At 37.5% G+C, this 72,089-nt stretch overlaps 1 pseudogene; it reads left to right on the top strand.

The window, feature by feature from the left end:
- The first annotated feature begins 55,983 nt into the window (after window positions 1-55,983).
- On the top strand, window positions 55,984-64,595 carry LOC140507716 (large ribosomal subunit protein eL31-like; annotated as a pseudogene).
- The last annotated feature ends 7,494 nt before the right edge of the window (window positions 64,596-72,089 follow it).

The following is a 72,089-nucleotide window of genomic DNA, read 5'->3' as shown; positions in this document are numbered from 1 at the left end:
TGTATCCAGTCAATAGTATTGTCACTCCTACCACAGAGACAAGATGTAACTATGGTAGAATCTTCTACTGGATAAAATGAGATAATGTAAATAAAGAACTTTGTAAAACACAAAGAACAATATAAACATCAGTTATTATTTCTGACTAAAATAAATCATGAAGCCTGGCAGTAAACCAGACTCTGATACAAACGTTCTTTCTTTTAATTCACTGAACTTCTTTTCTACAAACAATGGACACACACATTTGCAATTTTACAACTTTCATTGCCATTACAACTTTCAAGGTATAGATCTCTCAGTTGCTGTCCTGGATAAAGAACTGGCCTCCAAATTCTAAAGTCCCAGCTCTGAGACATCTTAGTTATATGAAACAATACAAGTTCCCTTAATGCTTCAGGGACCCCATGCAATTCAAAAAATGCTAAATTGCAAAATAAGCATTGATTGGGATTGATAGAGGGATTTTTACTACTCCAATAAAAGCATAAGTCTGTTCCATGTGACCATAATCATACTAGGAATATCTTGACAGATAGGAGAACTGGTTCCTTCTTTGGAATTCTTTTCAGCATCCACTGCCTTTTTGTGGCTAGATCATTATCTTATTGGCAGAAAGGTCAAAATAAAAAAAAATAGAACAAAGAGTAAAATGAAAAGGTACTTCATACAATTCTAACAGTTCCAACCTACTATTTAATTAAGCTGTCAATTCTGCAACCCAGATAAAAATAAATACATTGAGAGATAGAAAGAGAAATTCCATTTAAAGTTACAGTAGACACTATAAAATATCTGGGAATCTTTCTGCCAAAACAAACCCAGGGACTATATGAACACAATTACAAAACATTTTCGCACAAATAAAGTCAGATCTAAGTAATCAGAAAAATATCAGCTGCTCTTGGGTACCTGGAGCTAATATAATAAAAATGACTATTCTACCTAAAATAATTTACTTATTCAGTGCCATACCACTCACACCACCAGAACAATATTTTCTAGAGCAAGGAAAAAAAAAAATCAAAATTCAATTGGAAGAACCAAAGGTTCATAATATCAAGGGAATTAATGAAAAGAAATACTAGGGAAGATGGCCTAGCCATACAAGATCTCAAATTGTATTATAAAGCAGCAATCATCAAAACTGCTTGGTACTGCCTAAGAAATAGAGGCGTAGGTCAGTGGAATAGGTTAGGTACTCAAGACACAGTAGTCAATGAATATAGCAGTCTACTTTTTGAAAAACCCAAGGACCCTAGCTTCTGGGATAGGAACTCAGTGTTTGACAAAAACTTCTGGGAAAACTGGATAATAGTGTGTCAGAAACTGGGCATAGATCAATGTGAGATACCATACACAAGAATAAAGTCCAAATAGGTACATGATCTAGTTATAAAGGCTGATACTCTAGAGAAATTAGGGGAGCAAGGGGATAGTGTATTTCTCAGATTTATGGAGAATGGAGAAATTTATGACCAAACAAGAGGTAGAGAACATTACAAAGTGCAAAATGGATAATTTTGATTACATTAAATTGAGAAGCTTTTGCACAAACAAACCCAATGCAACCAAGATTAGGAGGGAAACAGAAAACTGGGAAAGAATTTTTACAAATAGTGTCTGTGATAAAGGCCCCATTTCTAAAATATACAGAGAACTGGGTCAAATTTACAAGAGTACAAGTCATTCCCCAATCGATAAATGCTCAAGGATATGAACAGGCAGTTTTCAGAGGAAGAAATTAAAGCTATCTATAGTCATAGGAAAAAATGTTCAAAATCAATATCAATTGGAGAAATGCAAATCAAAACAACCTCTGAGGTACCACATCACACCAATCAGATTACCTAACATGACAAAACAAAAAGATGATAAATATTGGAAAAGATATGGAAGAGTTGGAACACTAATTCATTGTTGGTAGAGCTGTGAGGTGATCCAACCATTCCGGAGAGCAATTTGGAACAATAATCAAAAGGCTACAAAAATATGAATACCCTTTGATCCAGCAATATCCCCTTATAGGACTGTATCCCAAAGAGATCATAAAAAAGTCACATGTACAAAAATATTTATAGCAACTGTCTTTGTGGCAGCCAAGAACTGGAAATCAAGGGTATGCCCCTCAATTGGGGAATGACTGAATAAGTTGTGGTATACGAATATAGTGGAATACTATTGTGCTATAAGAAATGATGAACAGGAGGACTTCAGAAAAGCCTGGATTTATATAAGCTGATGCTCAGTGAAATGAAAAGAACCAGGAGAACATTATACACAGTAATAGCCACAGCGTGTGAGGACTATTTCTGTTAGACTTAGTCCTTCACATTCACAGCATTGCAAGGAACTAAAACATTCCCAAAAGACTTTTGAGTCAAAATGGTATCCACATCCAGAGAAAGAACTATGGAATTGGAATGCAGAATGAAGCAGACTATTTTCTCTTGTGTTATGTTTTGTTTTGTTTTGTTTTTTCTCTTGGTTTCTCCCATTCATTTTTATTCTTCTAAGCAACATGACTAATGTGAAACTGTGCTTAATAAGAATGTATGTGTAGAACCCATATAAAATTGCATGCCACTTTAGGGAAGGAGTGGGGAAGGGCAGAAAATATAAGACTTAAGAAGTGAATGTTGAAAACTGAAAACAAATAAATTAATTTTTTAAAGTAAATAAATTATGGTAGAAGACAAATAGGAAAAGAAATGAGAGGTATGCTACAGACAGTAGACAGCTTGAAAAAGCAATGGCAAAAATTGACTGAAGAATTCTGGGGGTGGAGCCAAGATGTCAGAGTAGAAAGACACATCGCTCTCGCTCTTCGTCCACAGCCCATAAGATACCTGTAAAAAATGGCTTTAAATGAATTCTAGAGCAGCAGAAACTACAAAGGAACGGAGTGAAGGAGATTTCCAGCCCAGGGCAGCCTGAAGGGCTGACAGGAAAAGTCTAGCACATGGGGTGGGGAGCTGAGCACAGCCCAAAGGGTCCAGCCCAGCTTAGTTTCTTCTTTGCCTGTTCTAATTCCTTCAATTTCTTTTTCTTCTATTATTGCTACTACTAACATTTCTAGTACCATATTTAGTAATAGTGGTGATAATGGACATCCTTGTTTCACCCCTGATCTTTTTGGAAATGCATCTAGTTTATCCCCATTGCATATAATGCTTGTTGAAGGTTTTAGGTACATACTGCTTATTATTTTATGGAAAGTTCCATTTATTCCTATGTTCTCCAGTATTTTCAAATTATGGGACTACCTGAAAGTCATGATCAAAACAAAAAGAGCCGAGACATCATCTTTCATGAAATCATCAAGGAAAACTGTTCTGATATTCTAGAACCAGAAGGGAAAATAAATATTGAAAGAATCCACCAATCACCTCCTGAAAGAGATCCAAAAGAGAAACTCCTAGGAATATTATAACCAAATTCTAGAGTTCCCAGGTCAAGCAGAAAATATTGCAAGCAGCTAGGAAGAAACAATTTGAGTATTGTGGAAATAAAATCAGGATAACACAAGAGCTAGAAGCTTCTACATTAAGGGATAGAAGGGCTTGGAATATGATATTCCAGCAGTCAAAGGAACTAGGATTAAAACCAAGAATCACCTACCTAGCAAAACTGAATATAATACATCAAGGGAAAAAATAGTTATTCAATGAAATAGCGGACTTTCAAGCATTCTTGATGAAAAGACCAGAACTGAAGAGAAAATTTGACTTTCAAACATAAGAATCAAGAGAAGCATGAAAAGGTAAACAGGAAAGAGAAATCATAAGGGATGTTCCAAAGTTGAACTGTTTACATTCCTACATGGAAAGATAATATTTGTAACTCTTGAAACTATTCAGCATCTGGGTACAGGGTGGGATAACACACACACACATGCACACGCACAAGCAGACACACATAGAGACAGAGTGCACAGAGTGAACTGAAGAGGAGGAGATCATATCTTAAAAAAAAAATGAAATCAAGCAGTGAGAGAGAAATGTATTGGGAGGAGAAAGGGAGAAATGGAATGGGGCAAATTATCTCTCATAAAAGAGGCAAGCAAAAGACTTTTTAGTGAAGGGAAAAAGAGGGGAGGTGAGAGAAAAACATGAAGTTTACTCTCATCACATTCCACTAAAGGAAGGAATAAAATGCACACTCATTTTGCTATGAAAACTTATTTTACAATACAGGAAAGTGGGGGACAAGGGGATGATAAGCAGGGTGGGGGGGATGATGGAAGAGAGGGCACGGGGAGGAAGGAACAATTTGAGGTCAACACTCATGGGGAGGGTCAGGATCAAAAGAGAGAACAGAAGTAATGGGGGACAGGATAGGATGGAGGGAAACATGATTAGTTCTTACACAACACTACTACTATGGTAGTCATTTGCAAAACTACACAGATCTGGCCTATATTGAATTGCTTGCCTTCCAAAGGGAAGGGGTGGGGAGGGAGGGAGGACAGATTGGCAGACAGGGGCAATTAGAAAGCTCAGGGTTTTGGGGTGGGGGGAGGGGACAAAAGGGGAGAAAATGTGGAACCCAAATTTTTGTGAAAATGAATGTTAAAAGTTAAATAAATTAATAAAAATAAATAAATAAACAAGAAAGAAGTTAAAGAGATGAATAGCTTTTTTTTTTTTAAAGTTAGATACGATAAACCCTTGGAGAAAATTGAAAGGGGAGAACAAAGAATATACCATTTTGCAACAGTACATGGCACGTGCACAAAAGTTAACCCTGTATTAGGGAATAAAAACCTCACAATCAAATGCAAAAAGGCATAAATATTAAAAGTATTCTTTTCAGATCATGATGTAAAAAGAATTGCGTATAATAAAGGATCATGAAAAGACAGATTAAAAATTAATTGGAAATTACATAATCTAATCCTAAAGAATGAGTGGATCAAACAAATCATAGAAAAAATCAGTAATTTCATCAAAGAATGCCGTGGGTGAACAGTGTCCACAAAGTGCTTCTGCAAGTGGTTGATAACAAAGACCTGGGCAGGTGGGAATGCAAGAGAGCAATCCATTTACTCAACCGAGGGTCAGGGTATTTAAAGGCTGTAACCACAATTACATGTAGGCTGAACTCATCCCATTACTTCAACATCTCATGACATTATATCACCATCCCATAACTCACCCACATCCTTGTACCCAAAGCAAGTAACAAAGCTTATATTTCTCCCAAAGCTAGTTCCTGAGTTCCTAGGCCCTCTTGCAACTTTTTGCAAGAACATCAGTATCTGCAGGAACATCAGGTTTCAAGGTCATGGAGAGCTTTTGACATGGTTGAGTAAGCACAAGTCCCACGGGAACAGGCTTCACCGATGCCATGGCCTTGAGCACAGGTCTCACACTCCCCTTAGCCGTCTACAAAAGAAAATGACAGCCATGAGATAACGTACCAAAATTTATGGGATGCAGCAAAACCAGTACTTAGGAAAAATTTTATATCTGTAGATGCTTACATGAATAAAATAGAGAAGGAGGAGATTAATGAATTGGGCATGCAACTAAAAAAAGCTAGAAAAGAAACAAATTAAAAATTCTCAATTAAATACTGAATTAGAAATTCTGAAAATCAAAGGAAAGATGAGTAAAACTGAAAGAAAACTATTGAACTGAAATAAAACTAAAGGTTGGTATTATAAAAAAACAATAAAATAGATAAACTTTGAGTTAATGTGATTTAAAATAAAGAAAGAAGAAAACCAAATTACCTGTATCAAAAATGAAAAGGATGAAGTCAGTAAATATTTACAAAAATATAAATTGTCCACATTAACAGAAGAGGAAATAAAAGACTGAAATAACCCCATTTTAGAAAAAAGAAATTGAACAAGTCATCAATGAACTCCTTAAGGAAAAATCTCCAAGGCCAGATGAATTTACAGCCAATTTTACCAAACATTTTAAAACAATTAATTTCAATACTATGTAAGCTATTTGGAAAATAGGCAGAGACCTGCCAAATTCTTTTTATGACACAATCTTTGTGCTGCATACCTAAAACAGGAAGAGCTAAAACAGAAAAAGAAAATTATAGGCCAATTTCCCTAATAAATATTGGTGTAAAATTTTTAATGAAATATTAGCAAAGAGATTATAGCAATTTATCACAATGATCATACACCATGAGCTGATGGGATTTATACCAAGAATGTAAGGCTGGTTCAGTATTAGGAAAACTATCAGCATAACTGACCACATCAATAACAAAATGAACAGAAATCATATGATTATCTCAATAGATACAGAAAAAGCTTTTAACAAAATACAGCACCCATTCCTATTGAAACACTAGAGAGCATTGGAAAAAATTGAATTTTCTTTAAAATGATAAGTAGTATCTCTCTAAAACCACCAGCAATCATTGTATGTATGGGGATAAGCTAAAAGCTTTCCCAATAAGATCAGGGGTGGAACAAGAATGCCCTTTATCACCATTGTTATTCAATATTATACTAGAAATGTTTTAGCAAAAAGGGAAAAAAAGAATTAGAAGGAATTAGGAATAGGCAATGAGGAAACAAAACTATCATGCTTTGCAGATGGTATGATGGTATACTTAGAGAATCTTGAAGAATGAACTAAAAAATTACTTTAAATAATTAACAACTTTATCAAAGTTGCAGGATATAAAATAAATCCACACCAATCATCTGCATTTTTATTTATTACCAACAAAGCCCAGCAGCAAGTTATAGAAAGAGAAATTCCACTTAAAATATGAAATATTTAGGAGTCTACCTGCCAGACAAACCAAGGAATTATATGAATACAATTATAAAACACTTTTCACTCAAATAAAATTAGATCTAAACAATGTGAAAAATATTAATTGCTCATGGGTAGGCCAAGTTAATATAATAAAAATGACAATTCTACCTAAATTAATTTACTTATTCAGTGCCTTACCAAACTACCAAAAATTATTTTATAGACAGAAATAAGAAAATTCATCTGGAAGAATAAAAGTTCATGGATATCATGGGAATTAATGAAAAAAATGCAAAGGAATGTGGCCTAGCCATACCAGATATAAAACTATATTATACAGTGGCAATCATAAAAACTATTTGGTACTGGCCAAAAAATACAGTGGTGGATCAGTGGAATAGGTTAGGTACATAAGACATAGTAGTCAATGGCTATAGTAATCTACAGTTTAATAAACCAAAGATTCCAGTTTCTACAATAAAAACTCACTATTTGAGTTAAAAAAAAATACTGGGAAAACTGGAAAATTATGTAACAGAAACTAGGCATAGACCAATATTTCACATAGTTTACAAAGTCAAAATGTGTACATGATTTAGACATAAAGGATGATACCATAAATAAATTAGGAGAGAAAGGAAAAGTTTACTTGTCAAATCTATGGAGAAGGCAAGATGACCAAAGAAATGATAGAGAACATTATAAAATGCAAAATGAATAATTTTTGTTACATTAAATTAAAAAGGTTTTGCACAAACAAAGCCAATGCAATCAAGATTAGAAGGAAAGCAGAAAGCTGGGAAATAATTTTTACATCCAGTATTTCCAATAAAAGCTTCATTTCTAAAATATATGGAGAACTGAGTCAACTTTATAAGAATACAAGTCATTCCCCAATTGATAAATCGTCAAAGGATATGAACAAACAGTTTCAGATGAAGTTAAAGCTATATGATAATATGAGAAAATGCTCTGTCACTATTGATTAGAGAAATGTAAATTAAAATAACTCTGAGGTACCACCTCCCACCTAATGCATTGGTTAATATGACAGGAAAGCAAAATAATAAATGTTGGAGAAGATTTACGTAAATTAGAACACTAGTGCATTGTTGGTGGAGGAGAGAACTGATCATTCTGGAGAGCAATTTGGAACTGTGACCAAAGGGCTATAAAATTGTGTATACCCTTTGACCCAGAAATACCACTAGTAGATCTGTATCCCCAAAGAAATCATAAAAAAGGGAAGGAGATATGTACAAAAAAAATTATAGCAGCTTTTTTTGTGATGGCAAAGAACTGAAAATTGAGGGGATGCCCATTAGTTGTGGAATAGCTGAACAAGTTGTGGCATATGAATGTAATGGAATGCTATTGTGCTGTATGAAATGATGAGCAGGCAGATTTCAGAAAAATGTGGAAAGCCTTATGAACTGATGCTGAGTGAGATGAGCAGAATCAAAACATCGTACACAATAATAGCAACATTGTGCAATGATCAACTATGATATATTTAACTCTTCTCAGAAATATACTTATCCAAGACAATTCCAAAAGACTTGTGACAGAAAATGCTATCCACATCCAGACAAAAAACTGTAGAGTCTGAATGCAAATCAAAACATACTATCTCATTTGGGAGGATTTTTTTTCTTTCTCATGATTTTTCCCTTTTTTCTGATTCTTCCTTCACAATAAGAATAATATGGAAATATGATTAATATGAATATACATTTGTAATCTACGTAAGATTGCCTGCTGTCTTGAGGATGAGAGAGGGGAGGGCAGAAGTGAGAAAAATTTGGAATGAATGTTGAAAGCTATCTTTACATGTAATTGGAAAAAATACTATAAAGTGGAGGGGAAAGAAAATTAATAGCTTGATCATACTGAGAACATTTATAGGTGAAATTGGAAAGAAAACATTAAATAAACAATACATGGGATATATATTTCAGCATTTTCTGCAATGGCCTATTCTCAGTGGTGACAGAAGAGTCGTAATACAGTGTGCTCACTTTAGAGATATGATGTGAGGAAAGTGCTTGGTAAAACTTAAATGGATACACAGATATAAGTTATTGTCATTTCATTGTCATTTGTGATGTACCTCATCAATGGTGGATCTCAACTATGGACATCGATAACTAACTCAGTGGCAGATATGCCATACAAGAATGTGGAAATGCCACTAAAAGATGAAGCATAAAAAGGAGCAATATCTAAGCAGGATATTACATAATCAAAAAACCTGCATTGAAGATACATCAAAGAGCAAAGATTCTAAACAAATGGAAAAGATCACAAGCAATGTTATTACCAAAGAAGATACCTGAGAAAACATCTGAATCCATAGTTCCAACCAATAAACCAATCTCATATTTAGAGAATTTTGAGACATAATCAATTTCCTTTCAGTGATCTCAAACTGCCACCAAAATTACTCCTTTTAACACCAAGATTCCCATGCTGATGTTATATCTCTATGAATCATATAGCACCAGAATTATTTGACTCAAAATTGCAGGTGACTTAAAGAACAAGGAAAATATGCATTGTGATTATAAGTAGATGGAAACAGATTATGAAAAATGACAAGTATTCATGAAATTTCATAAAAGTCATCATCATAGACATAAATGGTCAGAAAATGAGGTGAAGTAGTCTTCTAGTGAGAGAGATAACACTTGAACAGTCTAAGTGTCGCACTAATATCAAAGACATTTTTTTTAAAAAAAATCAACTTATATGAAATCACCAGAAAGCTGGAAAAATCATGATAAATTCATGAAATAATGAAGAGAAGAATCTCATAGGGTAAAAAAGTTTAGAGGCAACATTGAGATCTGTACGGATAAAGGATGTACTTTACCCATTAATATGCATGTCTTTCTATCCACCAGTCTTCAGATATTAGGCCTAAGAAAACAATAAGAGCTATTGTTAAATTTCTGCTAAAAATTACTTCACAAATGAAAGATCTGTGAATAAGTCAGAGATTTCTATTTAAGCTTATTTTATTTCATTTTGTCATACCTCCTCCATCTTATATTCATGAAGTTGATTTCTTTTATATTAGATATAGTATTTTATATTTATTTATATAAAATTTCATCTCATTAGATTCAGTTCAAAGATCTAGCTCATCAAGACCTTTTTATATCCTGATCCCATCATCCAATATTAATCCTGGCTAGTCTTATGTTGACCTCATCCTTAAAAAAGGCAGTCTAAGGTCTCAACCTAGCAGGCCTTCATGGGAAGACAGTGCATATGAGAGTTTCTTTTCCCTTCCAAAACCCTTTTTTCTTCAGGGCTAACTGATTGAGTACATAACCCACTAACTAGAATATGATTGATTCAGACACAACATCTGAGGTTTTTCAACCCACACTTTTTCATTCTTTTACCCATGTCATTCAGAATTGACTAAGGAGATAGAGTAGTCAGGAACTTACAACCATTTGATATTACCTCACTTCTTCCCTCTCTCCCTGCCTACACTTAACATTCAAACATACAAATTCTGCACACATTTCATCCCTCAGCTATTTCATTGTACAGTAGGGACAACTTAAGGGGACTTAGAGGTGAAAAATGAATTTTATTCTCTCATAAAAAGTTAAAGTCAGCTCTTCCCCTGCTAAGGTGATATGGCTACAGGCTGTAAATATTCTTTTTATTAATCTGTTTAAATGTTCTGGAGAGGAAATCTTTCCACAATAATCTTTCCTTTGTTCATTGGGGTTTACGATTGCTTCTCTAGCAGCCAGTTATTAAATAAATAAAGAATCTCATCTTCCACCAGAGGAAATATAAGTGATAAGAGGACAAAGGGTTAGAGAAAATAAAGGACACTCCTCACCTCAAGAAATAGTAAAGAATAAAAGACTCAAATTCATTAAAAAAAAATTCATCTAATAGCTATAATGTTTTATTACCTTGCTATTCAACTTCCTGGTAACCAACCCAGGCTTCTTGATCATACTATTACCTTGTTTATAGTCTTAATTCCTCTTACCTGACTTGAGGCAACAAGACACAAGGGAAAGAGCCTTTGCTCTAGAAACAGAGGGCGTAAGTTCAAGTCTTCCCTATGACATCACCATCATCACAGCCGGCACAAATATAGCACCTTTAAGGTTTACAAAGGAATTTGATCCTCACAACAACCCTGTAAGATAAAAGCTATTATTGTCCCCCACTTTACATAAGGGGAAACTGATGCTGGAAGAGGTGAAGTGACTTGCCCAGGATCACATAGCTAAATGTCAGTTATTCCAGATCCAATTCCAGTACCACCTGCCTCCACTATGCCTTTATTACCTGTAGGCATATTATCTTAGCCACCTTGGGCCCTAGTTTCCTCATTTGTTAGATGAGAGAGTTGTACTAAATGGCCTTTGGGATCCTTTCCAGCTTCAAAGGGGAAGGGAGGAGAAAAGAAATAAACATTTATATAGTGCCTATATGCCACGTACTTTTTTTTTTGCAATATGATCTCTTGATCCTCACAACAACCCTGAGAGGTAAGTGCTGGTTTCATCACCATTTTATAGTTGAGGAAACTGAGGCAGACAGAATTTAAATAACTTTCCCAGGTTCACACAGCTAGTATCTGAGGCTACATTAGAACTTGCATTTTCAACTCCAAACCAGAGCTTTCTCTTCTGTGCTACTCCCCAGATGACTATGAGAGCCTTGAATGATTTAACCATAGTATGTGATCCTTAAGACTAAACTTTTGCTGTCATTAGTGACAAGGCACAACAGCAAAAGAGTGAAAAGTCAATGGAGAGGACTGACTCAAAAGCAGCTTCTATCATGGTCTGGACTCAGCACAGATTCAATGCAACTTCCTATACCCCAACCATCTATAGTACTGAAATGTGATAAGTAGTCAACCAATCATTCAACCAATAATATTTAAAGGCCACCAAGTTTAAAGACACTTTTTTTGGCTATGTAAACTCTAAATTCCAATATCTGGCACAGTGCCTGGCACATAGTAGGTGCTTAATAAATGCTTTTGACTTGACCTGTGGATAAAAAGAAATACATGGATCTCTGTCCTCAATGAGCTTATACTTTAGTGAGAGGCATTCAGCATATAATTATGAAAAGATAATTACCAATACAGTAAAGATCAGAACAGTAGGATTAAAGTGCTAAATGAATGACTGGCAGCATAGACAGTCAAGGAAGAAGAATCACTGTGGTAGGCAATTCACAGAGAAGACAGGCTTTGAAATGAACCTTGAAGGGTGGGCAAAAAACATAGGGAAGACAGGATAAGGGAGGGCATCCTGCACGAGAGGAGTATGTGTACATGTGAGGAAGGTAACAGTTTCATATTCAAGGTACCACTCTCCTTCCAGGCATTCAGGTTCACAATCTCAGCATTATCCTTAATTCCTCACCTAGTACTGTGGGGGGAAAAGTTCTTCTATTTGTAACTGTCGTTTACACCTCAGTCCCTAAGTAAGAATGAATGACATACCAACAAGATTTTAACTAGGCCCAGTGAGAGGCAAGTGTCTTGGGACCTGTGACTGCTTTTCATTTTGTTTTTGTATTTTCTGCGCAAGATATTGGGTTTTGCACATAGTAGGTGCCTATAAATATTTGGATTGAATTGGATTGTATATAGAAGATGAACAGCACTCCACTGATAAAAATCTATCCATCTCTGCCATCTTCACTGAAGATACCACTCATGGCAGCCAAATTAAACATGTTCATCTCTATTAAGGATCTCATTCATTTTTATTAAGGACAAAATGAAGAGATAAACCATGGCAGAATCTGTTCACTTCATATTCATAAAGCTGTAGCAAAAGAAAGGAATTAACATTTCATTTCCGGTGCAAAACATTAAGCCAGATTTTAGAAATTTGTCTTTGCTTGTTGTTTTCTCTTTTTTTTTAGTTTTCCCAAAGTAATGATCATTTCTTTCCTCTCCCCACCCCACTTTAGAAAAGAGAGAGGAAGGGAGAGGGTGAGAGAGAGACAGAGAGAGAGAGAGAGAGAGACAGAGAGAGAGAGAGAGAGAGAGAGAGGAGAGAGAGAGAGAGAGAGAGACAGACAGACAGAGAGAGAGAGAGAGACAGAGAGAGAGACAGAGACAGAGAGACAGAGAGAGAGACAGAGACAGAGAGAGAGACAGAGAGAGAGACAGAGAGAGACAGAGAGAGAGAGAACCCTTATAACAAATATACATAGTTGAGCAAAACAAATTACTATCTCTTGAGTTTGTTCTCTTATAGGCAGTGGCTAGCATGGTTTTATCACCAGGCTTCTAGGTGGGCATCATGGTTGGGCATTGCCTTGAGTAGAGTTATCAATCCCCTCAAATGCTGTTTGCTTTTGCAATGTTGTTATTGTATAAGTCTGGGGTGGGGAACCTGTGGCCTCAAGGCCACATGTGCCCCTCTAGGTCCTAAAGTGAGGTCTTTGGCTGAGTTCAAACTCAAAGGGCTGCACGTAAGACCTAGAAGGTCATATGTGGCCTCGAGGCCTCAGGTTCTCTATCTCTGGTATAAGTTGTTCTCCTAGTTCTGCTCATTTCACCTTAAACCATTTCATACAAGTCTTCCCAGACTTCTCTGAAATTGTCTTTCACAATTCCTTTGGCACAATAGCATTGCATTACATTCATACACCATAATTCGTTCTATCATTCCCCAATTTCATCTTTTAAAAGGATGTGCTGATGCATTACAAGCCATTTAGATGCTAACAGATCTCATTTCCCTGAAGTGATTAGTAAAGGAAACTATAATTACCTGTGGATTCATCAAATAAATCAGTACACAGATCCCAGTGGACTTAATGATCACTAATGCAGATAATTGTTCTGGACATGGAAAATAGAGTTGTTGTCAACTGTCAGCACCAGTGCTCTTAAAGCAACATTTTAAGCCCATCCTGGTGGCAAAGTTGGTAGAGTTCTGGGCCTAGAACTGAGGAAGAACTGAGTTTGTATCTGACTTCAGACACTTCCTAACTGTGGACTCTGGCCAGTCATTTAACTTCTATTTGCCTGTTTCCCCAACTGTAAAAAATGGGGATAATAACAGCAGCTACCTCAAAGGGTTGTTGTGAGGATTAAATAAGCTAACATCTGTAAAAAGTACTTCATACAGTACCTGACATATAATAGATGCCATATAAATGCCCCTCCTTTCCTTCCCCATCCTTATTGCTAACTTGCCTATGTTTTTTTCCTAAGATTTTGTTCTTGTTCATTCATTTCAATTGTGTCCAACTCTGCATGACCACATATGGGGTTTTCTTTGCAAAGACACTAGAGTAGTTTGCCATTTCCTTCTCCAGCTTATTTTAAAATGGAGAGACTGAGGCAAACAGAGCTAAGTAACTTGCCCAAGATCACATAGTTAGTAAATGTCTGAGGTTGGATTTGAACTCAGGAAGATGAGACTTCAGACCTGGCATTCTATCTACTGTGCCACCTAGCTCCCCATTTTAAAGGTTTACAAATCATTTTTCTCACAACTACTTGATAGGACAGGTAGTATTAGTATTATTTCCATTTTGTGGTCAAAGGAACTAAGTCTTAGAGAGGAGAAGTAATTTGTCCAAAGTGGTATAGTTGAGTCCAACAGTCATAACCATATTCTCTGATTCTACTGAGTGGTAGTGGAAATATCATTAGAATGAAAGTCAGTAAGATAAGGGTTCAGATCCTACCTCTGACATTTACTAACTGTATGAGCATGGGCAAATGACTAAGCCTCCCTGAACCTCGGTTTCCCCATCTGTGAATGGAAATAATGCCTGTAGTACTTATGTCATAGAGTCATTATTCGGATAAAACATGCATAAGGTATGTAAAGTGCTTTAGCAATCCTAAAGGATTATATGAATAAGTATGATGATGATGGTCTTTAGGCCTAGAAAAGACCTTACTGGTCATCTAACTAATCATTCTAATTGAATTCGTTCATCTTATAGAGGAAGAGATCAAAACCCAGAGAAGTCAAATACCTTGCCTCACATCACACAGCTATTAAATAAAAGATTCTACATTTAAAATCAAGGAGTCTTGACTCCATATCCAGGGTTCTGGACATCATACCATATTACCTACCTCCTCTCATCAGAAGAGTAATCATTCCTCTTTCTGTTTCCCCTTTAATTCCTGGGGAACCATTCAAAGGACCATATCTTATTGCTTTGTGTAACATGAGAGTTTTTCTAACCTTAAAAAATATATTAATTCTCTTGCCCTATAGAGTCTAGGGGGTGAGGCCCCAGGTATCCCAGCCTGTAAATAAATATTTGCTTTGCAACCATTTAGTGTAATTTTGAAAGGCAAAACAATATAAATTTAATTATAAGGCTGTTATTGCAAGATTTTCATTTAATAACTGAAATTTTAAATCAATAAAATGTGTAATATAGTTATAATAGAAATAGAGTGATAAACATCTCCAAATATGTAAGGAACATAATGAGTTTGACTAGACCTAAGGCACTCATTTAAATATTCAAGAAATTAGCCACAAATGCCCACCTCTAATGAATGGTCATAATGAAACCTTCCTTAGAGCTATAAATGCTGTGTTCTCGGTGATTGCTACAAGCTCATGAAAACAGAACATAGCAGTTTCCTAGTTATTCAGTCTAATTGCAACCTTCCCTCTCAGAAGAGCAAAATAAGTACAGACAACAAACACCTTCTCAAGGAAGATGAAAGAAAATTGTTTTTCCAGCCTTGTGGTTGGTGATCACCATAGTTGCTAGTTTCTTTGTGCCGAGGATCTAAGAAGGTATCAATGAGAGCAGAGACTGTTTCAGTTTTGTCTTTTTATTCTCAGAGCTATGTACATGCCTAGCACATAGTGGTTACTTAACAAATGGCTCATTGATTGATTAATTGATACAATGAAATAAGGCTGGATTTGGAGTCAGGGAGCCTATGTTCAAATCCCTGCTTTGCCACTTATACTTCACCTGTGACTGGAGTGGGGGAGGGATGAAATTGACCTCTCTAGAAATGTTTCCTGATTTATAGAATGAGAGAGTTTAGACTAGATGATCTCTAAAGGTTCCTTGCAATTCTAAATCTATGCTTTATGATCCATAGCTTATAGCTCAGTATTTAATTGCTCCAAGCTGTAGCCATTCAGTGGAATCTCCATTTTATCAGATCAATTCATTTCAAGAGAGCTGATCCAACAGAACAATAAGGATCATAAGACATACTGCTGGAAGTGATCCCAGAAATAAATAATAAGGAAAGAACAGCAACCACAAAACAATCAAAAATGAATGTTGAACCCTAAAGAGTAAACAAAAAACTTAATTTAAATCATTTATAAATTCATCAAACCTTCAATATATAAAATAAATCCACCCAAGTCATTAGCACTCATGCATCTCTTTACAACACCAACAAAACCCAGTAGGAAGAACTAGTCAGAGAAATCCTATTCAAAAAAACTGCAAAATATATAAAATATTTAGGAATATATCTACCAAAAATCCAAGAAATACATAAATCCAGTTATAAAATATTCTTTGTAGGAGTAAAGACAGACCTAAATAATTGGAGACATTAATTGCCTGAATAAGTCAATATAATAAAAATGACAATACTACTTAAAATAATTACCTTATTCAGTACCATATAAATCAAACTACCAAAAGATTATTCTATAGAAATAAAAAAAAGTAACAAAATTCTATGGAAAGAAAAGAGTATATAACTAAATGGGTGATAGAGAGGATCAAACAAGATGAAATGGACAGTGTTAATTATACGAAATAAAAAAGGTTTTGCACAAACAAATCTAACGGAGTAAGGAAACAGGCAACAGGAAAAATCTTTGCAGGGGTTTGATCAATCTCTGACAGTGGTCTCAAGTCCAGTAAGAAACTGATTCAAATTTATAAGACTATTCTTATATCATATATTATTGTTATTATTTTAACTTACCTTACCTTACATTATATTATTTTATGTGTTATGTTATTCTCTAATCTATATGAACAGTTTTCAAAGGAAGAAGTCCAAGCTATCAACAGCTGTATGAAAAAATGACATATATCACAGATAAAGAAAATAAGCCACTCTAAGGTTTCACCTCACACCCATCAGAGTAGTAAAAATGTAGAAAAAAATGACAAATTTTGGAGGGGCTTCAGAATAATAGGCACATTTATACACTACTGATAAATCTCCAAATTAGTCTAACCAATCTAGAAAGCAATTTGGTACTATGCCCCAAACTAAACTGTACATAATTTTGACCCAGCTCTACTAGGCATATACCCTAAAGAAATCAAAGAAATGGGAAAAAAGACCCACATGTGCAAAAATATTGATGTTTCATTCTTTGTTTTAAGTCCATCACCTCTGTGGTAAGAGATGAGTACTGTTTCATCTTCAGTCACTGGACTTGAGGTTAATCACTGCATTGATTAGAGTTCCAAAGTCTTTCAAACTTTCTCTTTATAATGTTGTTATATAAATTATACTCCTTGTTGTGTTCACTTCACTATTATGGGGCAGCTAGGTGGTGCAGGGGATAGAGCACCAGTGCAGGAGTCAGGACGACCTGAGTTCAAATCTCACCTCAGACACTTGACACTCACTAGCTGTGTGACCTTGGGCAAGTCACTTAACCCCAACTGCCACATCCTGGGTCATCTCCAGTCTTCTTGATGAATATCTGGTCACTGGATTCAGATGACTCTGGAGGAGAAGTGAGGCTGGTGACCTGTACAACCCTCACTCACTCAAAACAAAGTCAAGTACAAGTCATGTCATCATTTCTCTGATGGCATGGTCTTCTTTGGCAACAAAGGAGAAACACATGAAGTCACTATTACATGTGATTTTATTATACTTGATTCATTTTCCTAGCCTGCTAAGATCTTTATGGATTTCATTTCCCACTGTATCACTATCACTTCCAGTTTCTTATCTTTTGAAAATCTGGTAAACATACCTTCTAAAATTTCAACTAAGTCACTGAGGAAAATGTTGAACATAACACAGTCAAGGAGAGAATCCTGGAGCACTAAACTTAGAGACTTCTCTCTACACAGCCATTGGCTAATTAGTCAGTCATAACTAGCAAAGTCCCATCTTTCAAGTGCTTCTGAATCTACCTATCTGGACTACCTAGTACAAATATGTCTTATCTCTCTCAGCCAAAAAAGAAAGCATGGTAAATGCTTTGCTAAAATCCCAATATACTGAAACTATAGCATTTCTCTGGTTTACCAGTATAATACACTTATTACAAGAAGAAATGTGGTTGGTCTGCAATTTTCTTGACAAATAAATTTATATTAGTTCACAGTGATCATATATCCTTTTTTAAACACTCACAAGCCATTCCTTTAATAGTATGTCTTTGGAGTTTGTCAGTAATCAAAGTTAAGGTCATCATCTTAAAGTTTATAGAGTCCTCTCTTTTCACTTTTTTGAAAATCAGGACATGTGTCCTTTCACCCTCCAATTCTTTATAATGTATCAAGTACTTACTCTGTTCCAGATACTGCACATCAGGGATGGATACAAAGACAAAAACCAAATAGATCTTGCTTTTGAGGAACTTGCATTCTACTGAAATGGAAAAATTGTGTCTTAGTTACCTGATCTTGCTTCCATCGTCTACACATTTCTTTAAAAATCTAAGTTGCTTATTAAGTTCCCAGATACAGCCACATTAGTCTACTTAAATAGTTACTTTATCTTCCTCATAGGAATCATTTGAGTTTGTCTTCAGAATTTCGATGTTGTGAACTTCCCATTCTTCCTGGGTCAGCCCCTTCTACTTCCCCCCGCCCCCATTATCACTCATCCACTCCTCATAGTAAGCCCTACTCACTCTTCAACCCCTTCTAGTCTGGCTTCTGACCCCTCATCACTAAATCCAAAAGCCTTTTTCTGGTCCTTCTGTTTAACCTCTTTGTTGTTTTTTATATTGATCGTCCACCCTCATACCCTCTCCTTTTCCAGTTCCATGACCATGCACAATGGTGGATCTCCTTCTGCCTCCGACTACACATCCCATGCCTCTTTTGCTGACTTCACATCCTTCTGTCCTTAAATTTGGATACCTCTGATATTCTATCGTTTTTTATGTTCTTCCTTGATGGTATACTCCAATACTTTTTTTTGTAACCTTTCTTTTATTTATTTTCTTAAATATTTCCCAATTATATGTAAAAAATAATTAAATTTTAAAAAATTTTAAGTTCCAAATCTTCTCCCTTCATCTTACCTTTCCCCCAATCCTTGAGGAGGCAAACAATATGATATTGATGATAAATATGAAGTCATGCAAAATATATTTTTATATTTGCCATGGTCCAAAAAATCACAAAAAACTTTTAAAAGTAAGATAAAGTATGCTTCCGTATGCACTCACAGTTCAACATTTTTCTCTCTAGAGGTGGATAGCATTTTTATATGAGACTTTTGGAAATACTTGAATCATTATCTTGATCAGAGTAGCTAAGACTCACAGTTCATCATCACTACAATGTTCTCCTGATTCTGCTCCCTTCACTTAGCATTAGTTCATATAAGGCTTTCCAGATTTTTCTGAGAGCATCCTGCTTATCATTTCTTATAGAACAATAGTATTCCATTACAAGCTTGTTCAGGCATTCCCCAATTGCTGGGCATCCTCTCAATTTTCAGTTCTTTAAAAAAAAAAAATAGCTGCTATAAATATTTTTGTACAGATAGGTTCTTTCTCCTTTTCTTTGATCCCTCTGGGATACAAACCTGGCAATGGTATTGCTGGTCAAAGGAAAAGTAGTTTTATAGCCCTTTGGGCATCATTTCAAATTGTTCTCTAGAATAGTTGAAGGAATTCACACTCCGCCAATAGGTCCCTATATGTTTGAGAAATGAGGCTTTTATCAGAGAAACTTACTATAAAAAGAATTTTCCCAGTTTACTATTTTCCTTCTAATTTTGCCTGCATTAATTTTGTCTGTGCAATAACTTTTTAATTTCATGTAACAAAATTGTCCATTTACTACCTGTGAACCTCTCTATCTCTTGTTTGATCATAAACTCTTCCTTTATCCAAAGATCTGACAGGCACGTTTTTTCATGTTCCCCTATTTTATTTATTATATCACCCTTTATATTCAAATTAGTTACCCATTTTGACCCTATCTTGGTATATAGGGTAAGGTATTGGTCAATGTCCACTTTCTTTCAAACTGATTTCCAATTTTCCTAGAAATTTTTTGTCAAATTGTATGTTCTTACTCTAAAAGGCTGAATTTTGGGGGTTATCAAGCACTAGATTGCTAAGGCCATTGTAGCAGAAAATACCCTGACACATCCACGATGACCTGCTAGCACAGGTTCTTAGATGTGTTTTACTAAAAGGAAAGCAACTTTTGAGGGATCAACAATCTTCTTTAATCACATATACCAACAGAGAAAACACAAGCAAAGAAATAAAGACCAACAGACAGATTCTAATTGTCTGAACATAAGCAATACATACATCACAGATCAACAGACAGATCCAATTGTCTGATCATTACATACATACATAGTTATGAGAGAGAGAAGCACCAACATATGGGTTTTCAAAGCTTGTGGGGCTGGGGGAAGAGTTCCTTAATGGCTTAATGGTTCCTTAATGGTAAGAGTCTCATCTTACATATAAAACTTCTTACAAAGAGTAAGGACCCAAATCAAAACCTCACCTCAGAGTATACATACCCTTTTCAGAGTAGAAGGGCATCACGACCACCATCATGACCCAGTGTCTCATTAATTAACAAAAAGCGTGGGCCTTCCTACAAAGCAAGCCTCCTCTAATCAAGCTTCCATAAATGGGATTCAACTGAGACCTATAAGTGGATGGGAAAAATCTTTTACTCAAATTCTAGTCATTTACTACTATGTATCCTATACCTGTCATCCCACTAATTCATCACTCTCTTTCTTAGCTAGTACCAGATTATTTTCATGATTACTGCTTTGTAATACAGTTTGAAATCTGGCACTACTAGGTTACCTCTTTACATTTTTTTCCCATTGATTCTTTTGATATCCTGGACCTTTTGTTCTTCCCTGATTATCATCTTCTTCTCCTAATTCATTTTTGGGCAAGATAGATTTCTATTGCCAATTAAATGTATATGTGTGTATACACACAAACTTTTCCCCACTTGCATGTGCATTTTCCCCTCCACTGCAAAAGTTCTTCCTTTGCATGTTCCTTTTATCTGAGATAATTTCCCCCTTTCTTTCTTCCTTTCTCCTTTTTCCCTGGGTATCCCTCCTTCTCACCATCCATTTTTTTATATTATCCCAGCATAATCCACTCATTCCTGTGGTATGTAGAATATGTCTAACTTCTTTCATAAATGATAAGGCTCTTAAAAGTTATGTGCATGACCTTCCCAAATAGGAATGTAAACAGTTTAACCTTATTGAGTCTGTTATGACTTTTCTTTCATGCTGATCTTTTTATGTTTCCCTTGAGACCTGTGTTTTAAAGTAAAATTTTCTATTCAGCTCTCATCTTTTTCATCAGTTATGCTTGGAAGTCCTCTAGTTCATTAAACATCCATTTTTCCCTTGCAGAACCATACCTAGTTTTGCTGCATAGGATTATAATCCTACCTCTTTTGCTTTCTAGAATATCATATTCAAAGCCTTTTGATCATTTAGCATGGTAGTTGCTAAATTTTCTGGGATCCTAACTAAGGCTTCATAATATTTGAACAGTTACTTTCTGGGTGCTTGAAATATTTTCTCTTTGACCTGGGACTTCTGGAATTTCTCTACGATATACATTGGAACCTTCATTTTGGGACCACTTTCAGGTTGTAAAATTTTTTAATTGCTATCTTACCCTCTTGTTCTAAGATATTATGTTAGTTTTCCCTGATAATTTAATAAAATATGGTATCTAACTTTTTTCTTTGATCATGGGTTCCACGTAATCTTCTAATTCTTATATTATTTATGCTCAATCTATTTTCCAGCTCAGTTGTTTTACCTGATGAGATATTTCATATTGTCTTCTACTTTTTCTACTTATAATTTCTTGATGTCTTATGAAGTTATTAGCTTCCACTTGCCCAACTGAAACTTTTAAGGAATGATTTTCTTCAGTGAGCTTTTGTACTTCTTGTCTCATTTGGCCCATTCTACTTTTTAAGGAGGTATTTTCATCAGTGAGGTTTTGTACCTCTTTTTCACTTGGCCAATTCTGTTTTTAAGGTGCCATTTTCTTCAATATTTTTGTTCCTCTTTTACCAAACTGTTAGCTGTCTTTTCACAGTTTTCTTCCCTTGATCTCATTTCTGTATCTAATTTTTCACCTACCATTCTTATTTGATTTTGAATTTTTTTTAAATTTTCCAGGATTTCTTGTTTGACCTGTGCCAAAATCACATTTTTCCTTGAGGCTTTCCTTGTAGCTGTTTTGACTTCATTGTTTTTCTTGAATTTGAGCTTTATCTTTCCTGTCACCATAGTAGCTTTTTAAGGTGAGCCTCTTGTTATTTGCTCATTTTGCCAATCTATTTTTTGACTTTGAATTTATGTTAAAGGTGGGTTCTGTTCTTGGCATGGAGGGTTGGGATAGGGAAAAAAAAGCTTCAGTTTTTTTTCACACTTCTTTTTTCAGAGTTAGTTCTGGAGGTTGGAAGTTTTCATTGTTTCCAAGGTGATGTGATCTGGGGAGAGCTGAGGTCACTGCTCTTCTGCTCTTGGCTCTACTCTTTACCCAGAAAGTGCCCTGTCACAATTGGCACTGCTCTTCAGGTTGCCTATTACTTTGTGACCAGAAATAATACTGCTCCTCAGGGCCTCTGCTCCTTAGAGACCCTGCCCCTTCTTGTCAGAAAAGGTTCCTCTTTACTCTTGAACTGTGACCCAGAAGTGGGTATTGGCAAAGGAGTTACGAAACAGTTTCTAGTTCTGAATCCAGGGCTGGTACAGGGTCCCCTGTAATCTCTTTCTGACTAGTTTCCAGGCTCCCTTACTATCTCTGTTTTGAGAACTCCCAAAGATGCTGGGTTCACCACTACCTACCCCCACCACTGCTGTTTCATCTACGTGGGTCCCTGGTCAGTCTCTACCCATCTCCCATGTCACAGATCTCTCCTGCTAACCTCTTAAGTTGTCTTAGGCTCAAAGAATGTCTTACCCTGACCTTTTGTTTACTCTGACATTCCAGAATTCTATTTCAGGCATTATTTTTCAAGTTTATTGTGGAGGGGAATGTTGGGAGAGCTCAACTGAGTGCTCCCTCCAGTCCACTATTTTGGCTCCATCGACAAAGACAAGTATGCCCCAATTCTAAAACTTGTACCCTGATGATTCCTAAATCTATATCATTATTCTCACACACTCTCCTGAGCTCCAGTCCTATGGTGATATCCCTGTTGAGTACCACTGATTGTACCTAAAACACATCAGAATGTAACTCCTTTCCCCCTAATACATGCTTCTTCCCAAATTTCTCTATTTTTGTGGAAAGCACAATCTTCTTCTCAGGCATATAAATCATTTTTAACTCTTTCATCTCCCTCTTTTTCATTCTCTACATCCAGCCAGTTGCCAAATTCAGTCAGTTTTGCCTTAGCTCTGAGTTTCCCTGCCTTTTCTCCACAGTTACAGTCATTCTAGTTCCATTTCTCCCCTGTCCTCTCCCATGACTACATTGTTCAACAAGTAATAATTCGAATGCACTATTATACTTCTATTTCTACTAAAGAAGCTTCAGTGAATCCCCTTTGTGTAAGGAATATGTGATAAACTCTGAAACTGGCATTCAAGGTTCAGAATAATCTGAATCCTATCTTCCCAGCCCTATCTCATACTTGTCCCTTTGTATACTCTTCTTCAGCTCAAACTGAACTACTTTCCTTCCATTCTTGTCCTATCTTCTTCCATCTCTGACTTGCATCATGCCATCTCCCATGCCTAAAATAAACTCCCCTCCTCCTATCTCTTATCTATAGAAACCCTGTCTTCCTTCAAAGGCCTAATTGGCTGCCACCTTCTCTACGAAGCCTTCATAAACTCCTCCAGATGAAAAATGAGTTCTCTCTTCTCAAATTTCCCATTACATTTAATCTAGACTTCTCTGGATTTATCATATCCTGCATTCTATCATAGCTTTATGTTTACCTCTCATTTTTACCCCTTCAGATTACAAGCACATTGAGGCAAGGTTTGTGTCACACCTGTCCTGGTAGCCAATGTGCCCAATACAATGCTTTGTACATATAGCAGGAGTTGAAACTTTTTAATAAATTGAACTAAATTGAAATTGAAAACTAAATTCCCCAACTGTGACAAATTTTTACCAGAACACAAAATTCTGACTACTAATATCTTTTCTTCTCCTAATCTATAAACTTATATATGAATGCATATATAATATAGACAAACACATGTAAATATAAATCATGAGTACACATCACCTCTTCTTTCTACTCCTACTCCTGTATCCTGTAGCAAGGCACTAGGTGGTATGGTAGACTTAGCACTGGACAGGTAGTCAGAAAGATTTGAATTTGCATCCTTTTTCAAACACTAGCTGTGCGACCCTGGACAAGTCACTTCACCTCTCTCAGACTCAGGTTGTTCATCTGTAAGATGGGGATGATAACACCTACCTCACAGGTTTGTTGTAAGGACCAAATGAAATAATGTGAAGTGATTTTAAAATCTTAAAATACCATATAAATAAATGTTAGCTATTGTTATTATCTTGTTTATCCCCACTCACTATTTCCTCTTTCTTTGAACCTCTAAGATGCCTGGAGCTACATAGGAAAATTAGCCTAATCTGTTAAAAGATTTGGGTTCAAAATCTTTAATCTACATGATGATGACTGGGAATCTGGAAGTTATGCATAACGCTGCTCAGAAGTCCTGAATACTGGGTCAGTTTCATGGTCCCACCCCAGGATTTTAGATGAGGTTTAGACTCAAAACTTCTACAGAATCTCTAGGATCAACAGCAATCCTGGGGCTCCCTTAGATTTCTCAACTAATTCCAGATCTCCCTACTTCTGTTGTCTAGATTAAAACAAAGAACCTCCAGCAGTTCTTAACCAATGAAACAAAACGAGGAAAAGTCAGGAGCCTCCTGGGGTCTGATGGGCCTTTCTGATCAATACTTATGAGCTAAATTATTTTCTAACTTAGATCAGAATTCTTTATAAAAAGATGGTGGAAATCATAGGAACTCTCCCTTAACAGATGCTAAATACCTTGCCAAGTTACAGCAAGAGGCCACAGCAAATCTTTAAAAAAGTAAATTGCATAAATCAAAGTATAAATGGAAAGGGGAAAAAAAAGCACCACTCTTATAAAATATATTTTTTTATCAGTAACATAGCTAAGAGCTAGAAAGGGATTCCAATCCATGTAAGCTGATTATGCTCCAATTCTGAATAATAACACAGCATTAAGAAAAATCCACTCTTCATTCAATAGGAGAAGACTTATGATATTGATGGAAAACAATATTTCACATAGCATAGACATTTAACCAACATTAGGTATACTATTTATTCCCAGAGCTGGGTGAGGTGATTCATCTTGTAGCTGCCAAGGGAACATCTTTTATTTATTTCAAATGTTGTCCTCAGAACAGAAATGCTAGTATAGAAGAGATAACTGCAGGGGTGGGCAAAATTAAGTAGGAGGGTGTCTGTACATGGGAATTTGTATATCTTTGAGTGGATATTATGGAAAAGTGATACTTTGTCAACTCAAGGGCCAAAGACAGATACAGAAAATCAAGTTTTTACTTATATCAAGCCCCTGAAGTACAATTATCTTCAGTTAGAATATATCCCCACCATGTCTGCTATTGAAATCTCATCCATTCCTCAATACCCAGCTCAAATGTTATTTCCTCCACAAAATTATCTCTCAGCCCTCTACTCTCCTAATCTAATCAGAAGCAGTGGGCAGCTAGGTGATGCAGGGGATAGAACACCAGTGCAGGAGTCAGAAGGACCTGAATTCAAATCTCACCTCAGACATTTGACACGCACTAGCTGTGTGACCTTGGGCAAGTCACTTAACTCCAATTGCCTCATCCTGGGTCATCTCCAGTCATCCTGATGAATATCTGGTCACTGGATTCAGATGGCTCTGGAGGAGAAGTGAGGCTGGTGACCTGCATAGCCCTCCCTCACTCAAAAGAAAGTCAAGTGCAAGTCATGTCATCATTGCTCTGATGGCATGATCTTCTTCAGCAACAAAGGATGCATGCACGCACACACATGCACACGCACACACACACAGTCAGAAGCAGTACTTTCTTCCCAAGAACTGTCATAATATGTGGCCAATGCCCTTGCCTTACCTCCTATTCTCTCTCTATGTATGCACACTTCATTTTACAAGAAGATTGTAAGCTCCTTGAGGGTAGAGACTGTGTCTTTCATCTTTATATCTCCCAAAGTCCCTGGGTCAGTGGAAGGGAAAAATCATTTATATAGTACCTCTTATGTGCCAGACACTGAACTAAGCACTTTTTACAAATATTATCTCATTTGCGCCTTACAATAACCCTGTAAGGTGAGTGCTATCTTTATCCCCATTTTACAGATGAAGAAACTGAGACAAGCAAAGGTTAAGCAACTCACCCAGAGTCACACAGCTAATGTCTCCTGATTCCAGGTCCAGCGTTCTATCCACTGTGCTAGCAGTGCCTCTAACACAGTACCTTATGTAATACCTAACACAGGGTACTCTTGTACATAGTAGGCCCTTTGTAAATGTAAGTTGAAGACCAAGTAACCTTTCTCTTTTCCTGCAATGAATTCAGTTGTCTATCCAGCTTCTTTGAAAAATCCTTCCAGCTAGAACTTTCACTCTGGTAAAATTACTTTGTTGCTTTTTGGAGAGTTTCATTCCATAAAATGGTGGTACAGTTAAGCCTTCACAATGAACACGGATGCAAGAATCTCTAAGGCAAGTCTCAGGCAAGACCTGCCTTTTATTGACAGCAGAATCTCCTAGGTCCATAACTAAAAAGAAAAGAAAATAAACAAACAAAAATCACCTCTTACCAATTGTTAGAACAGGGAATAGAAGTATAGATGAAAAGGGAAAGTAGTCCCATATAATGCTATAATGTGAAGTGTAAAAGATCCTGGGCCTAAAAGTATTCTCCCTAGCCTGCCTTTCACCCCACCTGGATATTCATCCCCTTCCCCCACTCCTCACACCGCCCAACTTGATGTAGTAGAAAAATCCCTGGACTTGGAGTAAACTAAAAAACAAAACAAATAAATAAATAGAGATGGGAGATATAAAGATCCACTGAGATATTTATCAAGTTATACTTGAGCTTTTCTCCTTTCCACATCACTAAACTTTCCAAATTGGATGTCCTGGAAGTATCTCAAACTTAATATGTCCAAAACAGAATTCTCTATCTTTCCTCTCACTTTCCCTCACTTTCTCTGTTACTGTCAACAGCACATCCTAGTCATCCACCTTAGTGTTATCCTCAGCTCCTCACTAACACCCACTCCACATTGTCAAAGGATGTTATTTCAACCTTCACAACATTTCGTACGCTTGTCTCCATCTCTCTACTCTCAACACCTCTACTCAGCGAGTTCCAGGATACCCCTATAAACTCCAAGATCAAGCATAAACTCCTAATTAGCAATTACAATCTATTGCAGTTACTCCTAATTAGCAACTAAAGCTTTTCATGACCTGATCCCTTCTAACATTTTCAGTTTTCTTATCATTCATTCTCTTCTATGCACTCTACCTACACCTGAAATGCTCTGCCTACTCACATAACATTTCTTACTTTCCATACCTTCTTTCAAGACTCAGCTCAAATTGCACCTTCCACAGGAGGCTTTCCTAGTCCCCTCAGCTATGAATGGCCTCTCTAATGTTTTCTTTCTTTCTTCCTTTCTTTCTTTCTTTCTTTCTTTCTTTCTTCTCTCTCTCTCTCTCTCTCTCTCTCTCTCTCTCTCTCTTTCTTTCTTCTTCTTCTCCTCCTCCTCCTCCTCCTCCTCTTTCTCCTTCTTCTTCTTCTTCTTCTTCTTCTTCTTCTTCTTCTTCTTCTTCTTCTTCTTCTTCTTCTTCTCCTCTTACTGTCCCTCTCTCTGTCTATATCTCTCTGTCTCTGTTCCTCTCTCTCTCTCTCTCTCTCTCTCTCTCTCTCTCTCTCTCTCTCTCTCTCTCTCTCTCTCGATTTACATGTTGTCTTTATCATTACACTATAAGTTCCCTGAAGGTAGAGATTTCTTTTGTCCATCTTTGTATCCCTACCACTTAGCAGAGTGCCTGGCACACAGTAAACACTCTATAAATGGGGGATGGCTCATTAGCAGGGTTGATAGGAGAGAAGTGCTTTGTAAATTTGAAAACTGCTATAAAAATGAGAAATATTTTCCCCTTGCTGTATAATTACCTTTCTAGTCACCTTTTAAAATGAAAGTACCTTTAGGAATGGTTATACTTCATTAAGTTATTAGCAGTAGTACCACAAGGATAATTAATTTATTGGATGATTGCTTAGAGAATAGAATTACCGAATCTTAGACAGAAGGGATTTTGACAGTCATTCACTGTAACACCTCCATTTTCGTGGTCAGGATTTGAAGTATTTGGAGGCAGTGGTTTGTCTGTGGACCTAAGATTGTTAGAGGCACATCCAGGATTCCTGCAACAGGTCCCATAAGAATGAGCTAGACATTGTCAATACACTAAAGGAATTGGTTGGGATATTCTGGTTGAAGTGAGGAAAAGGGAATAATTTTAGAACTTGGGGCACTGATAGGGTTGGTCATAGATTCTGAAAGGTGTAGAATAGGACAGTGAGGACCCAGAATGGAGGACACCAGAAGATAAAGAGGAGAGTGGAAGAAGGTGGAGGAGGGGAACAAGGATGAATTTCCTTTACATCACTATTTTATCCATGATTTGCTCCAGTTAGGTTTATTTTCACATTTAAAAATGTGAAACTTATATGGTATTTGTGTCCCCATAGAATTTTGTTCATGTATTTGTTTTGACCAGGGGCAAATCTGGGGGAAATGAGAATGGTAAGAAAGATAACAGGCTCTTAACACACTGACAGAAACCGTCTCCTTCATCTTCCTTTGCATCCAATAAGATAGATGGTCCTGTTCTGTCCATAAAAGCATAATTCTTTTTTTATAGTATTTGTATAGCATTTTATGGTTTGCAAAACCCTTTACAAATATTACTTCAGATCATTCTCAGAATAATGCTGAGGTAGGTGCTATTATTACCTCCATTTTACAGAGGAGAAACTGAGGCAGACAGAGGTTAAGAAAAAGCAAAATTCTTTAAGAAAATTATCTGAAGTGCCTACTAGAGAAAGTAGTCTTTTTTTGACAACAGGAATCTTTCAATTCAGTTTCTTAGATCACTCCAGGGTCTCTACCCCACCCAAGAAAGATGATCTTTTTTGAAAGTAGGCATTCATATCCAGGTTGTCTGTACAACTGTTTCATGATAGGTGTGTGAACAGGAGGGCAGGAAGAAGTAGAAATCCCTCACCTATACTGACTGGTAGGTGGCCCTACACTTATTTTCATCTATAGATCTGAATGCTCAGAGTAAGTTTGTCAAGACTGGTGAGCAGGGTTTTGATTTTTGTTTCTTTGAGTTATGTGGAGTCATTTTCCTCACTGGTACCCCTTCATTTAGGAAATCTGATATATTCACAAAAATTGATAGTCTTCAAACTATCCTCAAATCCTCAAATATACTGAACATCTAATACCTCCCACTTCACAAAGTTATAAAATCTTACAATGTTAAGGGACTTGAGGAACCCACCTTTCTCCTCCCCTGCCCTGTAAATACAGATAAACAAATCAGCATATCAGCCATGTCTGGCACTATATGATCCATTCAGCGCCTTTTTGTCACTAGGAAATAGATAGGCTTCACTATCAGCTCCCTGAAATCATTCATGACTGGTCATTTTATTGATCAGAATTCTTACATCTTACAAATTTATTTTCATTTATGTTACTGTAATTACTGTTTAAATTAGACATTCAGAACCACAGAATTTTTAGATTTGTGTGTAATCCCAGTGGTAATTAATTTAACCCAACATCTAACTAAAAAGGATCCCCACTATAGCATACCCAAGAGGTGGTCATCAAGTCCTCTAGTTGAAGACCTTCATTGAGGGGGAAGTCACCAATCTTGAGCATAGTCCAGTCTACTTTTGGAGAATTCTGATTGTTATAATGTTTTTCTTGACATCAAATCTTTATTTTCATTTTTTAAACTTCTACCCATTGTGCTTACCCTCTGAGACCAAGCAGAAAAAGATAAATCTCCTTTTTGAAGGTTTCTGACAACATTGCTGAAAACAACATGCTAAAAAGCATGGGAGCAAGCACATAGCCCTGTTTCACTCCATTGGTGACTGGGAAAGCATGAAAGCATCATCATCCAGAACCCACATGAGCAAGCCATCGTGAAACTGATGTACAATGCTGATGAACTTCTCCAGGCAACCAAATTTTGACATAATTTTCTACAAGTAACAGTATCAAAGACCTTAGTCAGATCAATGAACAGTGTGTACAGACCTCTCTTCTGCTCTTAGCATTTCTCTTGGAGTTGTTGGGCAGCAAACACAATCTTAACTGTTCCTCGGCCCTTTCTGAAGCCAGTGGCTCCCAGGTAGATGACCATTTTCCAGGTGAAGGATCAGCTTATTAAAGAGGACTCTAGAAAGAATCATAACACTTCTATAATGTCTCCCTAAGACCTTTCTTATCCCTAGTTCCTTCAGCTACTTCTCACAAGATAAGAACTTTGCCCTTTGCTATCCTGGTTGTCTCCCCTGGACACAAAAGTTTTTCAATATCCTTCTTAAATTGTAATGCACAGAACTGAATATAATTTTTTCCCTGAGTTCTGATGAGGGCAGAGTACCATATTTCTGGAAGCTATGCTGCCTCTTAAAGCAAACCAAAGGTCAAAATTGCCTTTTTGGTTGCCACATTATATTGCTGACCCTTATTAGCTGGGAGTTCACTAAAAACCCCTAGATTTCTTTACAAGTATGTAGGTGAAATAGCAGCTAGAGCATTGGACTTATAAACAAGAAGACCCAAGTTCAAATCCTGCCTCAGACACTTACTAGCTGTATGACTCTAGGAAAATCATTTAACTTCTCTCAGCTTCAATTTCCTCTTCTGTAAAATAGGGATAATAATAACACATGCCTCAAAGGATCATTGTGAAGGTAAAATGAAGTAACATATATAAAGCACATTGCAAAGTTTAAAGTGCTTTATAAATGCTAGCAATTATCATTATCATTATTATTTCAGAAAATCTACCACCTAACGATGCATGACTCCCACCCTGTACTTGTGAAGTTTTTCTTTTTTTTTTTAACTCAAGTATAAGACTTTGCATTTGTCCTTAATGAATTTCATCTTACTGGATTCAACCCAAAGCTTGTCAAGATTCTTTTGTTTCACTCTGTCCTCTAGGGTTTTAACTGTCCTCAGCTTTGTGTCGTCTGCAAATTTAGTGAACCTGCCATCTATGCCTCTATTGAACTTATTGATAAAATGTTAAACAGCACAGGGCTAAACATAGATCCTTGGGGCACTTTGCTGGAGACCACACTAAACCATTAATGATTATAATCTCAGTTTAGTCATCAACCATTTTCAAATCCAACCAATTGTTCTGTCCTCTAGTCCACATTTTTCTATTTTTTCCAAGGGAATGGCAAGAGATATTTGATCAAATGCTTTGCTAAAATCTAAGTGAATTACATCTACAACATTCTTCTGGTCTACTTCTTCTGGTATCCTTGTGAAAAGGAAAGAATAAGGTTCATCTGGCACTCTTGTTCTTGTTCTTGGTGAAGTCATCTTGGCTCTTTATAATCACCACTTATTTTTCTGGATGTTCATTAACTATCTCTTTAAGAATACATCCTAGAATTTTTCTAGGAACTAATGTAAAGCTCATTGGCCTATTGACTCTGTTCCCTTCCCCCTGCCCTTCCCACTTAAAAGACAAACAAACAAACCCTGAAAGAGATGGGAAGGAATATTTTCCAAATAAGTTGACCTCCAGCACCACCACCATTACCAGCTAGTATGGGGAATAAAGGGATAGGGAGTCAGGGAGACTTGAATTCAAATACAGTCTCATATCCTTACTAGCTATGGAGTCCTGGACATTTAATTTTTGTCTGACTAAGTTTTCTCACCTATAAAATGGAGATTTACATCTACACCTATACAAAAATAGAATCTATTTCCCACGTATGCTGTGAGAGTAAATTGAGACAATATTTGCAAAGAACTTTGCAAAACTCAAAATTCTATATAAGTGCTAGATATTATTACTATTTTTATATTATTTTATCTCCCCTCTGATCCTAATGGAGACAGACCAGAACCCAAGAGCAATGAGAATAGCAATATCCCCCAGGCTGCCCAATCTGTTTTTAGTGCAACCCCCAAACCATCATTAAATGGAGAAATCGCTGTGGAGAAGAGGCTGACTGACTGCCACCAGCAGGCAGATATGTACAAAAGCACTGGAAAGGGCAGGATTCATGATGAGACCACCAGTCCTGACTCCAACCCAAGCCTCATAGTGATTATCTGAGGAAGAATCTCTTATGGAGAAGGTGCCAGCCATTCACACCACTTGCCAACCAAGTGTCCACTTCCAGGGTAGACAAACCAGCCTAGCTGAAGCCATGAAGCATCCTGAGAGCAGGAAATATGTGCTAGAAAAGTCAAACTACCATCACCTTGTCTACCATTTCTCTTCAGATGTGGATGGAAACAATCTAGGACCCTGAATCCAAGGGTCTTGGGAATAGCAATGTTTCCACCCTAGTACCCTCAGTCACATGAGCTATAGCTACAACGACTTAAGACTCAGAAAGTTCTTACCCCTCCCCCCAAAGACCCTGGCACTATTAAATGATCCAACATCAGACACTGATATGATTGCATTACCATCTGCTTTGACCTGTACCCTAAGGACCACTGAACCTCTCTGGGATAGGACCATGGGACAGTTACAACCATTCACATGTGTTGTCTGTCCCAGTATAATATGAGCTCCTTGGGAACAGGAAATGTCTTCCTTTTCTATTTGTATCCCCCCCACTTAGGACAGTGCTTTGCACATAAGTGATTAATAAGCATTTTATTGTTCATTCAATCAAACAGCAAGCATTTATTAAGCAGCTACTGTGTACAAGGCACTTAGAATAAAAATACAAAGAATAAAACAATTCTAGTTGGGAAGACAACATATATACATATATATCACACACACATGTGTGTGTTTAGGTAGATGAATGGACAGATGAAATAAATACAAAGTTAGTCAATAAACATTAGTTTGAGAGGGAGGGCACTAGCACCTTTGGGGATTAGGAAAGGCTTCATGTGGAAGATGGTATCTGAACCTCCCCTAAAATGAAGAGAGAGACTTTATGAAGCAGGAGGTAAAGGAGAGTGGATTCATTCCAAGAGTTTAGTAGATACAGAACATAGGCACTCCATTGCTTCTGCACTTTGAACTGTGGTCCAGAAATCTAAATCTCATTCTCTGATTCTGTGTTTTTAACCATCTGTTCCCTTCCCAAATCTGCTATTCTCTTCCACATCTTCTAACTTCAATATGCAACACTGATGACAAGCTACCTAAATGGTAAGGCAGTGGTGTCGAATTCAAATAGAAATGGATCGATGCAGGTGATCGATTGACTTAGAAATTCACAAATTAACATCATCTATAGTGTACTGTATTTTTATTTCGTTAAATATTTTCAAATTACGTTTTAATCTGGTTTCAGTTGGAAAAGAAGCCTTTCCTAACTTCTTTGAGTCCTTTGTTTCTACGGATTCCCCATTTTATCAAGCTATTTCCATAGCTTGTTTGTTACATAGTTATTTGCATGTTGTATACCCAACTAGACTGTGAGCTCCTTAAAGGCAGAGATTGTCTTTCTTCATATCCCCAGGGCTTAGCACAATGCCTGGCACATAGTAGGTCCTGAACAATGTTTGTTAGCTGACTGGCTGACTATATACCTCAATTTTTTGCCCAAGATTTCATAATCTCTAACACCTCTCTCTTTCTGGTAATATCATTTGTTGCCATGTGAATCACCCAGAATAAAACTGCTTGTCATGTGTCACAAGTCTCAATAGTCTCTGACATATCTGTCATATCCCAGATGCATGCCTCAGGGTGATAGCCACCATTTCTTAAAATCATCTCATACTGACAAATAACCTCCCAAGCAGCCCTCAGCTGGGAATCACTTGCAACCATTACTCAACTTTTCATCCTCTGATTATTTTTGGACAATTTCCTTCCTGGTAGCACTTTTGCTTGCATATTTTCATTTCTCGGTGGCAAAAAACTGCTTCCTTCTCAAAGGGTCCACATTCCTTGCTTATATGAAAAGCCTAATTATATTACTCCAAGTATTCTCTAGTTCTTGTTCCTTCATTTCACTCCTATAGTCCACCTCTTTATCAGCAAGAAAGCATGCTTAATTTTCAACCTTCTGAAGTCACCACTGGTCACTGAATTGATCATAGTTCTTATTTCTTTTAGAATTGTTTTCCTTTATATTATTTACATCACTGTGTTAATTACACAGAATTTTTAGAGCTGCATTGGATTGCAGTGCTCTTATCCAAACCACACCCCTGAAAAATGTTCAGTGTAACATATTCTCTTTTTTTTAATTAAAAGCTTACCATTAAGCGTCAATTTAATCAATCAAACCTGCTTACTTATTCTTCCCTGCGTTGGGTTATATTTTTCCACCCTTCAAGCTTCTGCCACATGGGTAGGGTTTTCTAGTGTAGTTTTAGATTCTTTTTTCTTCTTTGTGCTCTCTTTGGAGCACTTCTTCCATTCTTTCTATCAATGCTCATTCTCTGTGATAACCCAGCTGACTGAGATTCATTTCTTTCACATTATACCTCCTCCTCTTGAAAGGAAACTATCTGCCTTTTATGCATATGTGCTTGGACCAGGCACAAACACAAACACTGTGTACGTTGAAGGTTCTGCAAAACTCCTATTGCCTTTAATACTTACTGGACACAAATCCTTTAACATTCCTATTTGCAATTTTTCCATGCAACTTTAATAGCAAACTAAAAGATTAAGAGGGCGTTTAGCTAAGGTATTGGCTCCTGCCAGAAGCAATGTAAAAACAAAAGGTAGAATGAAGGTTGAACAAGAAGTCAATGACTTTATGATGTTTTATTCTTATATTTAATATCATATTGGTTTTTATTTAATATTGTTTCATATCAGAAGTGAAAATAGAAGCAATGCAGGTTTTTTGTTTTAGTTTAGACCTCTGATTTCACATAGTTTGAAAATTTTTAAGTGTGCAAATTCCCTTCATTAGTGCAACTTGTCTGTATTTATTCTCATAAAAAGTTGTCTGGGGCCATTAAGAGGTGAAATGACTTGCCCATGGTACACAGCTCTATCATGGATCAGCCAAAACTTGCATTCAGGTCTTCCTGGCTCCAAGGTGACCTTCAGTTCACTACACCATGATGCTTCTCCTCATACACAATGTATTATGAAAATAAATATGATTAAATCGCTAATGATCTGGAAAGCTTTTTTAAATCACTCTTGGTGTATCATAGCTAGCTACACCACAACAGCAATGCTCTAGAATTTGCCAGCCATGTTTGGTTACAAGCCTCTGGGAACTTCTGTGACTCTGGGAAAATTATCTTTGTTGAAGTAATATTTTGTAGAAACAAAAACAACAAACTCCAGGAGGGGCAGGGAAGTGGCTTTATTTAGAAAAGGAGAAATTCCATGTCTTCCTTTCTCCACTTCTACTCTTCCTTTCCTTTCCCCTATCCCATACTTCTGAGCAGCTCTCAGAAAAAGGAAGCAGGATTTGGGACTTGTGAACAGTAAGATCAAAGAACATTCAACAATTCTCTCTCTTGGCTCCAGGGAGATTTCTTTTTTACATGAACTTTAAATCCACATGGCATATTTTTCTCTGCCAGCCACAGAAAAAAAGCTTAATGATATACTGTAGCATTCTCATGTATCTGGAGGAGTGGGTACAGCCCAGAATAGACTTTTTTTTTATTATTATATTAAGGATTTTATTTTGGTTGAGGAAGTAGAGAAGGATGAAGTGGGGTGGGAGGGATGTAGGGAACTGAGAACTCGTAGATATTGAATGAAACAATGGAACACTTACAAACCCTCAGTCTAAATAGGAATAACATGTTGGGTTCAATTCAGTGCAATTCTGTATTTACTTTTAAAATGACCATTGGTTACAATAACTATCTAAGGGCATAGGAAGCGATAATATGTCTACTTTAGGAAAAAGATGATTTGGTTTTATGGTTTTATAGATGAAATATACTGCTATGTGCATGTCCCATAGGTGTAAGGTTAAATGAATAAAGCGTTCTCTCTCTCTCTCTCTCTCTCTCTCTCTCTCTCTCTCTCTCTCTCTCTCTCTCTCCCCCCCCCCCACACACACACACACACACACACACACAGACTTTTGTCAGCTTGGATCTTCCAAGAAGTTGCTGTAATTTGAAATAGAATAAAGTAGCATTTGTTCATTTCTTCCTTGATTTCATTCACAATTTTTTCAGATCCTCTTCAAATCACCATACAGATAAGTTGTCATGTATTGAGTTTTTTTACTTGTTCATCAATCAATTCAAGCTTTTAAAATGTAATGACTATGAAAAAGAGAAAAAGCCTATCAGCATTTGCTAAATCATCCTGGCCACAGGAAAGGACACCTAGAAATTCTAAATTTTCCAAAGAAGAAAAAAAAGTTTATTAAACTTTGCCAATATTTTTTTTTATTCTTCCAAGGGAGAATTATAACTACTGGCAGTTATAATTATAACTGGGCAGACATCAATTTCTCACTACTCTTCAAAGCATATTCAGGAATTTATTGCCTACGTTTTTCCTATGTTGCTAATAAAAATTAACATAATTTTGTTACTTTCCACTGGAAAGAGTCATCTTAACAACCCAATTAGATTGACTGTCCTATGATCTTCAAATGGTCCATTTTGTTAGCTGTAAAGATAAAATGTTCAGGTAGGAAATGGGTCTCACATTCTAAGGAGAGTTTAACTTCTAAAGGCATACAATTTATGCTTCAGACCAGGTTGACCTTTGCTAAGCAGAAGACCCACCTGCATGATATGATTTTAGCTAAGGAAAGGGTCCTTTGGTCCTCTTTCTTACTTCTTTATTTGTGTGTGGGCTTCCTGAATCTACCTAGGTTCATATCATCCTTTGAGCCAGGTTTTTTCTTAGAATCACCACTCGCAAGTCTCCACTAAAGTTCCTTTGGCCAGACCAACTAAATAGAGGACAGTTTAAAGAAAAAAGCATTTATTTATCTGAAATAAAAATCAAGTTGGACAACAAAGGGCCATGAAGCACAAATATTCCCAGCAGCCATTCCCACCATAGCTACCTCCTTACCATATTTTTTGTGGGAGGAGGGAAAAGGAGGAATGTTCTTCTTAGCTGTTGTCTCTCCAGCCACAGCAGAAACAGATTGTAATGTCACTCACAGTAGAATGAGTATCGGTAGCAGCACATCTGGGCATACATAGACAGGTAACTCACAAAGGGGGCTTCTAGTCTGGATCCTACATCACCTGTCTAATCTTCTAATCTTTCTTCACTTCCAGCTGGACAGGAGTAAAGAATGCTGCAACCACTAGCTTAATGTCCTAAGTTGTTTTCTTCTAGGCTGGCCTGCCACTTGGAACAGGGTCCAGCTTGTGCTGGCTTCATAAAGCACTGCAGGTTCCTGAAGAGTTGGAGTTCCTGGCTGTTAGGCTAGGGAAGGGTTGGCATCTCTCAAGGTGGTCCACCATATCTCTGTCCTTTCTGCTCTGGATTTAACTCACTCTCATTTGTTCTTTTTCTTCTGATGGTCACCCAATAACTTTCAAAATTGCTAGATTCAGACATCCCCTACTGATCCCCTTGCACATTGCCCTCTGATTTTCTTCCAAAGAAAGCACATCCCTGTCCCAAAGCCTTGTGGGGGGTATTGTTCAGAGAAAATATGGAGTTGGTGGTTTGCCTTGACAAACTCTTTACATTCAAAATTACTTTGCACAGGGAACAATGCCTGTAGTTAGTTATCATTGAGTCATGTCTGACTCTTTGTGACCTCATTTTGGGTTTTCTTGGCAAAGATACTGGAGCAGTTTGTCACTTCCTTCTGCGGCTCATTTTACAGATGAAGAAACTGAGGTCAAAAGGATTAAGTGACTTGCTCAGAGTCCCACAGCTAGTAAGTGTCTGAAGCCAGATTTGAACTCAGCAAGATGAATCTTTCTGATTTCAGGCCCAGCATTCTATCCACTATACCATCTAGATGTCCTCTACATTTAGACATCTGGCTTAAATGGCAAATATGTTTTTAGGAGATAACAAATCAGTTTATTTATATTCACAATAAAGTGTAAGTGACTATTATCAATTCTTTTTCTGGTAGCAGGTTTTGATCACAGGATGAGACAACATGCAATGGGGTTTGGACAGAGGATCCAAGTTCAAATCAGTTCTTCAATTTATACAATTTTGCAATGACTTCATTGAGTGTCTGACATCAGGCAGTAAGGCTGAGTCAGGACTCAGCGAACTATGGCCCATTAGCCAAATCCAGCCTGCTGCCTCTTTTTATGTGGCCTACAACCTAAGAATTAGTTTTTGCATTTTAAAAATATATTTTAGGTATATTTTAAAATGTGAATGCAATTCTTGGCTCATGGGCACAAAAGCAGCCGTTACCTAGATCTGACTTTCAGGGAGCCTCAGAAAAAAGGAAGGAGCCACAGAGATAGGAAGTTTGATGAGGGCAGACCCTGTCACCAGTATAGAGTTTTAGACAATTGCTTGGGGCACTGTTACTGAGTTCAAGCCTGACTCCTCATATTATACATACGTGACCCTAAGTAAGAACAGCAGTGTCTCAGGCAATTCTCTAAAACTATACATTGAAGAGAAGACATAGATCTTCATTGGGAGAAGGTCTACATTGAAAGTTCCCTATACTAGCTTCAGTAAACCAATTGCAAAAAAACAAACAAACAAACAAAAAACTACCACATTGAATTCTGAATTCTAGAAAACAGAATTCAAAAAAAAAAGTTTGACTTTTTTCACTTTCCAACCAATAATTCTAGTATTTTGGAGAGAGAAGTCTCTTTTCTTTACCTTTATGTTGTTCAGGTTGTTTGTTTGTTTCAGTTATATCTAATTCTTCATGACCCCATTTGGGATTTTCTTGGCAAAGATATTAGAGTGGTTTGTCATTTCTTCCTCTTTTACAGGTAAGGAAATAGAGGGTTAAGTGACTTGGCCAGGGTCATACAGCTAATAAATGTCTGAGGCCAAATTTGAACTCCCTTCCTGACTCTAAGTCTGGTACTATCCATTGCCCCACTAGATGCCCTAGCTGGCTTTTCATAAGTAAAGAATAATCAATATACTACCAGTAACGTAGCATTTTCATTCCATATGTTCAAAGCTTCAACCTTCAGATGGCACCACAGCCTTCATTAGTGAGGCCCTTTGTCACTCTGACATGGGAAAGGAATCCTATTTGTGATCCTCTAAGCAATGCCAGCCTAGTATTATGCAAAGCAATCCATCAGTTAGCTGCTTTATTTCACAAAGGCAAGAGAGCTACACTGGGCTGATTTGCTGGAGCCTTCTCATGTTTGCAGTTGGTAAATTCTTGTTAACAATTTTAGGAACATTCTGCCTCTGCAAAGGGTTGCAGGAGGCAGAACCTTATCTACATACACAAATTCTTTCTTTATGAGATCTTTCTTTAGTAGGAGGAGGACAAATAAATAAAATAAATTCCAAAAATTATTGTTTAAAAACAACATTTTTTTCTTTCCCCTCAGAAAGGAAAGAATTTTCTAGAAGGGGAGAATTAATCAGGATTGATTGTCATAGAGCAATCTGATTTGTGTCATGTCAATTTACATTGGATTGTATGAGGCTAATACATTATTCATTTTAGAAAAATATTGCCAATAACAATCCCTCCATTGTATGGGTTTCTTAGTGAATAAAAAATTCTAGTTTGGTTCATAGCGAAATTGCTGAGAATAATAGTTTTAAAGGGTCTTATTTTTGTGCAGTCCTTTTTTTCCAAGGAGCCTGAGGGCCAGATTTGTTAAAGTGCCATGTTTGTCTTGTGAATTAGTTGGTTTGGCACATTTCCTTTTGTCCAATAGAATGTAATGTAGGCTTCTTGAAGGCAAGAACTGCTTCATTTTGTTTTTATATCCACAAGGCATGGAATCTGGTAGCAAGTTGCAGACAGGGACATGATGGAAGCCACCAGCTCCTCTCATGTCAACTTTTCTCCAGTATCCTTTCCTTCAGCAACCTGATATGGGGCTGGCATCATCCATCTTCTCTCTCAAACAGGGGAAACAAGAAGTGCATGAAGCAACTTGAAGAGACATGAATGGACTAGAAACCTGAAGACAACAGAAGAACTCTTCTCTCTCTCACTCTCAGTGCTCTGGTTTTCCCCTCTGGCAGACTAGAAAATTGATCTCCACCAATAAGGAGAGAATCTCAAACCAATGGGCCTTAGGACTGAGATTACATGACATTATTTCATACTTAATGGTCAACTGGGGCAGCCAAATAGTCTAATGGATAGAGTGTTGGCCCTGTGTTCAGGAGGACTTGAGTTCAAATGTGACCTCAGACATTTGCTACTTATGTGACCCTGGGTAAGTCACTTAACCCTATTTGCCTCAGTTTCCTCATTTGTAAAATGAACTGGAAAAGGAAATGACAAACCACTCTAGAATCTTTGCCAAAAAAAAAAAAAGAAACAAAAACAAATGGAGTCATGAAGAGTAGAATACAACTGGAAAACAAATTACGAACAACAATCTTTATATCCATGGTGTCTCTTCAGTGGAATATATGTTCTTTGAGGGCTGGGCTGCATTGATTTTATTTTCATATATCCAACACCTAGACGGACTAATCATCTTGTCTGATGACTCCTTATCATCAATATCAGATGAAGATTAAAATGGGGAGACCTATGCTTGCCAGAAGCGTTTGCCACTATCATAGATGAAATACAGAGTCAATGATAAGTCAAAGAAGAATTCCCTGCAGATGGTGAGATTTTTGAGATGTTCCTGTTAACAAATAACATTGTGCTAATTGTATTGAGTATTGGAACATTACCAAGTCTCCTCATGGGATTCCTAACTACTTCAAGGAGTTGAATCTAATCATTCATACAAGAAAAATCAAATGGATGAAGAATGCCTATTGTTCATTCTATGATATGTAATTGAATGGTAAAGGTATAGAAAATGTATCCAGCATGTAACTATGAGAAATAGAGAGACAGAGAGAGTGAAAAAGTTGAATACATACACAAACACATATGCAAACACGTATACACACCCCGCAAATGGTTTGGTGTAAAAATACATCAAATTCAAGTAGGATTTAAGTGCAAGGATAACAATAGTTATGGCAAAAACTAAAAGAGAGCCTTGAAACATTTTTAATGCACAGGAAAGGATTAAGTGAAATTTAAAAGACACTCAAGCAAGGAGGGCATTTTGGAGAGTAATGTGTAGAATAATTTATTGTAATAGTTGTGGGTTTTTTTAAGCAAGTGGTATGAAACAGAGATTCTCAGTTTCACATAGAGTTCTCTTTTGTATCTTGCTTTGTGTATAGAAATGCTCCTTTTTATGCTTAAGAGCCAAAGAAAAATAAATTTTAAAAATCAAGGAAGACCCACAGCAAATTGGGTGAGCCTCCTTTGGTGAACTTCTGGGAATGCATTGGCAAGGGTTGTATAGAACGAGTAGGTATAGATGAATTATGATCTACATTATTGGAAGGAATACCCACATCAGTGAGATCGCAGATCCATTTGGATTATTTGAGTATTCCAATATATAAGGCACCTCCTAGATGTATGAGCAGCTAGGTAGTACAGTGGATAGAGTGTCAGGCCTGGAATCAGGAATTCTCCTCCTGAGTTCAAGTACTGCCTCAGTCACTAGTTGTGTGATACCAGGCAAGTCACAATAACCTTGTGTGCCTCAGTTTCCTCATCTGTAAAATGAGCTGGAGAAGGAAATTGCAAACTACTTCAGTATCTCTGCCAAGAAAATCTCAAATGGGGTCACAAAGAGTTGGACAAGACTAAAAAATGACTGAACCACAACAAATACATATTGAATTGAATTTAACTATAATTGAAATATATTTAGCAAAATAAATAAAAACACAAAAAATAGATATCATTAATATGAAGTTTTCTAAATCAATATGTAACCCACAGAATACTCATGTATTCTGTTTCTGTTTGAGTTAAACACCATTGATCTAGTCCAACTCTTGAGTTGTATAGGAAGGGAGGGAAACCTGAAGTCCAGAGAGCTGTGACTTGAGAGGTTCTCAAACTAAGTTTCCTGCACTTGGCAGAATTGTTCCTGGGCTAAGTGGGATCTAGTGCTAAGGAGCTGAAAGAGAAGGAGCCAGGTTATGGAGGGGCAAACCTGTATGTTCCCCTTTCATGGTACTGTGAATTGTGAGCACTGTGCAGGTCTCAGGAGAAGGGAAGGTTGAATTAAATTGAATTTACTAGCAAGAAGAGGTGAAAATGGGTGATGGAGGCAAAGAATGCTCAGTTAGCTATAAACAATTTCTTGATTATAATGGTGACAATGATGGCCATAAATGGATAATGCATGTGAAGAACAGGCTACCAGAAAAGTCTAGCAATGATAAAATTACTCTTTTTTTCTCACTGAATGCTTTAACTTTCCAATTGCCTCACTGCTTTTCAGAGATGATTCAAGTGCTTAAAAAAAGTAAACCAACTTTATTCTGGAGATACTCATTATTTCTCATGGAATTCTGAAATCTTCTTCCAACCATGGTGGAACGTAGGAAAAATATCTTAACTTTGTCTAAGATGTACCATGTTTATCTAGCCATCACTGATAATTTAACTTTGTATTGTACAGTTTACAAAGCCTGTGAGGCAGACAGTATAAGTATTATTATCCTTTTTCCTATGAAAAATCTTAAGCTCCCAGAAGGGTAATCATTTGCCCAAGGTTGTGTAGCTGCTCAGTAGAGATATGACTAGAATCCAACTCTTCTGAATTCATACACAGAGTTCTTTCCACTAAGGGTTTCACAGCTGACTTTTAAGTGGATTGACATCAGTCATCAATTGGTTAGTCAACTGAATAGTTGTGTCTACCGAAAGCTATACTTCTGAAATTACATCAAGAAGAAATTCAGTAGTAGATTATGCAGCAGTTTTTCCACGTGTGCCAAACTTTGTCTCTACCTAGATTGTAACCTCCAGGAAAGTAGGAATTATGTCTGATGCCTCTAATGTTTCCCCACAATATCTCACATTGTGCTGAGCGTGTAGTAGGCACAAGATATACTAGTGGTTTTTGATCAATAAAAGCATAATTGAATTAAATAATTTTCAATAACCACATTAAAGAGATCTTCATGGAACAGGAAGTGCAAAATCCTGCCCCTAACTACTGCCTGCTCCACCACTCTCAGCGTGGGAGATTCTCCCCAGGTGTCAACAGAAAAATTCAGATCAATTCCAGGCTCAGCTTGGATGTCGCCTCCTTCATGTAAACACAGCTAGTTACTGGGCTCTCCCTCCTAAAATTATTTTCTTTTCCCTGTCTATACTTGTTGTGTATGTTGTATCTCTCCTCTCCTCCCCTGCAGAATATTTGCTCTTTAAAGTCAGGGTCCATTTTCTTTCATCTCTTCCTCCTTGATGTGTAGAGTAGGCTTGATTTGAATTGACTTGCATTGCATTCAACAAACAGTGGTTTAGCTACTTGTTCAAGAAAGCACTGTGTTACAAAATAGGATGCAAAGAAAACAAGAAAGAAAGAGATGGAGGGAGGGAGGGAAGGAAAGAAGAAAGGAAGGAAGGAAGGAAGGAAGGAAGGAAGGAAGGAAGGAAGGAAGGAAGGAAGGAAGGAAGGAAGGAAGGAAGGAAGGAAAAGGAAGAGAGAAAGAAAGAAGAAAGAAGGAAAGAAAGAAAGAAAAAGAAGGAAAGAAAGAAAGAAAGGAAGAAGAAAACACTGACCTCAGTAAGCTTACATTCTGGGAAAGGGGGAGGCTATAATGTACACAGATGAGTAAACACATGACCTATATAAAGTAAATACAAACCAATCCACTGTGGGGTGGCCTTAACTAGAGGTTGGGGAGTGGGGAGAGAGAAAGGCTTCATATAGGGAGGTCTCACTTAAGTGAAGCCTTAAATGGAACTAAAAATTCTAAGAGGAAGAAATTAAAAATAAGAAATCTATGCTTTAAGAATATTAATTTGTATAATGGATTGGAGGCAGGAAAACAGCTAGAAACTATCAGAATAGTCTAGGAAAAAAGTGATGTGGGCCTGACTTAAGATGATGGCTGACAAAAATAAGAGATGCTGTCAATACCATGATAAGACTTAGTGACTGGATATGGGGGGAGAAAGGGATTACTGATAAAGAAAAATGTGGAGGATGACTCCAAAGTTGTGAATCTGGGTGACTGAAACAGAAATATTAAGTTAGAAAGAGTGTAAGTTAGAGTTGCAGTCAGGGAAATAAGTTCTGTTGTGCACATGCTGTATTTGAGATGCCTATAGGACACACAGAAGATATCCAACAGGCAGCTGGTAATGTGGAACTGGAACTTAGGAGAGAGATGATAGCTGGATATATAGATCTGTGAGTCATCTGTATTGAGATGGTGATCCAATCCATGGAAACTAATGAGAACACCAACAGGAAGAGTTCAAAAAAAGAAGAAGGTCAAGGGACCTAGGTTGCCAATAATCACTTAATTTCTGATTCTGATGGCCTTTTCTCAAAACGCATCCTTCTTGATCTTACCCTACCATGTAGTACTGTTGACTACATTAGATATTCACTGCATTTCATGACGCTGATCTCTCTTAGTTCTTCACCACACCTTCATATTCTCCTTTGATGTATAACCATTCATTTCATACCCCCTAACTGTAGGTATACCCCAAGACTCTAAGGACAGCTAGATGGTGCAGTGAATAGAGCACTGGGTGTGAAATCAGAAAGACTCACCTTCCTGAGCTCAAATCTGGTCTCAGTTACTTACTGACTTTGTGACCCTGGGCAACATACTTTACCCTGTTTGCCTCCATTCCTCATCTGGAAAATAAGCTGAGGATGGAAATGCAAAACTGCTCTAGTATCTTTGCCAAGAAAACCCCAAATGGGGTGATGAAGAATTAGATATGACTGAACAACAACAAAGGCTCTGTAGTAGGCCCATGACTCTCTTTTGATTCTCTTGACAACCTTGTCAATTCCAGTTGGTTTAAATATTGTCTTTATTTAGACAACTCCCATATTTATATCTGCAGTCCTAGTCTCTTACGCTTGAGTTTTATTCCTGCATTACTATTAGACATTTCTATTTAGAAGTCTCATCCAACATTTCAAACTCAACATGTCCCAAACAAAACTCATTATCTTATCCCCAAAATTCATCCCTCTTCTGAAATTTCCTGTTTCTATCAAGGATTCTGTTCAGTAACCCAGTTTTGAAATCTTGAGTCTACCTCTACTCTTTATTCTTCCTTACCCATACATCTGATCAGTTGCCAGGTCTTACTGAGCTTACCTTCCTAATGAAGGACAAACCACACAACCACAACAACAACAACTCTCACATTCATCCCCTTTTCTCCACTAACACAGCTACCACCTAGGTCAGGTCTATTTCACCACTTGTATATGTTATTGTAGGAATCTTCTAAGTGGTTTCCCTAATTGTTCTCTCTAATACATTTTCTACAGTTTACAAACTGATGTTCTAAAAGTACAAGATGATCCTGTCATTCTCTACTAAAAGAAAAAATTATACAAACACACACACACACTCAATAGCACTCTATTACCTTTAGGAACAAATATAAATTTCTCCTTTTGTCTTTTAAAATTCTTTACAATCTAGCTCCAGTCATCCTTTCCAGATTACATGTAATTACCCTTCATACACTCTTCAACTGAGCCAGAGTCTTTCTTGCTGTTCCTCATTATGTCATTCCATTTCCCTTTTCTGTACCTTTTCATAAATTGTGCTCCCATCCCTGGAATTCACTCCTACTAATTTCTACCTCTTATAATCATTTCCGTTGTTCAGTCATTTTTCAGCTGTGTCTTTGTGACCCCAAGTGCAGTTTTCTTGGCAAAGACACTGCAGTGGTTTGCCATTTTCTTCTTCAGCTCATTTTACAGATGAAGGTGAGAGTCATGAAGCTGGTGTGGGTTTTGCAATCAAAACTAATCTAGGCAGCAAGCTGGTATGCCTGCCAAAAGGAGTGAATGACAGGCTCATGACAATGAGATTGCCACTCACAGGGAAATGCCATGCCACCATCATCAGTGCCTATGCTCCCACCATGACAAACCCTGATGAGGTCAAAGAAAAATTTTATGAAGACTTAGCTAGAGACTCTTATCATCAATGTGTCAAAAGAGGACAAGCTTATAATTCTGGGTCACTTTAATGCCAGAGTAGGCTACCAGACTTGGCAAGGAGTCCTAGGGAGGAATGCAGTTGGAAACAGCAACGGCAATGGTCATTTACTGCTAACGACTTGTGTACCACATGACCTTCTCATCACCAACACTATCTTCCATTTACCTACACACAATAAAATTTCATGGATGCATGCTCGCAGCAAACATTGGCATCTAAAAGACTATGTGATTGTATGGAGAAGAGATAGACAAGATGTGAGAATGACAGAGGCAATGTATGGTACAGAGAGCTGAACTGATCATAGACTTATTCTTTCCAAGCTAAATATTCACATTCATCAAAAGCACTACCCCCAAGGCAAAATGACTACCAGAAGAATTAATGTCAACAAATTAGAGCTCTTCTCTGAATGTGAACACTTTGTTGCTAATTTGGAGGGAAAGTTGAGCCAACACACAGTTGGCAACAATGGAACAGAAAAGGAGTGGGCAACTTTCAGAGATTTTCTGTACAGCATTGCATTTTCTCATCTGGGTCAGAACACTCACAAACACTAAGATTGGTTTTGATGGTTTTGATGAAAATGATGGGGAAATTCAGAAGCTGATAAATGAAAAACAAGAACTCCACAGGATTTACCAGCAGGAAAGTTCATCCACCTCTAAGAAGGAAGCATTCAATTCCATCAAAAGCAAAGTATGAGGAAAGCTTAGAGAGATAGAAGATTCCTGGCTCAGTAAGAAGGCAGATGAAATTCAGTTTTATGCTGATAGTAACAATTCAAAGTGTTTTTATGATTCCCTGAAAGCTATTTATGCACCAAAAACCTATGGTCCATCACAACTACTCAGTGCTGATGGAGCCACATTGATTAGTGATAAGAACATGATCCAAGAGAGATGGGATGAACACTTCCATTGTGTTCTCAAGAGACCATCAACACTCAGTGCTGAGGCCATTGACCATTTACCTCAGGTTGAAGACAATACCTTCTTAGCTGAACTTCCAACAGAAGAGGAAGTTCTGAGGGCCCTTAGTTTCCTTTCATGTGGCAAAGCACATGCTGCTGATTCTATTCCATTTGAGATTTACAAGGTGGGGGACCACTGCTCATACAAAAGCTGACTGAAATTTTCCAGGTTATATGGCAAGAGGAGGTTATCCCCCAGGAGTTCAAGGATGCCTCCATTGTCCATCTCTACAAAATGTAAAGGAAATAGATTATCCTGCGACAATCACAGGGGGGTCTCTCTCTTAGTCATTACTGGCCAAATTCTTGCTAGAGTCCTCCTTAATAGGTTAATACTTCACCTGGAAGATGATCATATACCTGAGAGTCAATGTGGCTTTGGGAAGGGCCGAGGAACAGTCGATTTTGTGTTTGCTGCCCGACCACTCAAGGAGAAGTTCTAGGAGAAGAACAGAGGACTGTAGACAACATTTACAGATCCGACCAAGGTCTTTGACACTGTTAGTCATGAGGGTTTATGGAAAACTATGTCAAATTTGTCAATTTTGTCAAATTATGTCAAAATTGTGTCATAATTTGACAGAGAAGTTCATCAGTATTGTACATCAATTTCATGATGGCATGTTTGCCTGGGTTCTGGATAGTCGACAATGATCTCATGCTTTCCCAGTCACCAATGGAGTGAAACAGGGCTGTATGCTTGCTCCCATGCTTTTCAGCATGATATTTTCAGTCATGTTGTCAAATGCTTCCAATGAAGATGAACATGGCATTAAGGTCAACTACCATACTGATGGTAAGTTCTTCAATCTGAAAAGGTTACAAGCCAAGATCAAAGTGGAGGGAGTGTTGGTGCATAATTTTCTGTTTGCAGATGATTGTGCATTCAATGCAGCCACTGAAGCTGAGATGCAACAAAGTATGGATCAATTCTCAGGTGCTTGTGCTAACTTTGACCTAATAATTAACACCAAGAAAATATAGGTGCTCCATCAGCCACCACCACATCATCCATATGGGGAACCATCGGTTATAACAAATGGAGACGTTTTGAATGATGTGGATAAGTTCACTTACCTTGGTAGTGTACTTTCCAGGGATGTACACATTGACTGTGAGGTTGATGCACACATTGCCAGAGCTAGCTCGGTGTTTGAGAGGCTCCGAAGAAAATTTTGGGAGAGAAGAGGAATTAGACTGTGCCAGGCCTAGAGGCCTGAGGGCTACCCGAGTCTTACCTTACCTCTATCGCAGGTCTTCGGCTGGCCAAACCGGATAAACGTATGAGAGAAGAGACTTTCCAGAGTCGAACAAGGGTTAAGCTTTTATTCAGGGTCTCGGTTACATGTGCAGGGGAAGCTCTTCCTTAGGAGGGAGAGAGGAAATCTCCCAAGGAGGCAAAGATCTTATAATAAGAGATTGGAAGCAGAAGTGTAAGTGGGGAGAGAGGGGGAGGGGAGAGCGAAGAGAGGAAAAACGGAGCCCTCTGTCCTGTAAGGGCCCTTCCCGAGCTAAGAGAGCCTTCAGGCTTTCCTGACCGTAATTAAGCTCTCCGGCCGCATAGTTTGCACCTGAATACCGTGCCTGTTAGATAACAATAGGTGTGCCCAGATCCGGGACAGTCTCGAGGGGGATGCTCCTCCCATCACGTTTCTCATGGGAAGAGGCGGAAATACACGAGATTGCTCGGTCTCACTCCTCGATTCCCTGGTGTTTTATGGGGGGCCTCATGAGAACTCTAAGATTTAGAAGTTCCCACCTTTACCCGCCCGAGACTGTCCACATGGAATTGAGCTTCCACCCCCAACAAGACTGACTACCAAACTGAAGGTCTACAGAACCATTGTGCTGACCTCATGTTATATGCTTGTGAAACATTGTCAGTCTACCAGTGCCATGCCAGGAAACTGAATCACTTCCATTTGAACTGTCTTAGGAAGATTCAGAGGATCACTTGGTGGGATAAGGTACCAGACACTGAAGTCCTTGCTTCAGCTGAACTGTCAAGCATTCAAATTATGCTTCAAAGAGCACAACTCTGATGGGCTGGTCATGTTGTTCGAATGTGAAATGTACACTTGCCAAAAAGACTATTTTATGGAGAACTCACATGGAGCAGACAATCACATGGTAGTCAGAAGAAGTGATACAAGAACACTCTCAAGGTCTCAAAAACTTTGGATTTGACTGTACTACATGGGAGACACTGGCTCAGGACCACCTCAACATGGCATGTCAATATCAGAAAGGGTGCTGTTCTCTATGAGTAAAGCAGAATTGAGACAGCACAGAGTAAACATACAATGTACATATTTGGAGTATCTATCCCAAATATTCACATGGACTGTCTGTGCCTAATCTGTGGTAGAGTATCTCGAGCTCACATTGGTCTGATCAACTACAGTCAGACTCACTGAAACTTCACTTTATCATGGTGATGTCATTTTGGTCCTCTTCGAGAATGAAGGACAACAACCATTCTATTTCCCATTTCTGTGCCTTTTCATAGGTTGCCTCCCCTATCCCTGGAATTCACTCCTACTAATTTCTACCTCTTATAATCCTTTCAGTTGTTCAGTCATTTTCCAGTTATGTCCAACTCTTCATGACCTCATTTGGAGTTTTCTTGGCAAAGATACTGCAGTGGTTTGCCATTTTCTTCTTCAGTTCATTTTACAGATGAGGAAACTGAGGTAAATAGAGCTAAGTGACTTGCCCAGGGTCACACAGCTAATAAGTATCTGAGGCTGAATTTGATTCATAAAGATGGGCTTTCTTCACTCCAGGTCTGGCACTCTATCCACTGCACCACCTAGCTGCTCCAAAGCTCAGGGAAAATACCACCACATTTCCCTACCATACTAATACCTCTACCCCTAAAATTAACCTTTTTATTTTGTAATTATTTTGTGTTTCCTTATATATGCAAATGATGCTCTCCCCATAAAATGCAAGCTCCTTAGGGACAGGGACTATTTCAATTTTTTTTAGCTTTGTATTCCCAACACATATTATAGTGCCTGGCACATAGTGGGCATTTAATATATATTTGTCAACTGATGTAGGATGAAAAACTACATGGTGCTGTGCTGGTGAGTAGATTTAGGAATATCTATTTTCCTGTCCTGTGACAATAGCTGATGTTCTATTTCTAATTACCTTTTCTATAAACTTCCAGTTACCTTTTCTATAAACTACAATTAACTCTGGTGTAAAGAATTAATTACCTAGGCCTTATAAGTAGTCTTAGCTCAACAAATAGGGTAAATATGTCATCTGTAATAGTAAAATGGAACCTACATGTCAGTCAAGAGTCCTTCCTGTAAAGCATTTCTTCCACTAAAGATGCACCAGAATTTCTATTAAAATCATTAAATTATAACTTCATTCAGCTGACAACAATAGGTTTCCAATCTCCACCTGTAAGTCATCCAAGGCCACTTATTCTTATTTTTATCTGTATCTGTATTAGCATCAGGGAATATACAGCTTTTCAGTTTGTTGCTGATCTGGGCTATGGATACAAATAAAGAATGCATACTCCCAAGCAGATTAATCCTGTGGTTGGAAAACGAGGCATCACTTTCTGGTTACATAAAATTCATTGATACCTTACCTTTCCTTTTAAATATCAGAACCTGAGATGCATATATATCTAATGCATGCTGCAGTTTTGCTACCCTTCTGTCTTTCTTCTTACATTATTTTTTAAAAGTCTAAAAATACTGAGAATAGTAACTCAAGAGAAATCCTGGGCAAGTAACAAACATGGCTTAGAAAAACAAGGTCTGAAACCTTAATTGTCTCCATATGTGACAAAGTGACAGGTATCGTACTTAGACTGAGGGGAAATGATTGAAGTATTGTAGCTTGAAATAATCAGAATATCCTGTTTTATTTGCCAATTCAGGCAGAGAGCCAAATTTTGCATTTGTAAACAGCAACCTAGGAACATATATTTATAGATGGTATGTAATCTATAGTCATTGGTTTTATATTCATAATTTTACTAATTCACATAAATAATTAGTGTAGTTATTTTCAGTGTTATTAGGGATCAAATCATTCATTAATTCATTCAACAATAATTTATTAAGCACTTAACATGTGCCAAGCACTGGGAGTACATAGGCAAGCACAAAACAGTGATATTCTCAAAGAACTTGAATTTTATTGAGGAGAAAGAGGAAGCAGTATCTATACCTTTATGTGTTAATCCATCTGCCCTCCAACCCACAACCAGCTATGTTGGCAAACTCTTTTGTATGCCTAAGTCTTCAGGCATGACCATGGGAATTCCCAAACCAATTGTGTCTCAGACCTTTTTAAGAAAAAGAAATGTAATCTCTCTGTAGATTTTGGACAATCCTAGGGGAAATGCGGTGAAAGGAGTCTTCTCTTCTTTCTTAGTAGTGTGGTAGGAGTCACAGGAGCTACCCATCTCATGATTTAGGATTGATCCAAAGGAGCTCTTCAATACAAGTGTCTGGCTATCTTGATCAGTTCCAAGACTCTGGCCACAGCAGAAGTGGCAGCAGATGAAAAAGTAGCCTGACCACCCTCCTCACTTCATGGAAGCTGAGCAAACTCAATCCAATCAAAGTGACCTCTCACTCTACGTAACATCCTATGAAAAATAGGAAGTCCAAATCTCAAGGATGACAAACATAGACCATGCCAATGCCAGTCTCATTCTTTAATTCCTTTCATGTGCTTTCCTTTTACAAAATTGTAAAAAAAAATGTTCATGTTCTAAAAGGAATTTCTAAAAGCACTCTCAACCATAAAAACAAGTTGCATGGCACATGAAATTTCAAAAACAAATTTTGGAATTTTGGAAACAAACCATTTTTTTATAGCAAAGGTGCTGAAGTTTCACAGAGAAAGACAACGGTAGTGCATTTTATGACCTTCCTCAGGAGCAGTCCAACCTTGCTTCTACTCAGCTTTTGAGGACAGTTTTAAAAAAAATCCACATCAATGCATTCATGAAAGCTCAGGATCTAATCAGAATAGAGAAAAATTATTATTTCTGAGTCCTCTTATAATCACTGATGACCTCAATCAGATCTTGAGCTCAGTGGAAGATATGGCTGCTGCTAGATAATGCAACTCTACAACGTAAGTCAAAAGTTTTTAAATTATCCTAGCAAGCTGGGTTAACTATAATGGCAACCATTCACAGCTAAAATGATACATTAAAGTGTCCTCTTCAGTCTTACACTCAGAGAAATTATAACTACTTTGATAATTTTCATGTTTCTTCACTTCTTTGTGTGGATACAAGCCTCTCTGATTATAAGCCAGTACACTTTCCTGATCATTCATTATTATATTTAAATTTAATTGAAAAAGTAATATTCCCACAATTTATAAATAGCTTTTTGATACTGCTTCACTACAGCAAAGCAATTTCCTGCCTTTCATTAATAACCAGGCTGATATCTTTTTTTTTAACTGAACAATAGATCTATTAAAATCATTATTCACCATCTGGGTCTCCTTGAAAGTCGATTTAAGGCCAAATTGTTCTTTCTAAAGAAGAAAAGAAAATGGACTTGGAGCTGGGCTCCCCTTGGGCCCATCATACATAAAGAGCTTCTGGAATAATGCACGCACTGGATTAGCCTCTAACAGCCAAAACATAAGAGACTGAGGTAAATAATTAGTAATTATACGGAGCCAAGCATAGTGAAGAGAGCAAAGAGAACAGAGATGCTATGGCCCCTCTTAGAAACAAATAAGAGTTAGACTCAGAGAAAAAAAATTAGGGGGAGGTGGTATGACATAGTGGATAGCACGCTTCTGAAGTTACAAAGAGCTGGGTTCAAATCTATCCTCAAATCTATACTCACTAGTTGTGTAACAATGTGCAAGCTACTTGCCTTCTCATTTCCCTCACCTAGAATACGGGGATGATTAATAATTGAAGCACCTGCCTCACAAGATCATTGTCAGACTTCAACAAAAAAATATATTTAAAGTACTTTGCACATTTTATAGCACTACATGAGTGTTATTTATTGTACTATTATTATTACTGTAGGGGAAGAGAGAAAAGAAATGACAATAGTTAAATGATTGACTCCTTTCTACAATCAGGCATTTGCAGCATATTTGACTGAATTCAAATGATTATTTTTTAAAAACATTTTACATACAAAGCTTTAGAAGTTTAGATTCTTTTGTAAAGGGTAGAACAAAGGGTAGCTCTGGACTTGGGTATGCTACCCAACCTGGTTCTTTCCTAAGGAGATCTGGTTGCCCAGTGAAGTGGGGGGGAGGGACATGAGGCTGTGATTGGGCTCCCTTTTGCTCACATTTCTAGCTCCTTAATCTCCCCATATGACATCCCTAGGACAAATTATTTAAAGTTTAGTTTAGCCTCATGTCTGAAGATTTCTCTAAAACTAAAAATACATTCATTATATAATATGAAATCAGGTATAGGACAGATATTTATTTCCTTCACCAAAAAGAATACTAAAAACAAAATACTCAAAAGTATGCAATTGGCCAAAAAAACTCAGAAACCTTACAAGAAGATTAAGTAATTTGAACTTATATCTATTCTTCAAATCATATGTGAGGCTGATACTTAGAAGACAAAAGAAATAAGCATTTAGTAGGCACCTACTAGGTGCCAGGCATTATTCTTTGCCCTTGGCAAATATCTCATTTAATTTCACACCAGAATATAAAACAGCTTGTGAGATTGCTGATTAGGCATTCTACATTTCAACTACACTCTACACTACCCAGACCACTTATGGTATATGTCTGCTGATAAAATGACTAAGCTTGGATCAGTCTTCCTATTGGTGGCTGTCTTCTCTGATTCATAATCTTCCTCTGCTTTTAGCCAGCTTTACTCATTTGATACAAAATCTTAACTTTTCAGATCCATGAGATCACCTCCAAACCTGGACATGTATACCTTGAGGTTGATGATATTCAACTGTATACTTGAGAAGCACAAAGAAGAAAAGGGAGCCAGGGCCCCAGGCCAAGTTTGTCTGAGTGGATGTTCCATATAAGAGTAGCAAACAGGGTTGGTGGGTTGGGAGGATGGGATACAGGAGGGGGGTGGTAAAAGGACAACCTGTTCCCATACTATCCTCACAGGAAGTTTAGAGGAATGATGTACTAACATGTCATTGGGAGAAGTCATGCAAGCAGAAACCAGTTGGAAAACTCAGTTGGCTTTTAACTAACCTAGCACCCATCTCCATTGTGTATAACTGGGTAGAGGAGGACCACTCAGGGTTTTCTACATCATACCAAAGTCCTTTCAACATTGGGAATATGACTTGGTTGGAATCAGTCAGGAAGTTTGTCACATCCTACTCACCCTAGAGTCCTAGATCACCATGTACCTGGAGTCCCTCAAATTTTTCAGAAGAGTTCTGGGCATATGTTTCACAAGACGGCTTCTTGATTCAACCTCCTCTAAACTTAATAGTGTGTATACTTTTCTATGCCTAAACATTTACTTTTCCTCTTAAGCCAGCAACTGTGATGAAGCTATAAGCCAATTATATTGCCAAACTGTGTGTTATAATGTGAATGTAGCTGAGAGGTGGGAGGGGGTGATTGGGAAGCTTCCCAGAGGGGAGAGATATATATATATTTGAAACAGCAGTATTTTGCCAGAGCATGATCTCAAATTAGGAAACAGAGTTACTAATTAGTTTTTACAACTTCTCTGGGTAGACAAAATATGTTTCTCTAGGCAGATGAGTCAGAAGCCACTGCCATGACTAGCTAACTGGCTGGAGGGGTATTGAAGTGGTCACCCACCAAATTTTTCCCACAGCCCATTTTGAAAGGAAAGTCACTCCTCAGACAAGGAGGGACCAAGGCATTTTAAGGAAAGAAAATTATACCTCAATGGGGAGGGTAAACTGGTCCTCCCAGCCATCCAATGGCACTGGTAACTGAGTGCCTAATATGTACTTATTGATTGATTTACTAAAGAGAAAGCCTGCCATTGTAATAGGAGAGAAAAACGAACACAGTGATTTTGGAATGCAACCACAGAGCCCCAAATAAAGCAGAAACTTGATGAAACCACAATTAGAGTGTTTCAGGATTATCGGCTAGAGATTTCAAGCTGGTATGTATACAGAGGTCATCTAATATAAAACCCTCATTGTACATATGAGGAAACTGTGGCTCGGAAGAGGGTAAATGATTTATTTGCCCATGGTCACCTAGCTAGTTAATGTTAATCATGCCTCCCTGTCTCCAAGCCTAGTACTTTATCAGCCATGCCAGAAAAGGTGTTTCTGAAACCGAATGTAAAAAAAAAAAACAACTTAGCAGTCAGAATACTTATTAATTCAGGATGGCCCTAGCAAGATGCTAGTCTAGAGGAAGAAAGTCCAGGTGAATAGGAATGCCATTATCTAAGAATTGAAAAATATCATAAAAGACTTTTTATTAGAGATCTAATCAAATAGAAGCTTTACTTTTTAAGCTGATATAATTGAAAGGTGTACATTTCAAAAGAGGAGAAGTCTTTGAGCAACTGCGGCACAAAACTGTGGAAGGGCCAGTAGGGTCAAGGGGGCTGGGTTTTCAAGTCTCCTTCCTGGCCCTATGAAATAAGGAACAGAAGAATGAGCAGCCAGCATGGGAGAAGACTGGTGAGTGTTTGGAGAAAAGGCAAGTTTCAGCAAGTACCAGAAGATGAAAGAAATGAAAAGAAAAGGATCAAGGATGATGAACAGTTGGAGCTCCAGTGTCCAAGTGGAAAGGGTCAGCAGAGAAAGAGACTATAGATGGGATGGGAGGAAGCTGATATGTGTGAGTGGATGGGGACTGGGAGGGAAAGGAGGGTGTGACTGGTAGGAGGGGAACAAGAGGTTGCAATGTGTTCTGGAGCAGAGGGGGAAACAATTACCTAGCTTTCCTATTTTGAAAGGGATACCACTATTCTTCCACTCACTCAGGATGTCAATCCCAGAATAACTCTACTCTTTAGCTGCCAAGAATCATTGATTTCCCTTCCTGACATCTCTTACATACGTATCTCTCTCAACTCACCTGGCTACTGCCCCTCTAGTTCAGTTCCTCATCAGATTTTACCAGGATTATTCTAAGAGCCTCCTCTTGGCTTCCCTGACTCATCCCTTCCCCTGCCAATAAATCTTCCACCCATTACCAAGTTGGTATTCAGATCTGACCTTGCCACTCTCCTAATCAAGAAACTCCAGTGGCTCCCTTTTGCCAGTAGGATAAGATAAAAATTCTCTGTCATTTTAACCTTTCGCAATCTGGTTCCAACTGACCTTTCCAGGCTTTTTACATAGTAGTCTTCTTTAATGGATCTGTTATAAACAAACTGTCATGCTTACTGTTACCTATATGCAATAGTCTATCTCCTACCTCCATGCTTTTGCAAGGCTTCCCTTAAGAGTGCTCTTTCTCCATTTCTGCTTCTTAAAATATGTTGGTATCTCAAAGTTCAACTTGATATTCCTTCACAAGATTTCCTGATCTCTCAAATTGCCATCTGCTCTGAAATTACTTGTATATATATTTTATATTTACTTATGGAAGTATGCAATTCCCTATACCTCCTGACCAATAGAAATAAGATCTTTGAGGTCAGGAATTATTTGGTTCTGTCTCTGTCCCTTAGGTTCACCACAAGGGATGTGTCTAATGTTCTGGCATTGCCCTGGCATTACCCTAATGTCTTTGAGAATACCAGTACAGCACCCTAGCTGTCTACTTTCTTCATATTATCTATTTCTCTGATAACCCCTTTTACTCCTGGTCTTCAAAGTTTCTCACTGACTAGAGGCTGCAGCCTACTTAACATTTATTTCGCACATCTCTGTTGCATTCTATGTGGTTTCAATTTTAATTCTTTGGAGGCTGTTGCGTTCCATGTGTTGCTACCAGAACACTAGTAGTATGTTGATATTTTAAAAAGATGACCCTTTGTTTCTCTGGGAAATCTGGTATCATTAAAGGAATTTTGCAATTTCTTAAAAGTAATCTATCCAATCCTCCTCCCATTATGGTCTGGGCTCAACTCATTGTCTACTGCCAAAAGTCCTACTATGGTCATAGCAGCAGATCACAGATGCTTCTAAGGAGTGGCTTAGCAAAGTACAGACAGGCTCATCACCAGTAGGCTGATCACTTGGTGATGAAGTTATTGGTCATGGGATGTCATATACACATACATGTATACATATACACATGTGTATATATGTATTATGTACATATATATATGCATTGTGCATATATATACACACACATATGTAATAGGAAATGCTTTATGCACAGAGTGCAACAGTATACTTGGCTAATGAAAAATCTCCACATGCAGAGTCTGAGGAGTTTGCTACTAGGAGAGCTATGATGACATCTAATGGTGGTACCCTAGAGAAATTTGAGCATGTGTAGACAGTCCTTAACTGATTCTAGTCTGTTAATCAAATGATTAGGAGAAACCTTTTTCATTTGGCTTACTGGGAACTAAAGGCATCTTCAAAAAGGTATAAGACAACCTCATTCTAATCTCTTTAGTCATTTACTCTTTGGCTAAGCTCGTGGTGAATTTTTTGGACTCTCTTGCTGGCTCCTTATGTCTAGTAAGAGACAATGCTCTAAAGGAAGAGGTCTCAGGGTCTTCTTGCTTTTGAGGCCATGAGGCACCAAAAAAATCAACCCCAATTCTTGGCCTCTATGTTTATTCTTTTCCATTCTAGGTGAAGAGATCAGAGTCTCTGATCTTGTGAGTTTTAATAAAAGTCCAAGATGGTATCCCAGGGTCCCAGAATCTGCATTTTGCAGCCATGCAACTTTGGTGCCCTAAGGAGCAAGGGGTAACCTTCTGGACTAGCCTTTGAGGCCCAACCCAGCAAGAGTTGAAGTGGGTCTCATCTAGAACAATGCTACCTTTTGACACGTACTTGATGAGATCAATGCTTTGTAGGAACTGAACTACATTTGAGCCTGCTTCCCAGAGATTAAGGTGGTAAAGGAGAGCATGTGTCAAGGAGTTGGGAGAAAAATCTGTACTTTTTTTTCCCCTTGTCTATGTCTTTGAAGTAAATATCTCTTTGTAAAAGCTAATTTCATTAAACGAAACTAGGGTGCTAATCAATGGTGGCTCACAGTGGGAGAAAATATCTAGTAGGAGTTCAAGCTAATTTCAGTAGTTAAGAGACCTCCTTTGAACCCCTCAGGGTATATTGGAACCAGAAGGGGACAGATATAGCCTGCCTGGCACTCAAAGAGTGAGCCAGAGCATAATCACTCCATATGAACAGTGTAAAACAAAATAGTATAGTCAATCAATAAACATTTCTTCAGTGCCTGCTATGTACTAGGCACTGAGTTTAGTACTAATATAAAACATAGCACACATTTGTATGTCTCTTTATGTAAATATATTTAACATTGGGTGTTGTCTGAGGATTGAGTTACATTTCTATTTATATCCCTAACATTTAATACTGTGCTCTGTACAGAGTAGGAGCTTAATAAATGTTATTTCCTTTGTTACTGCCACAAGTTTAACTGTCAGGAGATGAATTTTTTTTGGCCATATTAGTTCATGAAAACCATCTTCTAAGGCATGGAAGAGTTGTGCTTTGTGTAGATGGAGTGATAAAACGTGGATTTTTTTTAACTTCATAGGTATTCAGAAGCATTTTAAGTCAGTCCACACTGAAAGGTATTCTAGACCATTGGATCCCAAGCTGAAGGAGAGAGAATTTAAACTCCAAGCATTATAATGACAGTTGAACAAAGGGTCTTTTCATTTTGTGTTTCAGGTTCATATTATGCTATTGAATGAGATGGCAGGCTTGTTGACATGACTGAAGCTTCAGAAAAGCACTCCATTGTAGAAACTTGATGGCTCATTCCCGAGCATTCAGGGACATCAGGCTTACTGCACCTAGTCAGAAAATGTTTTAATTCTGTGATGGTTCTTTGCTTTGTATCCAGAAACAGCTGTACTATCTCCAGTGACACAGGATGTAATAAAATGGAGTAAATGGCGTAGAGTATTTTGATAGATTAATCGCTGCGGGGTGTGCACTGTTCACAGCATTCATCCTGAAAGTGAAGAGATTACACCAGGATGACATCTGTTTTCTTCCATGTAAATTGCTAGACTTTGAATCTACTGTTATTTAGCAGATGTGTAGATTTAATTATTAGGATTGCATAACTGCTGGGAAAAGCAAAGGCTTTTTATTGATAGCTCTCTACCTATGGTAATTGCAGAATAAGTAAACTGCCTTTGTCTCCTTTGCAGAAATAAAACTGAAGGAGTTTCATTCACATGTGATGTGCCTTTCCTTGGGTACATTAAGGCTGGTGGTGTGGATCCCCATGTATTAACAAATCCCAATGAATATGTTCAATGGCTTAACGTCTCTCAAAGGATGGCAGATAAAGTTCCATTTTTTGGCAGAGCATTTCAGAGGAGCTTGCTATCTCTATCTTCAGGATTAAAACCAGAATGCCCTGGGTAATGCTCATGGTATTCACAGAAACATATAATGTTAAAATTCAAGGGACCTTAAAGATCACCTAGTCCTACTCATTCCTTTGCAAATAGGGAAACTGAAGTCCAAGGAGAAGAAATGACTTGACCAGGGTTTCCTTAGTCACTGAATGGCAAACCCCAGATTAGGTGACCTAATCTCTTTTTTCCTATGATCTTCACATTGTGCTTTGTTCCCTCTCCTTTAAATGCTTTTGAATTCTGACTTAGAATACAGAGAAGCTGCCATCAAGGATTCCATATTCCTGGAAAATGTGACTTGGACTGATCATTTCTTTCAGGGTTCACATGACAGTGAATTTTTAATAAACATATATTCAGTGTCTATTATACTAAGCACTGGTGATACAAAGAAAGGTGAAATGCAGTGTAATTCATAAAAATATAGAATCTGAGAGTCATAATATCACTTTAAATAAGTAAAATACCTAAAATTTTAGAGCTAGAAGGTGCTTCAGAGATGGTCTATGCCACAAAATTGTAATTTTTGACATTCGTAAGACGTTATAGGCTTTGCAAATCATTTTCATTCATTGAATGAGTAACTCAATAACAAAGAATTCACTAAGTGAATCTGCATGAAGCACTGTGATGAGTTCTGATGTTATAAATACAAAAGTGAGGCAGTCTCTATCCTACAGGAACTTCCAATCAAGTAGAGGACATCAACACATATAAAAGAGTTGATTTGCAATATCAATGGCAAGGTCAGGTGCTCCTTAGGGTGAAAAAGGAAGATGGATGGCATTTAAGTCTCAATGAAACTCTTTGAGATATGTATTGCAAATATTATGCATCGCATTTTACAGATGTCTCAACTGAGGACCAGAATAGTAAAGTGAATTTCCCAGTCATGTACCTAGTTAGTGGCAAAGTGAGACCAAAATTCAGATCGTATCCATGAAACACAGTCCATCCGTTCAGAGCTGGAACTGATTTAATATGATTCCATTCAATCAGATTCAATTCAGTAAGTCTTTAAGTGCTCACTTTGCTACCTAGACATCCTACTGTGTACCCTGACCACAGGATCAGCCCTGCTCAGAATTCTTGGAGTCAACTTGCTGTTACGTCCAGTTGTGCTTGACAAAAACCACTGGAATTTGAAGTATTAAGTAATAAAACTGTCTGTGGAAGACCAAACATCAACATATAGATGAGTTTGTGGGGAGGAAATAATGTCAAGTGATCTCTACGGTACTTTTCAGCTCTAAGAGTTTATGCTGTGATTCTATATTTCTCTATCTAAATGAAAGATGAAACCCAGTCAGAGGCAACAGCACAATGTTCATCCCTCTGACTCCTATGACTTTCTATTCTTCCAGAATACAAAAGCATTCCTGTAAATAGTCAAGTCAGTCAACAAACATTTTAAACACCTACTATGTGCCAGAGCACTGTATTAAGCACTTGGAATACATAGAAGGGCAAAAGAGAATCCTTGCTGTAGAGGAGTTTACAATCTAATAAGCACAATTCATTTGGAGATTTGCCATATAAAATAAGATATGATGTGTATCTCTATGGCTCATCATTGAAATTCTGAATTCAAAGGACCCATAATCTCATCAGAGTAGGTATCAGTATCCTACTATCCAAGAGGCATGTTAGGCACTAGGCTAAGGGTCTAGGAAAATAAATGAGTCTACGAATTCATCTGACTATGCTTTTTAAAAGAATTGTACAGGACAAAACCATAATAAAAATCTCTTCATTCACACAAGAATTGCAAGGTAGGCAGAGTAAATATATAAGGAGAAAGTCACGCCTTATGAATCAATTTCGCTTTTGTTTTTTTCATAACATGAAAGAAATGAACACCAAAAATGAACTGTTGGAGTTTTTGTTTTTTTCCATCACAAAACCAGATGCACTTATAAAAATGCATCTACCAAAAGGCCCCTGGAACAGAAGTGCCTCACTTCTATATAGAATCTAATGGGGACAGTGATATATAGTCTACAGTATCATTGTGGATTATACCCCTGTGTGTCTTTTCTTCCTATGAAATCCCTGTCCATGTTTTCCCACAGATCCTTCATAGAGGTCTCACATTTTTCTAAAATTTTCTAACAAGCAAGTCAATTTTTCCATGATCTAAATTGGCATTGAATCATTATCCCCATCTCTGATATGCATAATGATCTATTTTTGCTGCTTTCTACTCTGCTTAAAGTCATATCTGCATAAAAGGCAGTGTGCTAGAGCTGTAAAGAAAAATATCCTCCTAGAATCCGCCATAAAAAAAAGGGGACTATGAAAATGCCACTGTTAACTGATTTCCTCTATGTCAGGAATTAGAACTGTAGCAAAGCATTCTTCAACAGTACCAGGCCAAATGAGTGACATTTATTAACAGAGCAGTCACAGTTCCGCCCTAGGCCAGAAGACAGCTTACATCTGACAAAAGGCTAATCATCTGTGACCACAAACCCAAATTATGTTAGTGCTTGACCTCAGAGCTGAAAACACAACAGTCACTGGGGGAGAAAGCTACATTTACTGGCAATCTTTTGTGTATATTTGCATGCAATGTGGGAGGGGGGGTGGGAATGAAGCAATCCTATGTTTGTGTTACAGTTAAAATTGAATGTCTTCCTCTTTTTTTGTAATAAATTCCCACTCTTGTATATAGATGATATATCCTGCTGGAAACCATAATTTGAAGATGACAGAAATGACACATTGTATTGATTAGACAAAAATAAACTTCCCGTGCAACCCATCTTTTTGGTTTCATGTGGTTTGGTTTGGGTTGGGTTCAATTTTTTGTTTTGTTTTTCCTAGAACTTTTTAAATACTGCGATTTAATAGGACTTCTTCTACACTTTAACTTTGGCCTTTCATTTCTATTTTTTATTGATCCTTTTTTAATATTACGTTCATTTCCAAATAGGCCCCTCTTCTCCTCTTGTTACCTTTGTGATTGCCCACTATGCTGATGGAGGCTGTCATCATCTTGTGCCTGCTCTATTGCAGTCATCTGAAACAAGGTTTTCGCCACTCCAATCCATCCTCAACTCAGCAGCCAAAATGATCTGCCTAAAATGTAGGTCTAAACCATGCTACCCCTTGGCTCAATAAATTCCAGTGACCTGGATCCAGGGATCTGGAATCAAATATAAAATCCTCTGCTTGGCATTCAAAGTCCTTCATAACCTGCCTCATCACTAGCTTTCCAGTCATCTTAAACCTTACCTCCCAGCCATGTACTTTGTGATCCAATGATACCATCGTCCTTGTTGTTCATCGCACAAGACACTCCGTTTTCTGATTCTGGACATTTTCACTGGCTATCCTCCCAACTTCCTAGGAAGTTTTCTCCCTCCTAATTTCCATCTCCTGACCTGCCTGAATTTCTTCAAGTTCCAACCAAAATCCCATTTTCTATAAGAAACCTTTTTCCTAATTCCCCTTAATTTTAATGCCCTACCTTTGTATAGCTTGTTTTTACAGAATTGTCTGTCTGTTGTCTTCTCCATTAAACTGTGAGCTCCTTGAGAATAGGAACTATCTTTTACCTTTCTTTGTATCTCCAGTACCTAGTATAATGCCTGGCTATTTGTAAGTACTTAATAAATGCTTCTTGATTTGCTGTTGACTAGATGAAGAAGAAATTTCCTCTACCAGAACAAGACAACTCCTTTGCAATTTATAAACCTAGAAGTTGCCTAGTTGTTCAGTCTTTTTCAGTCACGTCTGACTCTTGTGACCCTTTCCGGGGTTTTCTTGGCAAAGATACTGGAGTGGTTTGGCATTTCCTTCTCCAGGTTGTTTCATAGATTAAAAACTGAGGCAAACAAGGTCAAGTGACTTGCCCTGGGTCACACAGCTAGTTAATTTCTGAGGCAGAATTTGAACTCAGGAAGATGATTCTTCCTGATCTCAGGTTTGGCACTTCATCCAATGAACCACCTAGTTGCCCCCAGAAAGTTGTCTAGAAGCAAAATTAATTACCCAGGGTCATATAGTCATTACATGGGAGAGATACATTTTGAACCTAGGCCTTCTTGAGTCAAAAATCATCTCTCTATTCACTATTCCATGCCAAAATACATTAAAAGTCAAATCCTGAACAAGTCACATATTAACTATGTTCCAGCATTCTTACCTGAAAGACCTTCATTCTTTAATGTTTCTGTTATCTCACTGATGGCTGTATTCCCTCTAATAATGCACTTCACAACCTAGCCATATCTCAGATCCTGAGACCCTTATTTTCATGTTCCCATCTCCACAGAACATTTACCCAAAATGCTAGTTTTCCTCTTGAATCCTCAGCACTGCATGGATAGCTTTTCAACCTAGTCTGAGTCAGGATGGCTTCTTTTAAAGAAAGGACAGAAAAAGAAGGGAGGTTCTTCCACTAACAAAATAAGAACCAGGGAATATACTGTCATTCCCTAGAAGATCCATTGGATGGGTTTCAAAAAGCATGCTCTCTGGGCTATGAAGGAAATCCATACATTTGCCACCAAAGAGATAGGAATTCCTGATATACGCATTGATACCAGACTTCACAAATTATCTGAGCCAAAGGAGTAAGAATTGTACCCTACTGTATTCAAGTCCATTTGTCCAAGAATCTCAATGAAAATAAATAATCATGAAACAAGCAATATATATTGACTACTTACGTACTGACCTCTTGCCACTTTCAAAAGTTTATTACTAGTCAATGTGGATGAAAAGTAAATTAAATTTTATTTAAATAAAATTATAAAATGACTGCTAACCTGTTTTCATTGTTCACATTAATGGTATATGATTATTTGTGCTTTAAGGAACAAGTATAAAATAAGCTCTGAGTATTCCAGGCAAAAATCTCTAAATTCTGCACGAGTAGTGGAATAAAATTTTTCAAGTATAAATATAGTATAATCGATAACTAGAAGTAATTCCCATTCTTGAATACTGAGAATTCCAGTATAAAGACACCAGAGGATTTAAATATATATACTCCATCCTTTATCTTATACAAAGCCCCTGTGTGGGTGTGTGTGTGTGTTTGCTTTTGTGAGTGAATTTTAATGTATTTAATGCTTGGTGGGAGCAGAACACAACTGTGCAATGGGCAGGGAGATCAGAGAACAGTGTTTGTATATGTGTGTCTGTGGTGGGGGGGTGCACATGCACATGCACACATGTGCATGGGGACTGCTCTTAACAGTTTGGCTTTCAATGGACATCTACCAGCAATTAGTTTATACAGTAAATTCTAGAAATAATTAGTGATAATGTTGACTGTTTACCAGCCTGTGGTAGAAACTAGTCCCTCTATTTCTGTTTCCTCACACTTGAGGGCATCTTATGAGCTCATCCTCTGCTGTTTTAAAGTTGGTGTCTTTACAGTCCCCAATATGTGGCCTGTTGCTCGTTAAAGTCCAAGTTCTTACTGATAACAAAATCAAGCTTTTCATAAAAGTCATATGTAAAAATCCGTGCAGTGAAAGGTTCTTTATATATCTGGTAATGAACTAAAATGTGGTATGTTCCAGATAGCTTCCTAATATAAATGTACCCTAAATGCAGTGTTTTCCAAATATAATTGACTCATGAATACATTATAGAGTATAGATGAGTCTCAGATTCGAGTGTTATTTTGTTCAAGTTCTAGCTTTGGATGTGCGCTTCAGAGTTTCAGCAAAAAGGTTATAAAAAAGGACTTTGTTTTAAAAAGTGTTGAAGGAACTAAAAGAAAACTACCAAGTCACTGCTAAGTAATATTAGTAAAAACTTTTTGGGGACCAACAAAGCACAAACAACCCCATGTCATTTGCATTTCTCTCACAAAATGACCAAGTAATCTTCCTTACCAGTCATAGCTCTGATGACATCTTTTACGCCAGTTCTTCTACAGAAAAATAAAGATGACAAACTTGCCCCTTCCATATCTACTGTTGTTGTGGTTTAGTCATGTCCAACTCTTTCTGAATCCATATGAATCCATATTCTTGACAGAGATAACTAGAATAGTTTACCATTTCCTTCTCCATTACAGATGAGGAAACTGAGGCCAACATGTTTAGGTGACTTACCCAGGATCACACAGCTAGTAGGTGTCTGAGGCTGGATTTGAACTCAAGAAGATGAATCTTCCTGACTCTAGGCCTGACACTCTATCCACTATGCTATGTAGCCTAGCTGTACTATGGAAGAAAGCAAATGTGCTAGTGTGATAAAACTTTATTCAAGCCATACCAAAATAGATGATGCCACAGACAGAAAAAGTGAATGTGACTTTGAGCTGCATAAGAGTGAGGGTCCTTCTATACTCTTTCTTCATCAGATTATATCTGAATTATTGTGTTCAGTTCTAGGTACCTCAGTTTAAGAGAGATATTAATAAACTAGAGAATGCCAAGAGAAAGACAACCAGCATGGTGAAAGACCTGGAGTCCATAACATATGAGTATCATATGAAAGAACTGAGGATGTTTTACCAGAGAAGAGATGATTCAGCAGACACAGTATGATAGGATCTTCAAGTACTTGAAAAGCTGCCATGTGGGAAAAAAATTAAACTTTTTTCTTTGCCTGTAGAGTAGAGAGCTAGAAGTAATGGATTGAAAGATGAAAAAAAGATGAATTTAGATTTGATGTCAGGAAAAGTTTCCTAACCATTAGAGCTATCCAAAAGTGTCCTTGGTTGCCTTGGGAAGTAGTGGGTTCACCCTCATGGTAGGTCTTCAAGTAAAGGCACCAGAGGTATGTAATAGTCTTTTGAATCTAGGTTGGATGAGATAATCATCGATATTCCTTCCAATCTTAGAGTCCAGGAATTCTATGATTCAAAAAATGTGACAATTAAGTCATATGTTAGAGTGTGGTTGTTTTTTTGTACTCTGTGAAAGTTTTGCTAAGTAAATGAACATTGTAAATAAGATCACAGTGGGATATTTAAATGCTCAAGAAAGCAAGCTGTTTTCAAACATTTTAGAAACAAGCATTTACATAAAACAATTATTATGCTAATTGTACATCATTCTTATCTATTCATTAAAGCAGGTCTCAGAAGGGCCACAACTTGTCCTGCTTCCTGTTTACTGTGTATATTTGAAAATTCTTTAAAATACTCCGTAATTCACACTGGACTTCCTTGCAATGTATAAATTTTTTAGCTTTTGCTGTTTATGTGGAATCTTTGATTTAGACCTGAAAGGGATCTCAGAGATCATTTAGTCCAACCCCCATATATTACAGGGGAGGAAACTGAGTAAGACCCAGGTAGGTTAAATAATTTGCCCAAAGATACACAACACACACACACACACACACACACACACACACACACACACACACTACACACATTCTGGTATAACCAGAATTTGAACCATGGACTCTAGATAAGATTCTTAACTTTATGTGCCTTAAGCAGCTTTCTGAGGCTTACCCACTTAGAATAAGCATCATAATACATTAGCAAGAACACTCACTATATTTTGGAGTAAGATGGCTTTCATTCAAATTTATTTAGCTATGTGATTTTGGAGAAGTCACTCAACTTCTCTGGGGATCAGTTGCCTCATGGAAAATGGAGAGGTTCAGTTATATGGCTACTAAGGTACCTTGCAGCTCTAAATCTATGATCTACCAAGTCATAGAAGGGATGAGGTCTACAGGAGTAGAGAGAGTTTCTAAATTGTAAGTCTACCATGCTATCAGAATCATAGGTCCTTTCTTGTAACATTTGAGTCAGACACTTTCATATCACAAAAAAACTTGGGTACATTTGGAGAACTTGCTCCCTGCTCTTGTCTAATATATCCTCTTCCTGAAATCTTAGGGAAATCTCTACTGGGTGCTACTACTGAGATGGAAAAGTCATTCATAAACACCTTTCACAGTGTTACAGAAGGAAATTTTATTGAAAGAGCAAAAGATTGAACAGAATCTCTTAAATGAGATTAAATAGCTTCCAGGAATAAGGAAGTGATGGTCTTCTGTACTCTTTCCTGGTCAGATCACATCCCAAAGAAAATTCCCAGAGTCTGTATCTGTAGCTGTCTATCTGACTTTCATATATATATTTTCCTTCTTCATATTGACTTATTGTCATTCATTCAGCACTCTCCCATTGTAATTATAAAGCATGGCTACTTGCTTATCAGGCAAGGAGAAAGGAAAAAAATTATTTACTAAGTGCCTACTATGGTAAAAGCTAAATGCTAGGGGCTGAGAATACTAAGGCAAAAATGAAAATACTCCTTGCCCTCAAGAAACTTCTATTCTACAATGTGATGAAAACATAAAGAGCAAAACCCCAAGTGAATTTTTTGCATTCTGGGAACTGGGAGCCAATATCTCTCCTAAAATATAATCACAGAAGAAGACTGACTTACCTGTGAAAGAAACCTACCTAAATACAGATATGTTCATAATCAGTATGTAACCACTAGGTGATGAATTCTGACTATGGCAACTCAGGAAACAAAGAAAAATTAAAAACACCTTTCAGTCCTGAATATCAGCCCTCATCAGCTTCTATTCTGAAGGAGGTGGAAGAAGGGTTATCAAGTTATAAAAGGCAGGTAGGTGGTGCAGTGGGTAAAGACCATTGTACCTGGAGTTAGGAAGAATTCAATTTAGATCCAGACTCAGTCACTTATTAGCTGTATGGCCCTGGGCAAGTGACTTAACTTTTGCCTGCCTCAGTTTCCTCAGCTTTAAAATAGGGTCAATAATAGCACTTACTTCCCAGGGTTATTGTGAAGATCAAATAAGAGAATATTTGTAAAGTGCTTATCATAGTGCCTGGCACATATCCACAGCTCAAAACTGGTTGTTCCCTCCCCTCTCCCTCCTTTTCTCTCCTGAATCAGGAATTCCAAGGTGGAATATTCACTTCCTCCCAAGGTTTCTATCATCTCTACTTCAGCAACTAGTTGCTTTTTCTTCTTCATTTCTTCTACAATTTGAAGAATGATATTGTCACTAAGGCAAATGAAGAATTTATTCACTATTCTCCTTTTGCAGAGAAAATGTCAGCAGGTAGTTGATGTTACCTTCTTCCCCACTATTATAACATGTATCTATGGCAGGTTTATGATCTATTTACTGGTCTCCATGTGATTTTCTTTTTGTCCAGGTAGCCTATGACAACATCACTACTACTTTTCCTTCTATTTATCTTTCCCAAATTCCACCATGTTTTGATGTTCTGATGCTTGATTTCTTGATATATGTATATCTTCTTAACGCACTGTTTTTCTACTGCCTCATTTACGTATTCTCATTTTTTGAGCCTCAGGTTACCCTATTGGTCCTCCATATTTTGTGTATCCTCTGAGAAACTGCTTCCTCCTTGGAGGGTCCAGCTCCATTTTCCTTTAAGAAAAGTCTTGCACTTACCACATTATTCCAATGTTTAGTTTTCATTCTTTATCCCTTCATTTTCTGCTCCATGTTCAACTTCCCAATATAAGATAGGCTTCCCCTCTGCCTCTTCAGATTCTTTTTTTTTTTTTATCTGTGATATATTTCTTCACTTTTTTCAAGGAACTCTTCATTCTTCCTGATAACTTTCAGAGAAGAGGATTCCTCTAGTCCTTTGACCTTGTCCTCTAATAAAAAGACTAACTTGAAATTTATGCAGAAGGTCTTCAAAATGCCCCTTATCTTCTAGATTGGCTGGAAGTGAGAGTCTCTGTTCTCTGTGGTGAACAAAGGCTAATTTTTGTAGTGAACTTCTGTGACATGCTACCTTGTGTGCTACACCCTTTCAATGTGATGGGAGCCCAGTAGTAAAAGAACTGGATTCATGGATAAAGAGGGGTTTCATAAGCTTTGATAGGAAAAAGTAAATATCTTTATTTTTACTAACCTCCAACTGAAATTTAGCATTATTTTCAATTATGAATTAATTTTTTTTTCCTGAAAGATGATCCATAGAATTTACCAGACAGCTAAAAGGGTCCATGGCACCAAAAAAAAAAGGCAAAGAATTCCTGTGAAGATATATTCTAATTGCAAGATTCTACAATTCTATAGCATAGAATCATGCCCTTTGGGGGGAGGAGGAAGAGAAACAAACCAAGTGATGCCAAAGTGGTCTTAAACCAGATCAAACTAATTAACTGTGGGATAGTGGTTAATCCCAATTTTCAACATTATTGTAAGAATATAGGAAGATTTCCCTATTCCCCTAAAATTTTTACCCTCATCTTATTAGCTTCCCCTCATCTACAATGTCTTCACTTCATTACCCTAATGTTTAGCTATGCTACAAATCCTCAGTTCCTATAAGAACCATTGTTTCCTTAGTTCTATGAATTGATAGACTTGTCTCATGCATAAAAAAACCCCACACCCACATCTAGGTCACTTCAGCCAAAGACTGTCAGTCCCAAATTCCACCTAAACATATCCTGATGTTAAAAGTTCTGATGAGATCTCCACGTCACCATCAATTCCAAAGTTCAGTGGTCCTGGGACCCAGAGGTTAGTGCAGGAAAAATGTAGCACATGGTCTTGTATGCACACTTTACTGAATAAATGCCTTGATACAATTTGTTCATAGTAAGTATGGTGATATCTTCTCTGGCTCAAGTCCACTGCCCAAGAGGCAAATATCAGCTTGACTGATGCACGCTCTTATTTCCAAGGCATATTGCCCTCCTTCACTTCTCATTGCATTTTCAAAAGTCAGCACTTAGTTTCTTCTTAGTTTTACCTAAAACCCAAACATTCACTCTCTTTTATTGGGAACTAGGCTTATTTTGAATGTGACTATTGATTCAATCAAACTGGGTCAGATTCTGCCCTCTATTAGGTACGTTAAGAAAATGCCTCAGTGTCTAGATGTCTTGTCTGTTAAGAAAATAGACGTGACAGCTAAAGCTTTTGTAAAATTCCTATAGGTCCCTCAAGGGCTTTTTGGGTCCCTCTGGCCAGAGCTGGTGCATTTGTAATTGAGATTTTTTTGTACTGACTTTGCTAACTTTGCTAATCTCCCTGCAAGAAAGATAACCTTGGGGCCTCCAAGTTGACACATGGTTTTCACAAATCTTTATAGTTTTGCTAAAAATCTGGTTTGGAGATCAGGAAGCAAAGAGTGAATTTGGGTATCTTTCTGATGTAGTTAAGATGGGAAAACAATCGTGAATGTAGGAGGGAAGCGATCACAATTCTACCAACAAGGTCATTGTCACACATAAGGAATGTCATTGACTGCAATTTGAAAGAAATTAGATTAAAATCATTTAATCTCTCCTTTATGCTTTCTCAAAGTTATTGTGGCTACACAAAATTCCTCTTCCACCAATTTACTGTGTAATGGATATGACCTTGGGTTTTTGGGGTCTGTGCCAGCAAAGCTCTTGCTTTTGACAGGTTCCAATGAGGTGGAAAGGCTTCAAAGTGGGGTCATCTACTCTCAAGGACCAAACTCAGGCAGAGAGAAGTTCATTACCAGAAGTTTGGCAAATATGTGGTGAAATATTTGGCTATAACAAACAATGAAACAAAGCAAAATGCATGAAGACTTTCAGTCATGTTCAGCCCTTGTTTCATGGCTGTGGGTGCTAAGAAATAGTGTCCAAACCATCTCTAGATATATCTACTCCAGGGGCTAGCAGGGAAAAGGCATTCACAGAAATGAAGGGATTGTTCATTCAGATTAAAACACAGATTCAGTTAACAATAGCTTCCCAGTATGGTTCATGCTTCTAGTCTGTGGCACAGACCAAAGGAAGAATGCCAACATTTGGTGTCCTGCAGTTTTGTATTAAGAGACTAAGAAGCTACATCATCAACCTAGGTTTTATTAATCTAGGCCAATGAAATCTCAAGGGCAGTTTCAATACCTTTCAAGGAAAAAATAATCTAACTTGTATGGGGGATGAAAGGAACTTAGGTATTACTCCCTTCCATCATATACACCTAATGATAGAACTAGGATTCAAACATATCTAGGTGGACTACAACAGGAGGATAGGGGAATCTACTATCTGGATCCTATCTGTTATCTATAGGATAAGATTTATTAAGAATATGGACAAAATCTTATACTTGGGTTAAAAAAATCAATGTCACAAATTCAAGATGGTGGGAAGTATGGCTATATAGTGAACAGTTCATGTGAACAAAAACTGTGGTTTTTAATGCATTGCAAGCTCAATATGAATCAATACTGCAATACTCAATATGAATCAATTTGCAATACTGCAAAATAGTAGCAAAAGTAGCAAA

The sequence above is a fragment of the Notamacropus eugenii genome, chromosome 5 (assembly GCF_028372415.1).
Source record: "Notamacropus eugenii isolate mMacEug1 chromosome 5, mMacEug1.pri_v2, whole genome shotgun sequence".
Classification (NCBI taxonomy): Eukaryota; Metazoa; Chordata; class Mammalia; order Diprotodontia; family Macropodidae; genus Notamacropus; species Notamacropus eugenii.
The sequence above is the reverse complement of the archived record's forward strand: the minus strand, read 5'-3'. Positions and strand labels throughout refer to the sequence as shown.